Below are 72,089 nucleotides of genomic sequence, written 5' to 3'. Positions count from 1 at the left end.
ACTATACTTATTACTGGTTATTATTACTCAATCTAACATATTATTAGCCATATTATGCTTAAATGATCGATAGAACGACAATTACTATACTTATTACTCTTATTATTATCAATCTAACTCATATTATTAGCCATATTATGCTTATATGATCGATAGAACGAGAATTACTATACTCACTACTCTTAGTATTATCAATCTAACTCATATTATTAGCCATATTATGCAGATATGATCGATAGAACTACAATTACTATACTCATTACTCTTATTATTATCAATGTAACTCATATTATTAGCCATATTATGGTTATATTATCGATAGAACGACAATTACTATGCTTATTACTGTTATTATTATCAATCTAACTCATATTATTAGCCATATTATGTTTAAATGATCGATCGAACTACAATTAATATACTCATTACTCTTATTATTATCAATCTAACTCATATTATTAGCCATATTATGCTTATATGATCGATAGAACGAGAATTACTATACTCACTACTCTTAGTATTATCAATCTAACTCATATTATTAGCCATATTATGGTTATATTATCGATAGAACGACAATTACTATACTTATTACTGTTATTATTATCAATCTAACTCATATTATTAGCCACATTATGCTTATATGATCGATAGAACGAGAATTACTATACTCACTACTCTTAGTATTATCAATGTAACTCATATTATTAGCCATATTATGCTTATATGATCGATAGAACGACAATTACTATACTTATTACTCTTATTATTACCAATCTAACTCATATTATTAGCCATATTATGCTTATATGATCGATAGAACGACAATTACTATACTTATTACTCTTATTATTATGAATCTGACTCACATTATTAGCCATATTATGCTTATATGATCGATAGAACGACAATTACTATACTTATTATTCTTATTTTTATCAACCCAACTCATATTATTCGCCATATTATGCTTAAATGATCGATAGAACGACAATTACTATCCTCATTACTCTTATTATTATGAATCTAACTCATATTATTAGCCACATTATGCTTATATGATCGATAGAACTACAATTACTATACTCATTACTCTTATTATTATCAATCCAACTTATAATATTACCCATATTATGCTGATATGATCGATAGAACGACATTCGCTATAGTTATTACACTCACTATTATCAATCTAACTCATATTATTAACCATATTATGCAGATATGATCGATAGAACGACAATTACTAAACTTATTACTCTTATTATTATCATTCTAACTCATATTATTAACCATATTATGCAGATATGATCGATAGAACTACAATTACTATACTCATTACTCTCATTGTTATCAATCTAACTCATATTATTAGCCATATTATGCTTTTATGATCGATAGAAAGAGAATTACTATACTCACTACTCTTAGTATTATCAATCTAATCCATATTATTAGCCATATTATGGTTATATTATCGATAGAACCACAATTACTATACTTATTACTGATATTATTATCAATCTAACTCATATTATTAGCCATATTATGCTTATATGATCGACAGAATGAGAATTACTATACTCACTACTCTTAGTGTTATCACTCTAACTCATATTATTAGCCATATTATGCTTATATGATCGAGAGAACGACAATTACTATACTTATTACTCTTATTATTATCAATGTAACTCATATTATTAGCCATATTATGCTTATATGATCGATAGAACGACAATTACTATACTTATTACTCTTATCGTTATGAATCTAACTCATATTATTAACCATATTATGCAGATATGATCGATAGAACTACAATTACTATACTTATTACTCTTATTATTATCAATCTAACTCATATTATTAGCCATATTATGCTTATATGATCGATAGAATGAGAATTACTATACTCACTACTCTTAGTATTATCACTCTAACTCATAATATTAGCCTTATTATGCTTATATGATCGATAGAACGAGAATTACTATACTCACTACTCTTAGTATTATCAATCTAACTCATATTATTAGCCATATTATGCAGATATGATCGATAGAACTACAATTACTATACTCATTACTCTTATTATTATCAATGTAACTCATATTATTAGCCATATTATGGTTATATTATCGATAGAACGACAATTACTATACTTATTACTGTTATTATTATCAATCTAACTCATATTATTAGCCATATTATGTTTAAATGATCGATAGAACTACAATTAATATACTCATTACTCTTATTATTATCAATCTAACTCATATTATTAGCCATATTATGCTTATATGATCGATAGAACGAGAATTACTATACTCACTACTCTTAGTATTATCAATCTAACTCATATTATTAGCCATATTATGGTTATATTATCGATAGAACGACAATTACTATACTTATTACTGTTATTATTATCAATCTAACTCATATTATTAGCCACATTATGCTTATATGATCGATAGAACGAGAATTACTATACTCACTACTCTTAGTATTATCAATCTAACTCATATTATTAGCCATATTATGCTTATATGATCGATAGAACGACAATTACTATACTTATTACTCTTATTATTACCAATCTAACTCATATTATTAGCCATATTATGCTTATATGATCGATAGAACGACAATTACTATACTTATTACTCTTATTATTATGAATCTGACTCATATTATTAGCCATATTATGCTTATATGATCGATAGAACTACAATTACTATACTTATTACACTTACTATTGTCAATCTAACTCATATTATTAACCATATTATGCAGATATGATCGATAGAACGACAATTACTATACATATTACTCTTATTATTATCAATTTAACTCATATTATTAACCATATTATGCAGATATGATCGATAGCACGACATTTACTATACTTATTACACTTACTATTATCAATCTAACTCATATTATTAGTCATATTATGCTTATATGATCGATAGAACGACAATTACTATACTCACTACTCTTAGTATTATCAATCTAACTCATATTATTAGCCATATTATGCTTATATGATCGATAGAACGACAATTACTATACTTATTACTCTTATTATTACCAATCTAACTCATATTATTAGCCATATTATGCTTATATGATCGATAGAACTACAATTACTATACTCATTACTCTTATTATTATCAATCCAACTCATAATATTACCCATATTATGCTGATATGATCGATAGAACGACATTCACTATAGTTATTGCACTCACTATTATCAATCTAACTCATATTATTAACCATATTATGCAGATATGATCGATAGAACGACAATTGCTAAACTTATTACTCTTATTATTATCATTCTAACTCATATTATTAACCATATTATGCAGATATGATCGATAGAACTACAATTACTATACTCGTTACTCTCATTGTTATCAATCTAACTCATATTATTAGCCATATTATGCTTTTATGATCGATAGAAAGAGAATTACTATACTCACTACTCTTAGTATTATCAATCTAACTCATATTATTAGCCATATTATGGTTATATTATCGATAGAACCACAATTACTATACTTATTACTGATATTATTATTAATCTAACTCATATTATTAGCCATATTATGCTTATATGATCGACAGAATGAGAATTACTATACTCACTACTCTTAGTGTTATCACTCTAACTCATATTATTAGCCATATTATGCTTATATGATCGAGAGAACGACAATTACTATACTTATTACTCTTATTATTATCAATGTAACTCATATTATTAGCCATATTATGCTTATATGATCGATAGAACGACAATTACTATACTTATTACTCTTATTGTTATGAATCTAACTCATATTATTAACCATATTATGCAGATATGATCTATAGAACTACAATTACTATACTTATTACTCTTATTATTATCAATCTAACTCATATTATTAGCCATATTATGCTTATATGATCGATAGAATGAGAATTACTATACTCACTACTCTTAGTATTATCACTCTAACTCATAATATTAGCCTTATTATGCTTATATGATCGATAGAACGACAATTACTGTACTTATTACTCTTATTATTATCAATCTAACTCATATTATTAGCCATATTATGCTTATATGATCGATAGAACGAGAGTTACTATACTCACTACTCTTAGTATTATCAATCTAACACATATTATCAGCCATATTATGGTTATATTATCGATAGAACGACAATTACTATACTTATTACTGTTATTATTATCAATCTAACTCATATTATTAGCCATATTATGCTTAAATGATCGATAGAACGACAATTACTATACTTATTACTCTTATTATTATCAATCTAACTCATATTATTAACCATATTATGCAGATATGATCGATAGAACTACAATTACTATACTCGTTACTCTCATTGTTATCAATCTAACTCATATTATTAGCCATATTATGCTTTTATGATCGATAGAAAGAGAATTACTATACTCACTACTCTTAGTATTATCAATCTAACTCATATTATTAGCCATATTATGGTTATATTATCGATAGAACCACAATTACTATACTTATTACTGATATTATTATTAATCTAACTCATATTATTAGCCATATTATGCTTATATGATCGACAGAATGAGAATTACTATACTCACTACTCTTAGTGTTATCACTCTAACTCATATTATTAGCCATATTATGCTTATATGATCGAGAGAACGACAATTACTATACTTATTACTCTTATTATTATCAATGTAACTCATATTATTAGCCATATTATGCTTATATGATCGATAGAACGACAATTACTATACTTATTACTCTTATTGTTATGAATCTAACTCATATTATTAACCATATTATGCAGATATGATCTATAGAACTACAATTACTATACTTATTACTCTTATTATTATCAATCTAACTCATATTATTAGCCATATTATGCTTATATGATCGATAGAATGAGAATTACTATACTCACTACTCTTAGTATTATCACTCTAACTCATAATATTAGCCTTATTATGCTTATATGATCGATAGAACGACAATTACTGTACTTATTACTCTTATTATTATCAATCTAACTCATATTATTAGCCATATTATGCTTATATGATCGATAGAACGAGAGTTACTATACTCACTACTCTTAGTATTATCAATCTAACACATATTATCAGCCATATTATGGTTATATTATCGATAGAACGACAATTACTATACTTATTACTGTTATTATTATCAATCTAACTCATATTATTAGCCATATTATGCTTAAATGATCGATAGAACGACAATTACTATACTTATTACTCTTATTATTATCAATCTAACTCATATTATTAGCCATATTATGCTTATATGATCGATAGAACGAGAATTACTATACACACTACTCTTAGTATTATCAATCTAACTCATATTATTAGCCATATTATGCAGATATGATCGATAGAACTACAATTACTATACTCATTACTCTTATTATTATCAATGTAACTCATATTATTAGCCATATTATGGTTATATTATCGATAGAACGACAATTACTATACTTATTACTGTTATTATTATCAATCTAACTCATATTATTACCCATATTATGTTTAAATGATCGATAGAACTACAATTAATATACTCATTACTCTTATTATTATCAATCTAACTCATATTATTAGCCATATTATGCTTATATGATCGATAGAACGAGAATTACTATACTCACTACTCTTAGTATTATCAATCTAACTCATATTATTAGCCATATTATGGTTATATTATCGATAGAACGACAATTACTATACTTATTACTGTTATTATTATCAATCTAACTCATATTATTAGCCACATTATGCTTATATGATCGATAGAACGAGAATTACTATACTCACTACTCTTAGTATTATCAATGTAACTCATATTATTAGCCATATTATGCTTATATGATCGATAGAACGACAATTACTATACTTATTACTCTTATTATTACCAATCTAACTCATATTATTAGCCATATTATGCTTATATGATCGATAGAACGACAATTACTATACTTATTACTCTTATTATTATGAATCTGACTCATATTATTAGCCATATTATGCTTATATGATCGATAGAACGACAATTACTATACTTATTATTCTTATTTTTATCAAGCCAACTCATATTATTCGCCATATTATGCTTAAATGATCGATAGAACGACAATTACTATCCTCATTACTCTTATTATTATGAATCTAACTCATATTATTAGCCACATTATGCTTATATGATCGATAGAACTACAATTACTATACTCATTACTCTTATTATTATCAATCCAACATATAATATTACCCATATTATGCTGATATGATCGATAGAACGACATTCGCTATAGTTATTACACTCACTATTATCAATCTAACTCATATTATTAACCATATTATGCAGATATGATCGATAGAACGACAATTACTAAACTTATTACTCTTATTATTATCATTCTAACTCATATTATTAACCATATTATGCAGATATGATCGATAGAACTACAATTACTATACTCATTACTCTCATTGTTATCAATCTAACTCATATTATTAGCCATATTATGCTTTTATGATCGATAGAAAGAGAATTACTATACTCACTGCTCTTAGTATTATCAATCTAATCCATATTATTAGCCATATTATGGTTATATTATCGATAGAACCACAATTACTATACTTATTACTGATATTATTATCAATCTAACTCATATTATTAGCCATATTATGCTTATATGATCGACAGAATGAGAATTACTATACTCACTACTCTTAGTGTTATCACTCTAACTCATATTATTAGCCATATTATGCTTATATGATCGAGAGAACGACAATTACTATACTTATTACTCTTATTATTATCAATGTAACTCATATTATTAGCCATATTATGCTTATATGATCGATAGAACGACAATTACTATACTTATTACTCTTATTGTTATGAATCTAACTCATATTATTAACCATATTATGCAGATATGATCTATAGAACTACAATTACTATACTTATTACTCTTATTATTATCAATCTAACTCATATTATTAGCCATATTATGCTTATATGATCGATAGAATGAGAATTACTATACTCACTACTCTTAGTATTATCACTCTAACTCATAATATTAGCCTTATTATGCTTATATGATCGATAGAACGACAATTACTGTACTTGTTACTCTTATTATTATCAATCTAACTCATATTATTAGCCATATTATGCTTATATGATCGATAGAACGAGAGTTACTATACTCACTACTCTTAGTATTATCAATCTAACACATATTATCAGCCATATTATGGTTATATTATCGATAGAACGACAATTACTATACTTATTACTGTTATTATTATCAATCTAACTCATATTATTAGCCATATTATGCTTAAATGATCGATAGAACGACAATTACTATACTTATTACTCTTATTATTATCAATGTAACTCATATTATTAGCCATATTATGCTTATATGATCGATAGAACGACAATTACTATACTTATTACTCTTATTATTATGAATCTGACTCATATTATTAGCCATATTATGCTTATATGATCGATAGAACGACAATTACTAAACTTATTACTCTTATTATTATCATTCTAACTCATATTATTAACCATATTATGCAGATATGATCGATAGAACTACAATTACTATACTCATTACTCTCATTGTTATCAATCTAACTCATATTATTAGCCATATTATGCTTTTATGATCGATAGAAAGAGAATTACTATACTCACTGCTCTTAGTATTATCAATCTAATCCATATTATTAGCCATATTATGGTTATATTATCGATAGAACCACAATTACTATACTTATTACTGATATTATTATCAATCTAACTCATATTATTAGCCATATTATGCTTATATGATCGACAGAATGAGAATTACTATACTCACTACTCTTAGTGTTATCACTCTAACTCATATTATTAGCCATATTATGCTTATATGATCGAGAGAACGACAATTACTATACTTATTACTCTTATTATTATCAATGTAACTCATATTATTAGCCATATTATGCTTATATGATCGATAGAACGACAATTACTATACTTATTACTCTTATCGTTATGAATCTAACTCATATTATTAACCATATTCTGCAGATATGATCGATAGAACTACAATTACTATACTTATTACTCTTATTATTATCAATCTAACTCATATTATTAGCCATATTATGCTTATATGATCGATAGAATGAGAATTACTATACTCACTACTCTTAGTATTATCACTCTAACTCATAATATTAGCCTTATTATGCTTATATGATCGATAGAACGAGAATTACTATACTCACTACTCTTAGTATTATCAATCTAACTCATATTATTAGCCATATTATGCAGATATGATCGATAGAACTACAATTACTATACTCATTACTCTTATTATTATCAATGTAACTCATATTATTAGCCATATTATGGTTATATTATCGATAGAACGACAATTACTATACTTATTACTGTTATTATTATCAATCTAACTCATATTATTAGCCATATTATGTTTAAATGATCGATAGAACTACAATTAATATACTTATTACACTTACTATTGTCAATCTAACTCATATTATTAACCATATTATGCAGATATGATCGATAGAACGACAATTACTATACATATTACTCTTATTATTATCAATCTAACTCATATTATTAACCATATTATGCAGATATGATCGATAGCACGACATTTACTATACTTATTACACTTACTATTATCAATCTAACTCATATTATTAGTTATATTATGCTTATATGATCGATAGAACAACAATTACTATACTCACTACTCTTAGTATTATCAATCTAACTCATATTATTAGCCATATTATGCTTATATGATCGATAGAACGACAATTACTGTACTTATTACTCTTATTATTATCAATCTAACTCATATTATTAGCCATATTATGCTTATATGATCGATAGAACGAGAATTACTATACTCGCTACTCTTAGTATTATCAATCTAACTCATATTATTAACCATATTATGCAGATATGATCGATAAAACGACAATTACTAAACTTATTACTCTTATTATTATCATTCTAACTCATATTATTAACCATATTATGCAGATATGATCGATACAACTACAATTACTATACTCATTACTCTTATTATTATCAATCCAACTCATAATATTACCCATATTATGCTGATATGATCGATAGAACGACATTCACTATAGTTATTGCACTCACTGTTATCAATCTAACTCATATTATTAACCATATTATGCTTATATGATCGATAGAACGACAATTACTATACTTATTACTGTTATTATTATCAATCTAACTCATATTATTAGCCATATTATGTTTAAATGATCGATAGAACTACAATTAATATACTCATTACTCTCATTATTATCAATCCAACTCATAATATTACCCATATTATGCTGATATGATCGATAGAACGACATTCACTATAGTTATTGCACTCACTATTATCAATCTAACTCATATTATTAACCATATTATGGTTATATTATCGATAGAACCACAATTACTATACTTATTACTGATATTATTATCAATCTAACTCATATTATTAGCCATATTATGCTTATATGATCGACAGAATGAGAATTACTATACTCACTACTCTTAGTGTTATCACTCTAACTCATATTATTAGCCATATTATGCTTATATGATCGAGAGAACGACAATTACTATACTTATTACTCTTATTATTATCAATGTAACTCATATTATTAGCCATATTATGCTTATATGATCGATAGAACGACAACTACTATACTTATTACTCTTATTGTTATGAATCTAACTCATATTATTAACCATATTATGCAGATATGATCGATAGAACTACAATTACTATACTCATTACTCTTATTGTTATCAATCTAACTCATATTATTAGCCATATTATGCTTATATGATCGATAGAACGAGAATTACTATACTCACTACTCTTAGTATTATCAATCTAACTCATATTATTAGCCATATTATGGTTATATTATCGATAGAACCACAATTACTATACTTACTACTGATATTATTATCAATCTAACTCATATTATTAGCCATATTATGCTTATATGATCGACAGAATGAAAATTACTATACTCACTACTCTTAGTGTTATCACTCTAGCTCATATTATTAGCCATATTATGCTTATATGATCGAGAGAACGACAATTACTATACTTATTACTCTTATTATTATCAATGTAACTCATATTATTAGCCATATTATGCTTATATGATCGATAGAACGACAATTACTATACTTATTACTCTTATCGTTATGAATCTAACTCATATTATTAACCATATTATGCAGATATGATCGATAGAACTACAATTACTATACTTATTACTCTTATTATTATCAATCTAACTCATATTATTAGCCATATTATGCTTATATGATCGATAGAACGACAATTACTATACTTATTACTCTTATCGTTATGAATCTAACTCATATTATTAACCATATTATGCAGATATGATCGATAGAACTACAATTACTATACTTATTACTCTTATTATTATCAATCTAACTCATATTATTAGCCATATTATGCTTATATGATCGATAGAATGAGAATTACTATACTCACTACTCTTAGTATTATCAATCTAACTCATATTATTAGCCATATTATGCTTATGTGATCGATAGAACGACAATTACTATACTTATTACTCTTATTATTACCAATCTAACTCATATTATTAGCCATATTATGCTTATATGATCGATAGAACGAGAATTACTATACTCACTACTCTTAGTATTATCAATCTAACTCATATTATTAGCCATATTATGTTTAAATGATCGATAGAACTACAATTAATATACTCATTACTCTTATTATTATCAATCTAACTCATATTATTAGCCATATTATGCTTATATGATCGATAGAACGAGAATTACTGTACTCGCTACTCTTAGTATTATCAATCTAACTCATATTATTAACCATATTATGCAGATATGATCGATAGAACGACAATTACTAAACTTATTACTCTTATTATTATCATTCTAACTCATATTATTAACCATATTATGCAGATATGATCGATAGAACTACAATTACTATACTCATTACTCTCATTATTATCAATCCAACTCATAATATTACCCATATTATGCTGATATGATCGATAGAACGACATTCACTATAGTTATTGCACTCACTATTATCAATCTAACTCATATTATTAACCATATTATGCAGATATGATCGACAGAACGACAATTACTATACTTATTACTGATATTATTATCAATCTAACTCATATTATTAGCCATATTATGCTTATATGATCGACAGAATGAGAATTACTATACTCACTACTCTTAGTGTTATCACTCTAACTCATATTATTAGCCATATTATGCTTATATGATCGAGAGAACGACAATTACTATACTTATTACTCTTATTATTATCAATGTAACTCATATTATTAGCCATATTATGCTTATATGATCGATAGAACGACAATTACTATACTTATTACTCTTATTGTTATGAATCTAACTCATATTATTAACCATATTATGCAGATATGATCGATAGAACTACAATTACTATACTCATTACTCTTATTGTTATCAATCTAACTCATATTATTAGCCATATTATGCTTATATGATCGATAGAACGAGAATTACTATACTCACTACTCTTAGTATTATCAATCTAACTCATATTATTAGCCATATTATGGTTATATTATCGATAGAACCACAATTACTATACTTATTACTGATATTATTATCAATCTAACTCATATTATTAGCCATATTATGCTTATATGATCGACAGAATGAAAATTACTATACTCACTACTCTTAGTGTTATCACTCTAACTCATATTATTAGCCATATTATGCTTATATGATCGAGAGAACGACAATTACTATACTTATTACTCTTATTATTATCAATGTAACTCATATTATTAGCCATATTATGCTTATATGATCGATAGAACGACAATTACTATACTTATTACTCTTATCGTTATGAATCTAACTCATATTATTAACCATATTATGCAGATATGATCGATAGAACTACAATTACTATACTTATTACTCTTATTATTATCAATCTAACTCATATTATTAGCCATATTATGCTTATATGATCGATAGAATGAGAATTACTATACTCACTACTCTTAGTATTATCACTCTAACTCATAATATTAGCCTTATTATGCTTATATGATCGATAGAACGACAATTACTGTACTTATTACTCTTATTATTATCAATCTAACTCATATTATTAGCCATATTATGTTTAAATGATCGATAGAACTACAATTAATATACTCATTACTCTTATTATTATCAATGTAACTCATATTATTAGCCATATTATGCTTATATGATCGACAGAATGAAAATTACTATACTCACTACTCTTAGTGTTATCACTCTAACTCATATTATTAGCCATATTATGCTTATATGATCGAGAGAACGACAATTACTATACTTATTACTCTTATTATTATCAATGTAACTCATATTATTAGCCATATTATGCTTATATGATCGATAGAACGACAATTACTATACTTATTACTCTTATCGTTATGAATCTAACTCATATTATTAACCATATTATGCAGATATGATCGATAGAACTACAATTACTATACTTATTACTCTTATTATTATCAATCTAACTCATATTATTAGCCATATTATGCTTATATGATCGATAGAATGAGAATTACTATACTCACTACTCTTAGTATTATCACTCTAACTCATAATATTAGCCTTATTATGCTTATATGATCGATAGAACGACAATTACTGTACTTATTACTCTTATTATTATCAATCTAACTCATATTATTAGCCATATTATGCTTATATGATCGATAGAACGAGAATTACTATACTCACTACTCTTAGTATTATCAATCTAACACATATTATCAGCCATATTATGGTTATATTATCGATAGAACGACAATTACTATACGTATTACTGTTATTATTATCAATCTAACTCATATTATTAGCCATATTATGCTTAAATGATCGATAGAACGACAATTACTATACTTATTACTCTTATTATTATCAATCTAACTCATATTATTAGCCATATTATGCTTATATGATCGATAGAACGAGAATTACTATACTCACTACTCTTAGTATTATCAATCTAACTGATATTATTAGCCATATTATGCTTATGTGATCGATAGAACGACAATTACTATACTTATTACTCTTATTATTACCAATCTAACTCATATTATTAGCCATATTATGCTTATATGATCGATAGAACGAGAATTACTATACTCACTACTCTTAGTATTATCAATCTAACTCATATTATTAGCCATATTATGCAGATCTGATCGATAGAACTACAATCACTATACTCATTACTCTTATTATTATCAATGTAACTCATATTATTAGCCATATTATGGTTATATTATCGATAGAACGACAATTACTATACTTATTACTGTTATTATTATCAATCTAACTCATATTATTAGCCATATTATGTTTAAATGATCGATAGAACTACAATTAATATACTCATTACTCTTACTATTATCAATCTAACTCATATTATTAGCCATATTATGCTTATATGATCGATAGAACGAGAATTACTATACTCACTACTCTTAGTATTATCAATCTAACTCATATTATTAGCCATATTATGGTTATATTATCGATAGAACGACAATTACTATACTTATTACTGTTATTATTATCAATCTAACTCATATTATTAGCCACATTATGCTTATATGATCGATAGAACGAGAATTACTATACTCACTACTCTTAGTATTATCAATCTAACTCATATTATTAGCCATATTATGCTTATATGATCGATAGAACGACAATTACTATACTTATTACTCTTATTATTACCAATCTAACTCATATTATTAGCCATATTATGCTTATATGATCGATAGAACGACAATTACTATACTTATTACTCTTATTATTATGAATCTGACTCATATTATTAGCCATATTATGCTTATATGATCGACAGAATGAGAATTACTATACTCACTACTCTTAGTGTTATCACTCTAACTCATATTATTAGCCATATTATGCTTATATGATCGAGAGAACGACAATTACTATACTTATTACTCTTATTATTATCAATGTAACTCATATTATTAGCCATATTATGCTTATATGATCGATAGAACGACAATTACTATACTTATTACTCTTATTGTTATGAATCTAACTCATATTATTAACCATATTATGCAGATATGATCTATAGAACTACAATTACTATACTTATTACTCTTATTATTATCAATCTAACTCATATTATTAGCCATATTATGCTTATATGATCGATAGAATGAGAATTACTATACTCACTACTCTTAGTATTATCACTCTAACTCATAATATTAGCCTTATTATGCTTATATGATCGATAGAACGACAATTACTGTACTTATTACTCTTATTATTATCAATCTAACTCATATTATTAGCCATATTATGCTTATATGATCGATAGAACGAGAGTTACTATACTCACTACTCTTAGTATTATCAATCTAACACATATTATCAGCCATATTATGGTTATATTATCGATAGAACGACAATTACTATACTTATTACTGTTATTATTATCAATCTAACTCATATTATTAGCCATATTATGCTTAAATGATCGATAGAACGACAATTACTATACTTATTACTCTTATTATTATCAATCTAACTCATATTATTAGCCATATTATGCTTATATGATCGATAGAACGAGAATTACTATACTCACTACTCTTAGTATTATCAATCTAACTCATATTATTAGCCATATTATGCAGATATGATCGATAGAACTACAATTACTATACTCATTACTCTTATTATTATCAATGTAACTCATATTATTAGCCATATTATGGTTATATTATCGATAGAACGACAATTACTATACTTATTACTGTTATTATTATCAATCTAACTCATATTATTAGCCATATTATGTTTAAATGATCGATAGAACTACAATTAATATACTCATTACTCTTATTATTATCAATCTAACTCATATTATTAGCCATATTATGCTTATATGATCGATAGAACGCGAATTACTATACTCACTACTCTTAGTATTATCAATCTAACTCATATTATTAGCCATATTATGGTTATATTATCAATAGAACGACAATTACTATACTTATTACTGTTATTATTATCAATCTAACTCATATTATTAGCCACATTATGCTTATATGATCGATAGAACGAGAATTACTATACTCACTACTCTTAGTATTATCAATGTAACTCATATTATTAGCCATATTATGCTTATATGATCGATAGAACGACAATTACTATACTTATTACTCTTATTATTACCAATCTAACTCATATTATTAGACATATTATGCTTATATGATCGATAGAACGACAATTACTATACTTATTACTCTTATTATTATGAATCTGACTCACATTATTAGCCATATTATGCTTATATGATCGATAGAACGACAATTACTATACTTATTATTCTTATTTTTATCAACCCAACTCATATTATTCGCCATATTATGCTTAAATGATCGATAGAACGACAATTACTATCCTCATTACTCTTATTATTATGAATCTAACTCATATTATTAGCCACATTATGCTTATATGATCGATAGAACTACAATTACTATACTCATTACTCTTATTATTATCAATCCAACTTATAATATTACCCATATTATGCTGATATGATCGATAGAACGACATTCGCTATAGTTATTACACTCACTATTATCAATCTAACTCATATTATTAACCATATTATGCAGATATGATCGACAGAACGACAATTACTAAACTTATTACTCTTATTATTATCATTCTAACTCATATTATTAACCATATTATGCAGATATGATCGATAGAACTACAATTACTATACTCATTACTCTCATTGTTATCAATCTAACTCATATTATTAGCCATATTATGCTTTTATGATCGATAGAAAGAGAATTACTATACTCACTACTCTTAGTATTATCAATCTAACTCATATTATTAGCCATATTATGCTTATATGATCGATAGAACGACAATTACTATACTTATTACTGTTATTATTATCAATCTAACTCATATTATTAGCCATATTATGTTTAAATGATCGATAGAACTACAATTAATATACTCATTACTCTCATTATTATCAATCCAACTCATAATATTACCCATATTATGCTGATATGATCGATAGAACGACATTCACTATAGTTATTGCACTCACTATTATCAATCTAACTCATATTATTAACCATATTATGGTTATATTATCGATAGAACCACAATTACTATACTTATTACTGATATTATTATCAATCTAACTCATATTATTAGCCATATTATGCTTATATGATCGACAGAATGAGAATTACTATACTCACTACTCTTAGTGTTATCACTCTAACTCATATTATTAGCCATATTATGCTTATATGATCGAGAGAACGACAATTACTATACTTATTACTCTTATTATTATCAATGTAACTCATATTATTAGCCATATTATGCTTATATGATCGATAGAACGACAACTACTATACTTATTACTCTTATTGTTATGAATCTAACTCATATTATTAACCATATTATGCAGATATGATCGATAGAACTACAATTACTATACTCATTACTCTTATTGTTATCAATCTAACTCATATTATTAGCCATATTATGCTTATATGATCGATAGAACGAGAATTACTATACTCACTACTCTTAGTATTATCAATCTAACTCATATTATTAGCCATATTATGGTTATATTATCGATAGAACCACAATTACTATACTTATTACTGATATTATTATCAATCTAACTCATGTTATTAGCCATATTATGCTTATATGATCGACAGAATGAAAATTACTATACTCACTACTCTTAGTGTTATCACTCTAACTCATATTATTAGCCATATTATGCTTATATGATCGAGAGAACGACAATTACTATACTTATTACTCTTATTATTATCAATGTAACTCATATTATTAGCCATATTATGCTTATATGATCGATAGAACGACAATTACTATACTTATTACTCTTATCGTTATGAATCTAACTCATATTATTAACCATATTATGCAGATATGATCGATAGAACTACAATTACTATACTTATTACTCTTATTATTATCAATCTAACTCATATTATTAGCCATATTATGCTTATATGATCGATAGAATGAGAATTACTATACTCACTACTCTTAGTATTATCACTCTAACTCATAATATTAGCCTTATTATGCTTATATGATCGATAGAACGACAATTACTGTACTTATTACTCTTATTATTATCAATCTAACTCTTATTATTAGCCATATTATGTTTAAATGATCGATAGAACTACAATTAATATACTCATTACTCTTATTATTATCAATGTAACTCATATTATTAGCCATATTATGCTTATATGATCGACAGAATGAAAATTACTATACTCACTACTCTTAGTGTTATCACTCTAACTCATATTATTAGCCATATTATGCTTATATGATCGAGAGAACGACAATTACTATACTTATTACTCTTATTATTATCAATGTAACTCATATTATTAGCCATATTATGCTTATATGATCGATAGAACGACAATTACTATACTTATTACTCTTATCGTTATGAATCTAACTCATATTATTAACCATATTATGCAGATATGATCGATAGAACTACAATTACTATACTTATTACTCTTATTATTATCAATCTAACTCATATTATTAGCCATATTATGCTTATATGATCGATAGAATGAGAATTACTATACTCACTACTCTTAGTATTATCACTCTAACTCATAATATTAGCCTTATTATGCTTATATGATCGATAGAACGACAATTACTGTACTTATTACTCTTATTATTATCAATCTAACTCATATTATTAGCCATATTATGCTTATATGATCGATAGAACGAGAATTACTATACTCACTACTCTTAGTATTATCAATCTAACACATATTATCAGCCATATTATGGTTATATTATCGATAGAACGACAATTACTATACGTATTACTGTTATTATTATCAATCTAACTCATATTATTAGCCATATTATGCTTAAATGATCGATAGAACGACAATTACTATACTTATTACTCTTATTATTATCAATCTAACTCATATTATTAGCCATATTATGCTTATATGATCGATAGAACGAGAATTACTATACTCACTACTCTTAGTATTATCAATCTAACTGATATTATTAGCCATATTATGCTTATGTGATCGATAGAACGACAATTACTATACTTATTACTCTTATTATTACCAATCTAACTCATATTATTAGCCATATTATGCTTATATGATCGATAGAACGAGAATTACTATACTCACTACTCTTAGTATTATCAATCTAACTCATATTATTAGCCATATTATGCAGATCTGATCGATAGAACTACAATCACTATACTCATTACTCTTATTATTATCAATGTAACTCATATTATTAGCCATATTATGGTTATATTATCGATAGAACGACAATTACTATACTTATTACTGTTATTATTATCAATCTAACTCATATTATTAGCCATATTATGTTTAAATGATCGATAGAACTACAATTAATATACTCATTACTCTTACTATTATCAATCTAACTCATATTATTAGCCATATTATGCTTATATGATCGATAGAACGACAATTACTATACTTATTACTCTTATTATTACCAATCTAACTCATATTATTAGCCATATTATGCTTATATGATCGATAGAACGACAATTACTATACTTATTACTCTTATTATTATGAATCTGACTCATATTATTAGCCATATTATGCTTATATGATCGACAGAATGAGAATTACTATACTCACTACTCTTAGTGTTATCACTCTAACTCATATTATTAGCCATATTATGCTTATATGATCGAGAGAACGACAATTACTATACTTATTACTCTTATTATTATCAATGTAACTCATATTATTAGCCATATTATGCTTATATGATCGATAGAACGACAATTACTATACTTATTACTCTTATTGTTATGAATCTAACTCATATTATTAACCATATTATGCAGATATGATCGACAGAACTACAATTACTATACTTATTACTCTTATTATTATCAATCTAACTCATATTATTAGCCATATTATGCTTTTATGATCGATAGAAAGAGAATTACTATACTCACTACTCTTAGTATTATCAATCTAACTCATATTATTAGCCATATTATGGTTATATTATCGATAGAACCACAATTACTATACTTATTACTGATATTATTATCAATCTAACTCATATTATTAGCCATATTATGCTTATATGATCGACAGAACTACAATTACTATACTCATTACTCTTATTATTATCAATCCAACTTATAATATTACCCATATTATGCTGATATGATCGATAGAACGACATTCGCTATAGTTATTACACTCACTATTATCAATCTAACTCATATTATTAACCATATTATGCAGATATGATCGATAGAACGACAATTACTAAACTTATTACTCTTATTATTATCAATCCAACTTATAATATTAACCATATTATGCAGATATGATCGATAGAACTACAATTACTATACTCATTACTCTCATTGTTATCAATCTAACTCATATTATTAGCCATATTATGCTTTTATGATCGATAGAAAGAGAATTACTATACTCACTGCTCTTAGTATTATCAATCTAATCCATATTATTAGCCATATTATGGTTATATTATCGATAGAACCACAATTACTATACTTATTACTGATATTATTATCAATCTAACTCATATTATTAGCCATATTATGCTTATATGATCGACAGAATGAGAATTACTATACTCACTACTCTTAGTGTTATCACTCTAACTCATATTATTAGCCATATTATGCTTATATGATCGAGAGAACGACAATTACTATACTTATTACTCTTATTATTATCAATGTAACTCATATTATTAGCCATATTATGCTTATATGATCGATAGAACGACAATTACTATACTTATTACTCTTATCGTTATGAATCTAACTCATATTATTAACCATATTCTGCAGATATGATCGATAGAACTACAATTACTATACTTATTACTCTTATTATTATCAATCTAACTCATATTATTAGCCATATTATGCTTATATGATCGATAGAATGAGAATTACTATACTCACTACTCTTAGTATTATCACTCTAACTCATAATATTAGCCTTATTATGCTTATATGATCGATAGAACGAGAATTACTATACTCACTACTCTTAGTATTATCAATCTAACTCATATTATTAGCCATATTATGCAGATATGATCGATAGAACTACAATTACTATACTCATTACTCTTATTATTATCAATGTAACTCATATTATTAGCCATATTATGGTTATATTATCGATAGAACGACAATTACTATACTTATTACTGTTATTATTATCAATCTAACTCATATTATTAGCCATATTATGTTTAAATGATCGATAGAACTACAATTAATATACTTATTACACTTACTATTGTCAATCTAACTCATATTATTAACCATATTATGCAGATATGATCGATAGAACGACAATTACTATACATATTACTCTTATTATTATCAATCTAACTCATATTATTAACCATATTATGCAGATATGATCGATAGCACGACATTTACTATACTTATTACACTTACTATTATCAATCTAACTCATATTATTAGTTATATTATGCTTATATGATCGATAGAACAACAATTACTATACTCACTACTCTTAGTATTATCAATCTAACTCATATTATTAGCCATATTATGCTTATATGATCGATAGAACGACAATTACTGTACTTATTACTCTTATTATTATCAATCTAACTCATATTATTAGCCATATTATGCTTATATGATCGATAGAACGAGAATTACTATACTCGCTACTCTTAGTATTATCAATCTAACTCATATTATTAACCATATTATGCAGATATGATCGATAAAACGACAATTACTAAACTTATTACTCTTATTATTATCATTCTAACTCATATTATTAACCATATTATGCAGATATGATCGATAGAACTACAATTACTATACTCATTACTCTTATTATTATCAATCCAACTCATAATATTACCCATATTATGCTGATATGATCGATAGAACGACATTCACTATAGTTATTGCACTCACTGTTATCAATCTAACTCATATTATTAACCATATTATGCAGATATGATCGATAGAACGACAATTGCTAAACTTATTACTCTTATTATTATCATTCTAACTCATATTATTAACCATATTATGCAGATATGATCGATAGAACTACAATTACTATACTCATTACTCTCATTGTTATCAATCTAACTCATATTATTAGCCATATTATGCTTTTATGATCGATAGAAAGAGAATTACTATACTCACTACTCTTAGTATTATCAATCTAACTCATATTATTAGCCATATTATGGTTATATTATCGATAGAACCACAATTACTATACTTATTACTGATATTATTATTAATCTAACTCATATTATTAGCCATATTATGCTTATATGATCGACAGAATGAGAATTACTATACTCACTACTCTTAGTGTTATCACTCTAACTCATATTATTAGCCATATTATGCTTATATGATCGAGAGAACGACAATTACTATACTTATTACTCTTATTATTATCAATGTAACTCATATTATTAGCCATATTATGCTTATATGATCGACAGAATGAGAATTACTATACTCACTACTCTTAGTGTTATCACTCTAACTCATATTATTAGCCATATTATGCTTATATGATCGAGAGAACGACAATTACTATACTTATTACTCTTATTATTATCAATGTAACTCATATTATTAGCCATATTATGCTTATATGATCGATAGAACGACAATTACTATACTTATTACTCTTATTGTTATGAATCTAACTCATATTATTAACCATATTATGCAGATATGATCTATAGAACTACAATTACTATACTTATTACTCTTATTATTATCAATCTAACTCATATTATTAGCCATATTATGCTTATATGATCGATAGAATGAGAATTACTATACTCACTACTCTTAGTATTATCACTCTAACTCATAATATTAGCCTTATTATGCTTATATGACCGATAGAACGACAATTACTGTACTTATTACTCTTATTATTATCAATCTAACTCATATTATTAGCCATATTATGCTTATATGATCGATAGAACGAGAGTTACTATACTCACTACTCTTAGTATTATCAATCTAACACATATTATCAGCCATATTATGGTTATATTATCGATAGAACGACAATTACTATACTTATTACTGTTATTATTATCAATCTAACTCATATTATTAGCCATATTATGCTTAAATGATCGATAGAACGACAATTACTATACTTATTACTCTTATTATTATCAATGTAACTCATATTATTAGCCATATTATGCTTATATGATCGATAGAACGACAATTACTATACTTATTACTCTTATTATTATGAATCTGACTCATATTATTAGCCATATTATGCTTATATGATCGATAGAACGACAATTACTATACTTATTATTCTTATTTTTATCAAGCCAACTCATATTATTCGCCATATTATGCTTAAATGATCGATAGAACGACAATTACTATCCTCATTACTCTTATTATTATGAATCTAACTCATATTATTAGCCACATTATGCTTATATGATCGATAGAACTACAATTACTATACTCATTACTCTTATTATTATCAATCCAACATATAATATTACCCATATTATGCTGATATGATCGATAGAACGACATTCGCTATAGTTATTACACTCACTATTATCAATCTAACTCATATTATTAACCATATTATGCAGATATGATCGATAGAACGACAATTACTAAACTTATTACTCTTATTATTATCATTCTAACTCATATTATTAACCATATTATGCAGATATGATCGATAGAACTACAATTACTATACTCATTACTCTCATTGTTATCAATCTAACTCATATTATTAGCCATATTATGCTTTTATGATCGATAGAAAGAGAATTACTATACTCACTGCTCTTAGTATTATCAATCTAATCCATATTATTAGCCATATTATGGTTATATTATCGATAGAACCACAATTACTATACTTATTACTGATATTATTATCAATCTAACTCATATTATTAGCCATATTATGCTTATATGATCGACAGAATGAGAATTACTATACTCACTACTCTTAGTGTTATCACTCTAACTCATATTATTAGCCATATTATGCTTATATGATCGAGAGAACGACAATTACTATACTTATTACTCTTATTATTATCAATGTAACTCATATTATTAGCCATATTATGCTTATATGATCGATAGAACGACAATTACTATACTTATTACTCTTATCGTTATGAATCTAACTCATATTATTAGCCATATTATGCAGATATGATCGATAGAACTACAATTACTATACTCATTACTCTTATTATTATCAATGTAACTCATATTATTAGCCATATTATGGTTATATTATCGATAGAACGACAATTACTATACTTATTACTGTTATTATTATCAATCTAACTCATATTATTAGCCATATTATGTTTAAATGATCGATAGAACTACAATTAATATACTCATTACTCTTATTATTATCAATCTAACTCATATTATTAGCCATATTATGCTTATATGATCGATAGAACGCGAATTACTATACTCACTACTCTTAGTATTATCAATCTAACTCATATTATTAGCCATATTATGGTTATATTATCAATAGAACGACAATTACTATACTTATTACTGTTATTATTATCAATCTAACTCATATTATTAGCCACATTATGCTTATATGATCGATAGAACGAGAATTACTATACTCACTACTCTTAGTATTATCAATGTAACTCATATTATTAGCCATATTATGCTTATATGATCGATAGAACGACAATTACTATACTTATTACTCTTATTATTACCAATCTAACTCATATTATTAGACATATTATGCTTATATGATCGATAGAACGACAATTACTATACTTATTACTCTTATTATTATGAATCTGACTCACATTATTAGCCATATTATGCTTATATGATCGATAGAACGACAATTACTATACTTATTATTCTTATTTTTATCAACCCAACTCATATTATTCGCCATATTATGCTTAAATGATCGATAGAACGACAATTACTATCCTCATTACTCTTATTATTATGAATCTAACTCATATTATTAGCCACATTATGCTTATATGATCGATAGAACTACAATTACTATACTCATTACTCTTATTATTATCAATCCAACTTATAATATTACCCATATTATGCTGATATGATCGATAGAACGACATTCGCTATAGTTATTACACTCACTATTATCAATCTAACTCATATTATTAACCATATTATGCAGATATGATCGACAGAACGACAATTACTAAACTTATTACTCTTATTATTATCATTCTAACTCATATTATTAACCATATTATGCAGATATGATCGATAGAACTACAATTACTATACTCATTACTCTCATTGTTATCAATCTAACTCATATTATTAGCCATATTATGCTTTTATGATCGATAGAAAGAGAATTACTATACTCACTACTCTTAGTATTATCAATCTAACTCATATTATTAGCCATATTATGCTTATATGATCGATAGAACGACAATTACTATACTTATTACTGTTATTATTATCAATCTAACTCATATTATTAGCCATATTATGTTTAAATGATCGATAGAACTACAATTAATATACTCATTACTCTCATTATTATCAATCCAACTCATAATATTACCCATATTATGCTGATATGATCGATAGAACGACATTCACTATAGTTATTGCACTCACTATTATCAATCTAACTCATATTATTAACCATATTATGGTTATATTATCGATAGAACCACAATTACTATACTTATTACTGATATTATTATCAATCTAACTCATATTATTAGCCATATTATGCTTATATGATCGACAGAATGAGAATTACTATACTCACTACTCTTAGTGTTATCACTCTAACTCATATTATTAGCCATATTATGCTTATATGATCGAGAGAACGACAATTACTATACTTATTACTCTTATTATTATCAATGTAACTCATATTATTAGCCATATTATGCTTATATGATCGATAGAACGACAACTACTATACTTATTACTCTTATTGTTATGAATCTAACTCATATTATTAACCATATTATGCAGATATGATCGATAGAACTACAATTACTATACTCATTACTCTTATTGTTATCAATCTAACTCATATTATTAGCCATATTATGCTTATATGATCGATAGAACGAGAATTACTATACTCACTACTCTTAGTATTATCAATCTAACTCATATTATTAGCCATATTATGGTTATATTATCGATAGAACCACAATTACTATACTTATTACTGATATTATTATCAATCTAACTCATGTTATTAGCCATATTATGCTTATATGATCGACAGAATGAAAATTACTATACTCACTACTCTTAGTGTTATCACTCTAACTCATATTATTAGCCATATTATGCTTATATGATCGAGAGAACGACAATTACTATACTTATTACTCTTATTATTATCAATGTAACTCATATTATTAGCCATATTATGCTTATATGATCGATAGAACGACAATTACTATACTTATTACTCTTATCGTTATGAATCTAACTCATATTATTAACCATATTATGCAGATATGATCGATAGAACTACAATTACTATACTTATTACTCTTATTATTATCAATCTAACTCATATTATTAGCCATATTATGCTTATATGATCGATAGAATGAGAATTACTATACTCACTACTCTTAGTATTATCACTCTAACTCATAATATTAGCCTTATTATGCTTATATGATCGATAGAACGACAATTACTGTACTTATTACTCTTATTATTATCAATCTAACTCTTATTATTAGCCATATTATGTTTAAATGATCGATAGAACTACAATTAATATACTCATTACTCTTATTATTATCAATGTAACTCATATTATTAGCCATATTATGCTTATATGATCGACAGAATGAAAATTACTATACTCACTACTCTTAGTGTTATCACTCTAACTCATATTATTAGCCATATTATGCTTATATGATCGAGAGAACGACAATTACTATACTTATTACTCTTATTATTATCAATGTAACTCATATTATTAGCCATATTATGCTTATATGATCGATAGAACGACAATTACTATACTTATTACTCTTATCGTTATGAATCTAACTCATATTATTAACCATATTATGCAGATATGATCGATAGAACTACAATTACTATACTTATTACTCTTATTATTATCAATCTAACTCATATTATTAGCCATATTATGCTTATATGATCGATAGAATGAGAATTACTATACTCACTACTCTTAGTATTATCACTCTAACTCATAATATTAGCCTTATTATGCTTATATGATCGATAGAACGACAATTACTGTACTTATTACTCTTATTATTATCAATCTAACTCATATTATTAGCCATATTATGCTTATATGATCGATAGAACGAGAATTACTATACTCACTACTCTTAGTATTATCAATCTAACACATATTATCAGCCATATTATGGTTATATTATCGATAGAACGACAATTACTATACGTATTACTGTTATTATTATCAATCTAACTCATATTATTAGCCATATTATGCTTAAATGATCGATAGAACGACAATTACTATACTTATTACTCTTATTATTATCAATCTAACTCATATTATTAGCCATATTATGCTTATATGATCGATAGAACGAGAATTACTATACTCACTACTCTTAGTATTATCAATCTAACTGATATTATTAGCCATATTATGCTTATGTGATCGATAGAACGACAATTACTATACTTATTACTCTTATTATTACCAATCTAACTCATATTATTAGCCATATTATGCTTATATGATCGATAGAACGAGAATTACTATACTCACTACTCTTAGTATTATCAATCTAACTCATATTATTAGCCATATTATGCAGATCTGATCGATAGAACTACAATCACTATACTCATTACTCTTATTATTATCAATGTAACTCATATTATTAGCCATATTATGGTTATATTATCGATAGAACGACAATTACTATACTTATTACTGTTATTATTATCAATCTAACTCATATTATTAGCCATATTATGTTTAAATGATCGATAGAACTACAATTAATATACTCATTACTCTTACTATTATCAATCTAACTCATATTATTAGCCATATTATGCTTATATGATCGATAGAACGACAATTACTATACTTATTACTCTTATTATTACCAATCTAACTCATATTATTAGCCATATTATGCTTATATGATCGATAGAACGACAATTACTATACTTATTACTCTTATTATTATGAATCTGACTCATATTATTAGCCATATTATGCTTATATGATCGACAGAATGAGAATTACTATACTCACTACTCTTAGTGTTATCACTCTAACTCATATTATTAGCCATATTATGCTTATATGATCGAGAGAACGACAATTACTATACTTATTACTCTTATTATTATCAATGTAACTCATATTATTAGCCATATTATGCTTATATGATCGATAGAACGACAATTACTATACTTATTACTCTTATTGTTATGAATCTAACTCATATTATTAACCATATTATGCAGATATGATCGACAGAACTACAATTACTATACTTATTACTCTTATTATTATCAATCTAACTCATATTATTAGCCATATTATGCTTTTATGATCGATAGAAAGAGAATTACTATACTCACTACTCTTAGTATTATCAATCTAACTCATATTATTAGCCATATTATGGTTATATTATCGATAGAACCACAATTACTATACTTATTACTGATATTATTATCAATCTAACTCATATTATTAGCCATATTATGCTTATATGATCGACAGAACTACAATTACTATACTCATTACTCTTATTATTATCAATCCAACTTATAATATTACCCATATTATGCTGATATGATCGATAGAACGACATTCGCTATAGTTATTACACTCACTATTATCAATCTAACTCATATTATTAACCATATTATGCAGATATGATCGATAGAACGACAATTACTAAACTTATTACTCTTATTATTATCAATCCAACTTATAATATTAACCATATTATGCAGATATGATCGATAGAACTACAATTACTATACTCATTACTCTCATTGTTATCAATCTAACTCATATTATTAGCCATATTATGCTTTTATGATCGATAGAAAGAGAATTACTATACTCACTGCTCTTAGTATTATCAATCTAATCCATATTATTAGCCATATTATGGTTATATTATCGATAGAACCACAATTACTATACTTATTACTGATATTATTATCAATCTAACTCATATTATTAGCCATATTATGCTTATATGATCGACAGAATGAGAATTACTATACTCACTACTCTTAGTGTTATCACTCTAACTCATATTATTAGCCATATTATGCTTATATGATCGAGAGAACGAGAATTACTATACTCACTACTCTTAGTATTATCAATCTAACTCATATTATTAGCCATATTATGCAGATATGATCGATAGAACTACAATTACTATACTCATTACTCTTATTATTATCAATGTAACTCATATTATTAGCCATATTATGCTGATATGATCGATAGAACGACATTCACTATAGTTATTGCACTCACTGTTATCAATCTAACTCATATTATTAACCATATTATGCAGATATGATCGATAGAACGACAATTGCTAAACTTATTACTCTTATTATTATCATTCTAACTCATATTATTAACCATATTATGCAGATATGATCGATAGAACTACAATTACTATACTCATTACTCTCATTGTTATCAATCTAACTCATATTATTAGCCATATTATGCTTTTATGATCGATAGAAAGAGAATTACTATACTCACTACTCTTAGTATTATCAATCTAACTCATATTATTAGCCATATTATGCTTATATGATCGAGAGAACGAGAATTACTATACTCACTACTCTTAGTATTATCAATCTAACTCATATTATTAGCCATATTATGCAGATATGATCGATAGAACTACAATTACTATACTTATTACTCTTATTATTATCAATGTAACTCATATTATTAGCCATATTATGCTTATATGATCGATAGAACGACAATTACTATACTTATTACTCTTATCGTTATGAATCTAACTCATATTATTAACCATATTCTGCAGATATGATCGATAGAACTACAATTACTATACTTATTACTCTTATTATTATCAATCTAACTCATATTATTAGCCATATTATGCTTATATGATCGATAGAATGAGAATTACTATACTCACTACTCTTAGTATTATCACTCTAACTCATAATATTAGCCTTATTATGCTTATATGATCGATAGAACGAGAATTACTATACTCACTACTCTTAGTATTATCAATCTAACTCATATTATTAGCCATATTATGCAGATATGATCGATAGAACTACAATTACTATACTCATTACTCTTATTATTATCAATGTAACTCATATTATTAGCCATATTATGGTTATATTATCGATAGAACGACAATTACTATACTTATTACTGTTATTATTATCAATCTAACTCATATTATTAGCCATATTATGTTTAAATGATCGATAGAACTACAATTAATATACTTATTACACTTACTATTGTCAATCTAACTCATATTATTAACCATATTATGCAGATATGATCGATAGAACGACAATTACTATACATATTACTCTTATTATTATCAATCTAACTCATATTATTAACCATATTATGCAGATATGATCGATAGCACGACATTTACTATACTTATTACACTTACTATTATCAATCTAACTCATATTATTAGTTATATTATGCTTATATGATCGATAGAACAACAATTACTATACTCACTACTCTTAGTATTATCAATCTAACTCATATTATTAGCCATATTATGCTTATATGATCGATAGAACGACAATTACTGTACTTATTACTCTTATTATTATCAATCTAACTCATATTATTAGCCATATTATGCTTATATGATCGATAGAACGAGAATTACTATACTCGCTACTCTTAGTATTATCAATCTAACTCATATTATTAACCATATTATGCAGATATGATCGATAAAACGACAATTACTAAACTTATTACTCTTATTATTATCATTCTAACTCATATTATTAACCATATTATGCAGATATGATCGATAGAACTACAATTACTATACTCATTACTCTTATTATTATCAATCCAACTCATAATATTACCCATATTATGCTGATATGATCGATAGAACGACATTCACTATAGTTATTGCACTCACTGTTATCAATCTAACTCATATTATTAACCATATTATGCAGATATGATCGATAGAACGACAATTGCTAAACTTATTACTCTTATTATTATCATTCTAACTCATATTATTAACCATATTATGCAGATATGATCGATAGAACTACAATTACTATACTCATTACTCTCATTGTTATCAATCTAACTCATATTATTAGCCATATTATGCTTTTATGATCGATAGAAAGAGAATTACTATACTCACTACTCTTAGTATTATCAATCTAACTCATATTATTAGCCATATTATGGTTATATTATCGATAGAACCACAATTACTATACTTATTACTGATATTATTATTAATCTAACTCATATTATTAGCCATATTATGCTTATATGATCGACAGAATGAGAATTACTATACTCACTACTCTTAGTGTTATCACTCTAACTCATATTATTAGCCATATTATGCTTATATGATCGAGAGAACGACAATTACTATACTTATTACTCTTATTATTATCAATGTAACTCATATTATTAGCCATATTATGCTTATATGATCGACAGAATGAGAATTACTATACTCACTACTCTTAGTGTTATCACTCTAACTCATATTATTAGCCATATTATGCTTATATGATCGAGAGAACGACAATTACTATACTTATTACTCTTATTATTATCAATGTAACTCATATTATTAGCCATATTATGCTTATATGATCGATAGAACGACAATTACTATACTTATTACTCTTATTGTTATGAATCTAACTCATATTATTAACCATATTATGCAGATATGATCTATAGAACTACAATTACTATACTTATTACTCTTATTATTATCAATCTAACTCATATTATTAGCCATATTATGCTTATATGATCGATAGAATGAGAATTACTATACTCACTACTCTTAGTATTATCACTCTAACTCATAATATTAGCCTTATTATGCTTATATGACCGATAGAACGACAATTACTGTACTTATTACTCTTATTATTATCAATCTAACTCATATTATTAGCCATATTATGCTTATATGATCGATAGAACGAGAGTTACTATACTCACTACTCTTAGTATTATCAATCTAACACATATTATCAGCCATATTATGGTTATATTATCGATAGAACGACAATTACTATACTTATTACTGTTATTATTATCAATCTAACTCATATTATTAGCCATATTATGCTTAAATGATCGATAGAACGACAATTACTATACTTATTACTCTTATTATTATCAATGTAACTCATATTATTAGCCATATTATGCTTATATGATCGATAGAACGACAATTACTATACTTATTACTCTTATTATTATGAATCTGACTCATATTATTAGCCATATTATGCTTATATGATCGATAGAACGACAATTACTATACTTATTATTCTTATTTTTATCAAGCCAACTCATATTATTCGCCATATTATGCTTAAATGATCGATAGAACGACAATTACTATCCTCATTACTCTTATTATTATGAATCTAACTCATATTATTAGCCACATTATGCTTATATGATCGATAGAACTACAATTACTATACTCATTACTCTTATTATTATCAATCCAACATATAATATTACCCATATTATGCTGATATGATCGATAGAACGACATTCGCTATAGTTATTACACTCACTATTATCAATCTAACTCATATTATTAACCATATTATGCAGATATGATCGATAGAACGACAATTACTAAACTTATTACTCTTATTATTATCATTCTAACTCATATTATTAACCATATTATGCAGATATGATCGATAGAACTACAATTACTATACTCATTACTCTCATTGTTATCAATCTAACTCATATTATTAGCCATATTATGCTTTTATGATCGATAGAAAGAGAATTACTATACTCACTGCTCTTAGTATTATCAATCTAATCCATATTATTAGCCATATTATGGTTATATTATCGATAGAACCACAATTACTATACTTATTACTGATATTATTATCAATCTAACTCATATTATTAGCCATATTATGCTTATATGATCGACAGAATGAGAATTACTATACTCACTACTCTTAGTGTTATCACTCTAACTCATATTATTAGCCATATTATGCTTATATGATCGAGAGAACGACAATTACTATACTTATTACTCTTATTATTATCAATGTAACTCATATTATTAGCCATATTATGCTTATATGATCGATAGAACGACAATTACTATACTTATTACTCTTATCGTTATGAATCTAACTCATATTATTAGCCATATTATGCAGATATGATCGATAGAACTACAATTACTATACTCATTACTCTTATTATTATCAATGTAACTCATATTATTAGCCATATTATGGTTATATTATCGATAGAACGACAATTACTATACTTATTACTGTTATTATTATCAATCTAACTCATATTATTAGCCATATTATGTTTAAATGATCGATAGAACTACAATTAATATACTCATTACTCTTATTATTATCAATCTAACTCATATTATTAGCCATATTATGCTTATATGATCGATAGAACGCGAATTACTATACTCACTACTCTTAGTATTATCAATCTAACTCATATTATTAGCCATATTATGGTTATATTATCAATAGAACGACAATTACTATACTTATTACTGTTATTATTATCAATCTAACTCATATTATTAGCCACATTATGCTTATATGATCGATAGAACGAGAATTACTATACTCACTACTCTTAGTATTATCAATGTAACTCATATTATTAGCCATATTATGCTTATATGATCGATAGAACGACAATTACTATACTTATTACTCTTATTATTACCAATCTAACTCATATTATTAGACATATTATGCTTATATGATCGATAGAACGACAATTACTATACTTATTACTCTTATTATTATGAATCTGACTCACATTATTAGCCATATTATGCTTATATGATCGATAGAACGACAATTACTATACTTATTATTCTTATTTTTATCAACCCAACTCATATTATTCGCCATATTATGCTTAAATGATCGATAGAACGACAATTACTATCCTCATTACTCTTATTATTATGAATCTAACTCATATTATTAGCCACATTATGCTTATATGATCGATAGAACTACAATTACTATACTCATTACTCTTATTATTATCAATCCAACTTATAATATTACCCATATTATGCTGATATGATCGATAGAACGACATTCGCTATAGTTATTACACTCACTATTATCAATCTAACTCATATTATTAACCATATTATGCAGATATGATCGACAGAACGACAATTACTAAACTTATTACTCTTATTATTATCATTCTAACTCATATTATTAACCATATTATGCAGATATGATCGATAGAACTACAATTACTATACTCATTACTCTCATTGTTATCAATCTAACTCATATTATTAGCCATATTATGCTTTTATGATCGATAGAAAGAGAATTACTATACTCACTACTCTTAGTATTATCAATCTAACTCATATTATTAGCCATATTATGCTTATATGATCGATAGAACGACAATTACTATACTTATTACTGTTATTATTATCAATCTAACTCATATTATTAGCCATATTATGTTTAAATGATCGATAGAACTACAATTAATATACTCATTACTCTCATTATTATCAATCCAACTCATAATATTACCCATATTATGCTGATATGATCGATAGAACGACATTCACTATAGTTATTGCACTCACTATTATCAATCTAACTCATATTATTAACCATATTATGGTTATATTATCGATAGAACCACAATTACTATACTTATTACTGATATTATTATCAATCTAACTCATATTATTAGCCATATTATGCTTATATGATCGACAGAATGAGAATTACTATACTCACTACTCTTAGTGTTATCACTCTAACTCATATTATTAGCCATATTATGCTTATATGATCGAGAGAACGACAATTACTATACTTATTACTCTTATTATTATCAATGTAACTCATATTATTAGCCATATTATGCTTATATGATCGATAGAACGACAACTACTATACTTATTACTCTTATTGTTATGAATCTAACTCATATTATTAACCATATTATGCAGATATGATCGATAGAACTACAATTACTATACTCATTACTCTTATTGTTATCAATCTAACTCATATTATTAGCCATATTATGCTTATATGATCGATAGAACGAGAATTACTATACTCACTACTCTTAGTATTATCAATCTAACTCATATTATTAGCCATATTATGGTTATATTATCGATAGAACCACAATTACTATACTTATTACTGATATTATTATCAATCTAACTCATGTTATTAGCCATATTATGCTTATATGATCGACAGAATGAAAATTACTATACTCACTACTCTTAGTGTTATCACTCTAACTCATATTATTAGCCATATTATGCTTATATGATCGATAGAATGAGAATTACTATACTCACTACTCTTAGTATTATCACTCTAACTCATAATATTAGCCTTATTATGCTTATATGATCGATAGAACGACAATTACTGTACTTATTACTCTTATTATTATCAATCTAACTCTTATTATTAGCCATATTATGTTTAAATGATCGATAGAACTACAATTAATATACTCATTACTCTTATTATTATCAATGTAACTCATATTATTAGCCATATTATGCTTATATGATCGACAGAATGAAAATTACTATACTCACTACTCTTAGTGTTATCACTCTAACTCATATTATTAGCCATATTATGCTTATATGATCGAGAGAACGACAATTACTATACTTATTACTCTTATTATTATCAATGTAACTCATATTATTAGCCATATTATGCTTATATGATCGATAGAACGACAATTACTATACTTATTACTCTTATCGTTATGAATCTAACTCATATTATTAACCATATTATGCAGATATGATCGATAGAACTACAATTACTATACTTATTACTCTTATTATTATCAATCTAACTCATATTATTAGCCATATTATGCTTATATGATCGATAGAATGAGAATTACTATACTCACTACTCTTAGTATTATCACTCTAACTCATAATATTAGCCTTATTATGCTTATATGATCGATAGAACGACAATTACTGTACTTATTACTCTTATTATTATCAATCTAACTCATATTATTAGCCATATTATGCTTATATGACCGATAGAACGAGAATTACTATACTCACTACTCTTAGTATTATCAATCTAACACATATTATCAGCCATATTATGGTTATATTATCGATAGAACGACAATTACTATACGTATTACTGTTATTATTATCAATCTAACTCATATTATTAGCCATATTATGCTTAAATGATCGATAGAACGACAATTACTATACTTATTACTCTTATTATTATCAATCTAACTCATATTATTAGCCATATTATGCTTATATGATCGATAGAACGAGAATTACTATACTCACTACTCTTAGTATTATCAATCTAACTGATATTATTAGCCATATTATGCTTATGTGATCGATAGAACGACAATTACTATACTTATTACTCTTATTATTACCAATCTAACTCATATTATTAGCCATATTATGCTTATATGATCGATAGAACGAGAATTACTATACTCACTACTCTTAGTATTATCAATCTAACTCATATTATTAGCCATATTATGCAGATCTGATCGATAGAACTACAATCACTATACTCATTACTCTTATTATTATCAATGTAACTCATATTATTAGCCATATTATGGTTATATTATCGATAGAACGACAATTACTATACTTATTACTGTTATTATTATCAATCTAACTCATATTATTAGCCATATTATGTTTAAATGATCGATAGAACTACAATTAATATACTCATTACTCTTACTATTATCAATCTAACTCATATTATTAGCCATATTATGCTTATATGATCGATAGAACGACAATTACTATACTTATTACTCTTATTATTACCAATCTAACTCATATTATTAGCCATATTATGCTTATATGATCGATAGAACGACAATTACTATACTTATTACTCTTATTATTATGAATCTGACTCATATTATTAGCCATATTATGCTTATATGATCGACAGAATGAGAATTACTATACTCACTACTCTTAGTGTTATCACTCTAACTCATATTATTAGCCATATTATGCTTATATGATCGAGAGAACGACAATTACTATACTTATTACTCTTATTATTATCAATGTAACTCATATTATTAGCCATATTATGCTTATATGATCGATAGAACGACAATTACTATACTTATTACTCTTATTGTTATGAATCTAACTCATATTATTAACCATATTATGCAGATATGATCGACAGAACTACAATTACTATACTTATTACTCTTATTATTATCAATCTAACTCATATTATTAGCCATATTATGCTTTTATGATCGATAGAAAGAGAATTACTATACTCACTACTCTTAGTATTATCAATCTAACTCATATTATTAGCCATATTATGGTTATATTATCGATAGAACCACAATTACTATACTTATTACTGATATTATTATCAATCTAACTCATATTATTAGCCATATTATGCTTATATGATCGACAGAACTACAATTACTATACTCATTACTCTTATTATTATCAATCCAACTTATAATATTACCCATATTATGCTGATATGATCGATAGAACGACATTCGCTATAGTTATTACACTCACTATTATCAATCTAACTCATATTATTAACCATATTATGCAGATATGATCGATAGAACGACAATTACTAAACTTATTACTCTTATTATTATCAATCCAACTTATAATATTAACCATATTATGCAGATATGATCGATAGAACTACAATTACTATACTCATTACTCTCATTGTTATCAATCTAACTCATATTATTAGCCATATTATGCTTTTATGATCGATAGAAAGAGAATTACTATACTCACTGCTCTTAGTATTATCAATCTAATCCATATTATTAGCCATATTATGGTTATATTATCGATAGAACCACAATTACTATACTTATTACTGATATTATTATCAATCTAACTCATATTATTAGCCATATTATGCTTATATGATCGACAGAATGAGAATTACTATACTCACTACTCTTAGTGTTATCACTCTAACTCATATTATTAGCCATATTATGCTTATATGATCGAGAGAACGACAATTACTATACTTATTACTCTTATTATTATCAATGTAACTCATATTATTAGCCATATTATGCTTATATGATCGATAGAACGACAATTACTATACTTATTACTCTTATCGTTATGAATCTAACTCATATTATTAACCATATTCTGCAGATATGATCGATAGAACTACAATTACTATACTTATTACTCTTATTATTATCAATCTAACTCATATTATTAGCCATATTATGCTTATATGATCGATAGAATGAGAATTACTATACTCACTACTCTTAGTATTATCACTCTAACTCATAATATTAGCCTTATTATGCTTATATGATCGATAGAACGAGAATTACTATACTCACTACTCTTAGTATTATCAATCTAACTCATATTATTAGCCATATTATGCAGATATGATCGATAGAACTACAATTACTATACTCATTACTCTTATTATTATCAATGTAACTCATATTATTAGCCATATTATGGTTATATTATCGATAGAACGACAATTACTATACTTATTACTGTTATTATTATCAATCTAACTCATATTATTAGCCATATTATGTTTAAATGATCGATAGAACTACAATTAATATACTTATTACACTTACTATTGTCAATCTAACTCATATTATTAACCATATTATGCAGATATGATCGATAGAACGACAATTACTATACATATTACTCTTATTATTATCAATCTAACTCATATTATTAACCATATTATGCAGATATGATCGATAGCACGACATTTACTATACTTATTACACTTACTATTATCAATCTAACTCATATTATTAGTTATATTATGCTTATATGATCGATAGAACAACAATTACTATACTCACTACTCTTAGTATTATCAATCTAACTCATATTATTAGCCATATTATGCTTATATGATCGATAGAACGACAATTACTGTACTTATTACTCTTATTATTATCAATCTAACTCATATTATTAGCCATATTATGCTTATATGATCGATAGAACGAGAATTACTATACTCGCTACTCTTAGTATTATCAATCTAACTCATATTATTAACCATATTATGCAGATATGATCGATAAAACGACAATTACTAAACTTATTACTCTTATTATTATCATTCTAACTCATATTATTAACCATATTATGCAGATATGATCGATAGAACTACAATTACTATACTCATTACTCTTATTATTATCAATCCAACTCATAATATTACCCATATTATGCTGATATGATCGATAGAACGACATTCACTATAGTTATTGCACTCACTGTTATCAATCTAACTCATATTATTAACCATATTATGCAGATATGATCGATAGAACGACAATTGCTAAACTTATTACTCTTATTATTATCATTCTAACTCATATTATTAACCATATTATGCAGATATGATCGATAGAACTACAATTACTATACTCATTACTCTCATTGTTATCAATCTAACTCATATTATTAGCCATATTATGCTTTTATGATCGATAGAAAGAGAATTACTATACTCACTACTCTTAGTATTATCAATCTAACTCATATTATTAGCCATATTATGGTTATATTATCGATAGAACCACAATTACTATACTTATTACTGATATTATTATTAATCTAACTCATATTATTAGCCATATTATGCTTATATGATCGACAGAATGAGAATTACTATACTCACTACTCTTAGTGTTATCACTCTAACTCATATTATTAGCCATATTATGCTTATATGATCGAGAGAACGACAATTACTATACTTATTACTCTTATTATTATCAATGTAACTCATATTATTAGCCATATTATGCTTATATGATCGACAGAATGAGAATTACTATACTCACTACTCTTAGTGTTATCACTCTAACTCATATTATTAGCCATATTATGCTTATATGATCGAGAGAACGACAATTACTATACTTATTACTCTTATTATTATCAATGTAACTCATATTATTAGCCATATTATGCTTATATGATCGATAGAACGACAATTACTATACTTATTACTCTTATTGTTATGAATCTAACTCATATTATTAACCATATTATGCAGATATGATCTATAGAACTACAATTACTATACTTATTACTCTTATTATTATCAATCTAACTCATATTATTAGCCATATTATGCTTATATGATCGATAGAATGAGAATTACTATACTCACTACTCTTAGTATTATCACTCTAACTCATAATATTAGCCTTATTATGCTTATATGACCGATAGAACGACAATTACTGTACTTATTACTCTTATTATTATCAATCTAACTCATATTATTAGCCATATTATGCTTATATGATCGATAGAACGAGAGTTACTATACTCACTACTCTTAGTATTATCAATCTAACACATATTATCAGCCATATTATGGTTATATTATCGATAGAACGACAATTACTATACTTATTACTGTTATTATTATCAATCTAACTCATATTATTAGCCATATTATGCTTAAATGATCGATAGAACGACAATTACTATACTTATTACTCTTATTATTATCAATGTAACTCATATTATTAGCCATATTATGCTTATATGATCGATAGAACGACAATTACTATACTTATTACTCTTATTATTATGAATCTGACTCATATTATTAGCCATATTATGCTTATATGATCGATAGAACGACAATTACTATACTTATTATTCTTATTTTTATCAAGCCAACTCATATTATTCGCCATATTATGCTTAAATGATCGATAGAACGACAATTACTATCCTCATTACTCTTATTATTATGAATCTAACTCATATTATTAGCCACATTATGCTTATATGATCGATAGAACTACAATTACTATACTCATTACTCTTATTATTATCAATCCAACATATAATATTACCCATATTATGCTGATATGATCGATAGAACGACATTCGCTATAGTTATTACACTCACTATTATCAATCTAACTCATATTATTAACCATATTATGCAGATATGATCGATAGAACGACAATTACTAAACTTATTACTCTTATTATTATCATTCTAACTCATATTATTAACCATATTATGCAGATATGATCGATAGAACTACAATTACTATACTCATTACTCTCATTGTTATCAATCTAACTCATATTATTAGCCATATTATGCTTTTATGATCGATAGAAAGAGAATTACTATACTCACTGCTCTTAGTATTATCAATCTAATCCATATTATTAGCCATATTATGGTTATATTATCGATAGAACCACAATTACTATACTTATTACTGATATTATTATCAATCTAACTCATATTATTAGCCATATTATGCTTATATGATCGACAGAATGAGAATTACTATACTCACTACTCTTAGTGTTATCACTCTAACTCATATTATTAGCCATATTATGCTTATATGATCGAGAGAACGACAATTACTATACTTATTACTCTTATTATTATCAATGTAACTCATATTATTAGCCATATTATGCTTATATGATCGATAGAACGACAATTACTATACTTATTACTCTTATCGTTATGAATCTAACTCATATTATTAACCATATTCTGCAGATATGATCGATAGAACTACAATTACTATACTCATTACTCTTATTATTATCAATGTAACTCATATTATTAGCCATATTATGGTTATATTATCGATAGAACGACAATTACTATACTTATTACTGTTATTATTATCAATCTAACTCATATTATTAGCCATATTATGTTTAAATGATCGATAGAACTACAATTAATATACTCATTACTCTTATTATTATCAATCTAACTCATATTATTAGCCATATTATGCTTATATGATCGATAGAACGCGAATTACTATACTCACTACTCTTAGTATTATCAATCTAACTCATATTATTAGCCATATTATGGTTATATTATCAATAGAACGACAATTACTATACTTATTACTGTTATTATTATCAATCTAACTCATATTATTAGCCACATTATGCTTATATGATCGATAGAACGAGAATTACTATACTCACTACTCTTAGTATTATCAATGTAACTCATATTATTAGCCATATTATGCTTATATGATCGATAGAACGACAATTACTATACTTATTACTCTTATTATTACCAATCTAACTCATATTATTAGCCATATTATGCTTATATGATCGATAGAACGACAATTACTATACTTATTACTCTTATTATTATGAATCTGACTCACATTATTAGCCATATTATGCTTATATGATCGATAGAACGACAATTACTATACTTATTATTCTTATTTTTATCAACCCAACTCATATTATTCGCCATATTATGCTTAAATGATCGATAGAACGACAATTACTATCCTCATTACTCTTATTATTATGAATCTAACTCATATTATTAGCCACATTATGCTTATATGATCGATAGAACTACAATTACTATACTCATTACTCTTATTATTATCAATCCAACTTATAATATTACCCATATTATGCTGATATGATCGATAGAACGACATTCGCTATAGTTATTACACTCACTATTATCAATCTAACTCATATTATTAACCATATTATGCAGATATGATCGACAGAACGACAATTACTAAACTTATTACTCTTATTATTATCATTCTAACTCATATTATTAACCATATTATGCAGATATGATCGATAGAACTACAATTACTATACTCATTACTCTCATTGTTATCAATCTAACTCATATTATTAGCCATATTATGCTTTTATGATCGATAGAAAGAGAATTACTATACTCACTACTCTTAGTATTATCAATCTAACTCATATTATTAGCCATATTATGCTTATATGATCGATAGAACGACAATTACTATACTTATTACTGTTATTATTATCAATCTAACTCATATTATTAGCCATATTATGTTTAAATGATCGATAGAACTACAATTAATATACTCATTACTCTCATTATTATCAATCCAACTCATAATATTACCCATATTATGCTGATATGATCGATAGAACGACATTCACTATAGTTATTGCACTCACTATTATCAATCTAACTCATATTATTAACCATATTATGGTTATATTATCGATAGAACCACAATTACTATACTTATTACTGATATTATTATCAATCTAACTCATATTATTAGCCATATTATGCTTATATGATCGACAGAATGAGAATTACTATACTCACTACTCTTAGTGTTATCACTCTAACTCATATTATTAGCCATATTATGCTTATATGATCGAGAGAACGACAATTACTATACTTATTACTCTTATTATTATCAATGTAACTCATATTATTAGCCATATTATGCTTATATGATCGATAGAACGACAACTACTATACTTATTACTCTTATTGTTATGAATCTAACTCATATTATTAACCATATTATGCAGATATGATCGATAGAACTACAATTACTATACTCATTACTCTTATTGTTATCAATCTAACTCATATTATTAGCCATATTATGCTTATATGATCGATAGAACGAGAATTACTATACTCACTACTCTTAGTATTATCAATCTAACTCATATTATTAGCCATATTATGGTTATATTATCGATAGAACCACAATTACTATACTTACTACTGATATTATTATCAATCTAACTCATATTATTAGCCATATTATGCTTATATGATCGACAGAATGAAAATTACTATACTCACTACTCTTAGTGTTATCACTCTAGCTCATATTATTAGCCATATTATGCTTATATGATCGAGAGAACGACAATTACTATACTTATTACTCTTATTATTATCAATGTAACTCATATTATTAGCCATATTATGCTTATATGATCGATAGAACGACAATTACTATACTTATTACTCTTATCGTTATGAATCTAACTCATATTATTAACCATATTATGCAGATATGATCGATAGAACTACAATTACTATACTTATTACTCTTATTATTATCAATCTAACTCATATTATTAGCCATATTATGCTTATATGATCGATAGAATGAGAATTACTATACTCACTACTCTTAGTATTATCACTCTAACTCATAATATTAGCCTTATTATGCTTATATGATCGATAGAACGACAATTACTGTACTTATTACTCTTATTATTATCAATCTAACTCATATTATTAGCCATATTATGCTTATATGATCGATAGAACGAGAATTACTATACTCACTACTCTTAGTATTATCAATCTAACACATATTATCAGCCATATTATGGTTATATTATCGATAGAACGACAATTACTATACTTATTACTGTTATTATTATCAATCTAACTCATATTATTAGCCATATTATGCTTAAATGATCGATAGAACGACAATTACTATACTTATTACTCTTATTATTATCAATCTAACTCATATTATTAGCCATATTATGCTTATATGATCGACAGAACGAGAATTACTATACTCACTACTCTTAGTATTATCAATCTAACTCATATTATTAGCCATATTATGCTTATGTGATCGATAGAACGACAATTACTATACTTATTACTCTTATTATTACCAATCTAACTCATATTATTAGCCATATTATGCTTATATGATCGATAGAACGAGAATTACTATACTCACTACTCTTAGTATTATCAATCTAACTCATATTATTAGCCATATTATGTTTAAATGATCGATAGAACTACAATTAATATACTCATTACTCTTATTATTATCAATCTAACTCATATTATTAGCCATATTATGCTTATATGATCGATAGAACGAGAATTACTGTACTCGCTACTCTTAGTATTATCAATCTAACTCATATTATTAACCATATTATGCAGATATGATCGATAGAACGACAATTACTAAACTTATTACTCTTATTATTATCATTCTAACTCATATTATTAACCATATTATGCAGATATGATCGATAGAACTACAATTACTATACTCATTACTCTCATTATTATCAATCCAACTCATAATATTACCCATATTATGCTGATATGATCGATAGAACGACATTCACTATAGTTATTGCACTCACTATTATCAATCTAACTCATATTATTAACCATATTATGCAGATATGATCGACAGAACGACAATTACTATACTTATTACTGATATTATTATCAATCTAACTCATATTATTAGCCATATTATGCTTATATGATCGACAGAATGAGAATTACTATACTCACTACTCTTAGTGTTATCACTCTAACTCATATTATTAGCCATATTATGCTTATATGATCGAGAGAACGACAATTACTATACTTATTACTCTTATTATTATCAATGTAACTCATATTATTAGCCATATTATGCTTATATGATCGATAGAACGACAATTACTATACTTATTACTCTTATTGTTATGAATCTAACTCATATTATTAACCATATTATGCAGATATGATCGATAGAACTACAATTACTATACTCATTACTCTTATTGTTATCAATCTAACTCATATTATTAGCCATATTATGCTTATATGATCGATAGAACGAGAATTACTATACTCACTACTCTTAGTATTATCAATCTAACTCATATTATTAGCCATATTATGGTTATATTATCGATAGAACCACAATTACTATACTTATTACTGATATTATTATCAATCTAACTCATATTATTAGCCATATTATGCTTATATGATCGACAGAATGAAAATTACTATACTCACTACTCTTAGTGTTATCACTCTACCTCATATTATTAGCCATATTATGCTTATATGATCGAGAGAACGACAATTACTATACCTATTACTCTTATTATTATCAATGTAACTCATATTATTAGCCATATTATGCTTATATGATCGATAGAACGACAATTACTATACTTATTACTCTTATCGTTATGAATCTAACTCATATTATTAACCATATTATGCAGATATGATCGATAGAACTACAATTACTATACTTATTACTCTTATTATTATCAATCTAACTCATATTATTAGCCATATTATGCTTATATGATCGATAGAATGAGAATTACTATACTCACTACTCTTAGTATTATCACTCTAACTCATAATATTAGCCTTATTATGCTTATATGATCGATAGAACGACAATTACTGTACTTATTACTCTTATTATTATCAATCTAACTCATATTATTAGCCATATTATGCTTATATGATCGATAGAACGAGAATTACTATACTCACTACTCTTAGTATTATCAATCTAACACATATTATCAGCCATATTATGGTTATATTATCGATAGAACGACAATTACTATACGTATTACTGTTATTATTATCAATCTAACTCATATTATTAGCCATATTATGCTTAAATGATCGATAGAACGACAATTACTATACTTATTACTCTTATTATTATCAATCTAACTCATATTATTAGCCATATTATGCTTATATGATCGATAGAACGAGAATTACTATACTCACTACTCTTAGTATTATCAATCTAACTCATATTATTAGCCATATTATGCTTATGTGATCGATAGAACGACAATTACTATACTTATTACTCTTATTATTACCAATCTAACTCATATTATTAGCCATATTATGCTTATATGATCGATAGAACGAGAATTACTATACTCACTACTCTTAGTATTATCAATCTAACTCATATTATTAGCCATATTATGCAGATCTGATCGATAGAACTACAATCACTATACTCATTACTCTTATTATTATCAATGTAACTCATATTATTATCCATATTATGGTTATATTATCGATAGAACGACAATTACTATACTTATTACTGTTATTATTATCAATCTAACTCATATTATTAGCCATATTATGTTTAAATGATCGATAGAACTACAATTAATATACTCATTACTCTTACTATTATCAATCTAACTCATATTATTAGCCATATTATGCTTATATGATCGATAGAACGAGAATTACTATACTCACTACTCTTAGTATTATCAATCTAACTCATATTATTAGCCATATTATGGTTATATTATCGATAGAACGACAATTACTATACTTATTACTGTTATTATTATCAATCTAACTCATATTATTAGCCACATTATGCTTATATGATCGATAGAACGAGAATTACTATACTCACTACTCTTAGTATTATCAATCTAACTCATATTATTAGCCATATTATGCTTATATGATCGATAGAACGACAATTACTATACTTATTACTCTTATTATTACCAATCTAACTCATATTATTAGCCATATTATGCTTATATGATCGATAGAACGACAATTACTATACTTATTACTCTTATTATTATGAATCTGACTCATATTATTAGCCATATTATGCTTATATGATCGACAGAATGAGAATTACTATACTCACTACTCTTAGTGTTATCACTCTAACTCATATTATTAGCCATATTATGCTTATATGATCGAGAGAACGACAATTACTATACTTATTACTCTTATTATTATCAATGTAACTCATATTATTAGCCATATTATGCTTATATGATCGATAGAACGACAATTACTATACTTATTACTCTTATTGTTATGAATCTAACTCATATTATTAACCATATTATGCAGATATGATCGACAGAACTACAATTACTATACTTATTACTCTTATTATTATCAATCTAACTCATATTATTAGCCATATTATGCTTTTATGATCGATAGAAAGAGAATTACTATACTCACTACTCTTAGTATTATTAATCTAACTCATATTATTAGCCATATTATGGTTATATTATCGATAGAACCACAATTACTATACTTATTACTGATATTATTATCAATCTAACTCATATTATTAGCCATATTATGCTTATATGATCGATAGAACTACAATTACTATACTCATTACTCTTATTATTATCAATCCAACTTATAATATTACCCATATTATGCTGATATGATCGATAGAACGACATTCGCTATAGTTATTACACTCACTATTATCAATCTAACTCATATTATTAACCATATTATGCAGATATGATCGATAGAACGACAATTACTAAACTTATTACTCTTATTATTATCATTCTAACTCATATTTTTAACCATATTATGCAGATATGATCGATAGAACTACAATTACTATACTCATTACTCTCATTGTTATCAATCTAACTCATATTATTAGCCATATTATGCTTTTATGATCGATAGAAAGAGAATTACTATACTCACTACTCTTAGTATTATCAATCTAACTCATATTATTAGCCATATTATGGTTATATTATCGATAGAACCACAATTACTATACATATTACTGATATTATTATCAATCTAACTCATATTATTAGCCATATTATGCTTATATGATCGACAGAATGAGAATTACTATACTCACTACTCTTAGTGTTATCACTCTAACTCATATTATTAGCCATATTATGCTTATATGATCGAGAGAACGACAATTACTATACTTATTACTCTTATTATTATCAATGTAACTCATATTATTAGCCATATTATGCTTATATGATCGATAGAACGACAATTACTATACTTATTACTCTTATTGTTATGAATCTAACTCATATTATTAACCATATTATGCAGATATGATCGATAGAACTACAATTACTATACTTATTACTCTTATTATTATCAATCTAACCCATATTATTAGCCATATTATGCTTTTATGATCGATAGAAAGAGAATTACTATACTCACTACTCTTAGTATTATCACTGTAACTCATAATATTAGCCTTATTATGCTTATATGATCGATAGAACGACAATTACTGTACTTATTACTCTTATTATTATCAATCTAACTCATATTATTAGCCATATTATGCTTATATGATCGATTGAACGAGAATTACTATACTTATTACTGTTATTATTATCAATCTAACTCATATTATTAGCCACATTATGCTTATATGATCGATAGAACTACAATTAGTATACTCATTACTCTTATTATTATCAATCCAACTCATAATATTACCCATATTATGCTGATATGATCGATAGAACGACATTCACTATAGTTATTACACTCACTATTATCAATCTAACTCATATTATTAACCATATTATGCAGATATGATCGATAGAACGACAATTACTAAACTTATTACTCTTATTATTATCATTCTAACTCATATTATTAACCATATTATGCAGATATGATCGATAGAACTACAATTACTATACTCATTACTCTTATTGTTATCAATCTAACTCATATTATTAGCCATATTATGCTTATATGATCGATAGAACGAGAATTACTATACTCACTGCTCTTAGTATTATCAATCTAACTCATATTATTAGCCATATTATGGTTATATTATCGATAGAACCACAATTACTATACTTATTACTGATATTATTATCAATCTAACTCATATTATTAGCCATATTATGCTTATATGATCGACAGAATGAGAATTACTATACTCACTACTCTTAGTATTATCACTCTAACTCATATTATTAGCCATATTATGCTTATATGATCGAGAGAACGACAATTACTATACTTATTACTCTTATTATTATCAATGTAACTCATATTATTAGCCATATTATGCTTATATGATCGATAGAACGACAACTACTATACTTATTACTCTTATTGTTATGAATCTAACTCATATTATTAACCATATTATGCAGATATGATCGATAGAACTACAATTACTATACTTATTACTCTTATTATTATCAATCTAACTCATATTATTAGCCATACTATGCTTATATGATCGATAGAATGAGAATTACTATACTCACTACTCTTAGTATTATCACTGTAACTCATAATATTAGCCTTATTATGCTTATATGATCGATAGAACGACAATTACTGTACTTATTACTCTTATTATTATCAATCTAACTCATATTATTAGCCATATTATGCTTATATGATCGATTGAACGAGAATTACTATACTCACTACTCTTAGTATTATCAATCTAACACATATTATTAGCCATATTATGGTTATATTATCGATAGAACGACAATTACTATACTTATTACTGTTATTATTATCTATCTAACTCATATTATTAGCCATATTATGCTTAAATGATCGATAGAACGACAATTACTATACTTATTACTCTTATTATTATCAATCTAACTCATATTATTAGCCATATTATGCTTATATGATCGATAGAACGAGAATTACTATACTCACTACTCTTAGTATTATCAATCTAACTCATATTATTAGCCATATTATGCTTATATGATCGATAGAACGACAATTACTATACTTATTACTCTTATTATTACCAATCTAACTCATATTATTAGCCATATTATGCTTATATGATCGATAGAACGACAATTACTATACTTATTATTCTTATTTTTATCAACCCAACTCATATTATTCGCCATATTATGCTTAAATGATCGATAGAACGACAATTACTATACTTATTACTCTTATTATTATGAATCTGACTCATATTATTAGCCATATTATGCTTATATGATCGATAGAACTACAATTACTATACTTATTACACTCACTATTATCAATCTAACTCATATTATTAACCATATTATGCAGATATGATTGATAGAACGACAATTACTATACTTATTACTCTTACTATTATCAATCTAACTCATATTATTAACCATATTATGCAGATATGATCGATAGCACGTCATTTACTATACTTATTACACTTACTATTTTCAATCCAACTCATATTATTAGTCATATTATGCTTACATGATCGATAGAACGACAATTACTATACTCACTACTCTTAGTATTATCAATCTAACTCATATTATTAGCCATATTATGCTTATATTATCGATAGAACGACAATAACTATACTTATTACTGTTATTATTATCAATCTAACTCATATTATTAGCCATATTATGCTTATATGTTCGATAGAATGAGAATTACTATACTCACTACTCTTAGTATTATCACTCTAACTCATATTATTAGCCATATTATGCTTATATGATCGATAGAACGACAATTACTGTACTTATTACTCTTATTATTATCAATCTAACTCATATTATTAGCCATATTATGCTTATATGATCGATAGAACGAGAATTACTATACTCGCTACTCTTAGTATTATCAATCTAACACATATTATTAGCCATATTATGGTTATATTATCGATAGAACGACAATTACTATACTTATTACTGTTATTATTATCAATCTAACTCATATTATTAGCCATATTATGCTTAAATGATCGATAGAACGACAATTACTATACTTATTACTCTTATTATTATCAATGTAACTCATATTATTAGCCATATTATGCTTATATGATCGATAGAACGACAACTACTATACTTATTACTCTTATTGTTATGAATCTAACTCATATTATTAACCATATTATGCAGATATGATCGATAGAACTACAATTACTATACTTATTACTCTTATTATTATCAATCTAACTCATATTATTAGCCATACTATGCTTATATGATCGATAGAATGAGAATTACTATACTCACTACTCTTAGTATTATCACTGTAACTCATAATATTAGCCTTATTATGCTTATATGATCGATAGAACGACAATTACTGTACTTATTACTCTTATTATTATCAATCTAACTCATATTATTAGCCATATTATGCTTATATGATCGATTGAACGAGAATTACTATACTCACTACTCTTAGTATTATCAATCTAACACATATTATTAGCCATATTATGGTTATATTATCGATAGAACGACAATTACTATACTTATTACTGTTATTATTATCTATCTAACTCATATTATTAGCCATATTATGCTTAAATGATCGATAGAACGACAATTACTATACTTATTACTCTTATTATTATCAATCTAACTCATATTATTAGCCATATTATGCTTATATGATCGATAGAACGAGAATTACTATACTCACTACTCTTAGTATTATCAATCTAACTCATATTATTAGCCATATTATGCTTATATGATCGATAGAACGACAATTACTATACTTATTACTCTTATTATTACCAATCTAACTCATATTATTAGCCATATTATGCTTATATGATCGATAGAACGACAATTACTATACTTATTATTCTTATTTTTATCAACCCAACTCATATTATTCGCCATATTATGCTTAAATGATCGATAGAACGACAATTACTATACTTATTACTCTTATTATTATGAATCTGACTCATATTATTAGCCATATTATGCTTATATGATCGATAGAACTACAATTACTATACTTATTACACTCACTATTATCAATCTAACTCATATTATTAACCATATTATGCAGATATGATTGATAGAACGACAATTACTATACTTATTACTCTTACTATTATCAATCTAACTCATATTATTAACCATATTATGCAGATATGATCGATAGCACGTCATTTACTATACTTATTACACTTACTATTTTCAATCCAACTCATATTATTAGTCATATTATGCTTACATGATCGATAGAACGACAATTACTATACTCACTACTCTTAGTATTATCAATCTAACTCATATTATTAGCCATATTATGCTTATATTATCGATAGAACGACAATAACTATACTTATTACTGTTATTATTATCAATCTAACTCATATTATTAGCCATATTATGCTTATATGTTCGATAGAATGAGAATTACTATACTCACTACTCTTAGTATTATCACTCTAACTCATATTATTAGCCATATTATGCTTATATGATCGATAGAACGACAATTACTGTACTTATTACTCTTATTATTATCAATCTAACTCATATTATTAGCCATATTATGCTTATATGATCGATAGAACGAGAATTACTATACTCGCTACTCTTAGTATTATCAATCTAACACATATTATTAGCCATATTATGGTTATATTATCGATAGAACGACAATTACTATACTTATTACTGTTATTATTATCAATCTAACTCATATTATTAGCCATATTATGCTTAAATGATCGATAGAACGACAATTACTATACTTATTACTCTTATTATTATCAATCTAACTCATATTATTAGCCATATTATGCTTATATGATCGATAGAACGAGAATTACTATACTTATTACTCTTATTATTACCAATCTAACTCATATTATTAGCCATATTATGCTTATATGATCGATAGAACGACAATTACTATACTTATTATTCTTATTTTTATCAACCCAACTCATATTATTCGCCATATTATGCTTAAATGATCGATAGAACGACAATTACTATACTTATTACTCTTATTATTATGAATCTGACTCATATTATTAGTCATATTATGCTTATATGATCGTTAGAACGACAATTACTATACTCACTACTCTTAGTATTATCAATCTAACTCATATTATTAGCCATATTATGCTTATATGATCGATAAAACGAGAATTACTATACTCGCTACTCTTAGTATTACCAATCTAACTCATATTATTAGCCATATTATGCTTATATGATCGATAGAACGACAATTACTATACTTATTATTCTTATTTTTATCAACCCAACTCATATTATTCGCCATATTATGCTTAAATGATCGATAGAACGACAATTAGTATCCTCATTACTCTTATTATTATGAATCTAACTCATATTATTAGCCACATTATGCTTATATGATCGATAGAACTACAATTACTATACTCATTACTCTTATTATTATCAATCCAACTCATAATATTACCCATCTTATGCTGATATGATCGATAGAACGACATTCACTATAGTTATTACACTCACTATTATCAATCTAACTCATATTATTAACCATATTATGCAGATATGATCGATAGAACGACAATTACTATACTTATTACTCTTATTATTATCAATCTAACTCATATTATTAACCATATTATGCAGATATGATCGATAGCACGTCATTTACTATACTTATTACACTTACTATTTTCAATCCAACTCATATTATTAGTCATATTATGCTTACATGATCGATAGAACGACAATTACTATACTCACTACTCTTAGTATTATCAATCTAACTCATATTATTAGCCATATTATGCTTATATTATCGATAGAACGACAATAACTATACTTATTACTGTTATTATTATCAATCTAACTCATATTATTAGCCATATTATGCTTATATGTTCGATAGAATGAGAATTACTATACTCACTACTCTTAGTATTATCACTCTAACTCATATTATTAGCCATATTATGCTTATATGATCGATAGAACGACAATTACTGTACTTATTACTCTTATTATTATCAATCTAACTCATATTATTAGCCATATTATACTTATATGATCGATAGAACGAGAATTACTATACTCGCTACTCTTAGTATTATCAATCTAACACATATTATTAGCCATATTATGGTTATATTATCGATAGAACGACAATTACTATACTTATTACTGTTATTATTATCAATCTAACTCATATTATTAGCCATATTATGCTTAAATGATCGATAGAACGACAATTACTACACCTATTACTCTTATTATTATCAATCTAACTCATATTATTAGCCATATTATGCTTATATGATCGATAGAACGAGAATTACTATACTCACTACTCTTAGTGTTATCAATCTAACTCATATTATTAGCCATATTATGCTTATATGATCGATAGAACGACAATTACTATACTTATTACTCTTAGTATTATCAATCTAACTCATATTATTAGCCATATTATGGTTATATTATCGATAGAACGACAATTACTATACTTATTACTGTTATTATTATCAATCTAACTCATATTATTAGCCACATTATGCTTATATGATCGATAGAACGAGTATTACTATACTCCGTACTCTTAGTATTATCAATCTAACTCATATTATTAGCCATATTATGCTTATATAATCGATAGAACGACAATTACTATACTTATTACTCTTATTATTACCAATCTAACTCATATTATTAGCCATATTATGCTTATATGATCGATAGAACGACAATTACTATACTTATTATTCTTATTTTTATCAACCCAACTCATATTATTCGCCATATTATGCTTAAATGATCGATAGAACGACAATTACTATACTTATTACTCTTATTATTATGAATCTGACTCATATTATTAGTCATATTATGCTTATATGATCGATAGAACGAGAATTACTATACTCACTACTCTTAGTATTATCAATCTAACTCATATTATTAACCATATTACGCTTATATGATCGATAGAACGACAATTACTATACTTATTACTCTTATTATTAACAATCTAACTCATATTATTAGCCATATTATGCTTATATGATCGATAGAACGAGAATTATTATACTCACTACTCTTAGTATTATCAATCTAGCTCATATTATTAGCCATATTATGCAGATATGATCGATAGAACTACAATTACTATACTCATTACTCTTATTATTATCAATGTAACTCATATTATTAGCCATATTATGCTTATATGATCGATAGAACGAGAATTACTATACTCACTACTCTTAGTATTATCAATCTAACTCATATTATTAGCCATATTATGGTTATATTATCGATAGAACGACAATTACTATACTTATTACTGTTATTATTATCAATCTAACTCATATTATTAGCCATATTATGCTTAAATGATCGATAGAACGACAATTACTATACTTATTACTCTTATTATTATCAATCTAACTCATATTATTAGCCATATTATGCTTATATGATCGATAGAACGAGAATTACTATACTCACTACTCTTAGTATTATCAATCTAACTCATATTATTAACCATATTATGCTTATATGATCGATAGAACGACAATTACTATACTTATTACTCTTATTATTAACAATCTAACTCATATTATTAGCCATATTATGCTTATATGATCGATAGAACGAGAATTATTATACTCACTACTCTTAGTATTATCAATCTAGCTCATATTATTAGCCATATTATGCAGATATGATCGATAGAACTACAATTACTATACTCATTACTCTTATTATTATCAATGTAACTCATATTATTAGCCATATTATGCTTATATGATCGATAGAACGAGAATTACTATACTCACTACTCTTAGTATTATCAATCTAACTCATATTATTAGCCATATTATGGTTATATTATCGATAGAACGACAATTACTATACTTATTACTGTTATTATTATCAATCTAACTCATATTATTAGCCACATTATGCTTATATGATCGATAGAACGAGTATTACTATACTCCGTACTCTTAGTATTATCAATCTAACTCATATTATTAGCCATATTATGCTTATATAATCGATAGAACGACAATTACTATACTTATTACTCTTATTATTACCAATCTAACTCATATTATTAGCCATATTATGCTTATATGATCGATAGAACGACAATTACTATACTTATTATTCTTATTTTTATCAACCCAACTCATATTATTCGCCATATTATGCTTAAATGATCGATAGAACGACAATTACTATACTTATTACTCTTATTATTATGAATCTGACTCATATTATTAGTCATATTATGCTTATATGATCGATAGAACGACAATTACTATACTCACTACTCTTAGTATTATCAATCTAACTCATATTATTAGCCATATTATGCTTATATGATCGATAAAACGAGAATTACTATACTCGCTACTCTTAGTATTACCAATCTAACTCATATTATTAGCCATATTATGCTTATATGATCGATAGAACGACAATTACTATACTTATTATTCTTATTTTTATCAACCCAACTCATATTATTCGCCATATTATGCTTAAATGATCGATAGAACGACAATTAGTATCCTCATTACTCTTATTATTATGAATCTAACTCATATTATTAGCCACATTATGCTTATATGATCGATAGAACTACAATTACTATACTCATTACTCTTATTATTATCAATCCAACTCATAATATTACCCATCTTATGCTGATATGATCGATAGAACGACATTCACTATAGTTATTACACTCACTATTATCAATCTAACTCATATTATTAGCCATATTATGCTTATATGATCGATAGAACGAGAATTACTATACTCGCTACTCTTAGTATTATCAATCTAACACATATTATTAGCCATATTATGGTTATATTATCGATAGAACGACAATTACTATACTTATTACTGTTATTATTATCAATCTAACTCATATTATTAGCCATATTATGCTTATATGATCGATAGAACGAGAATTACTATACTCACTACTCTTAGTGTTATCAATCTAACTCATATTATTAGCCATATTATGCTTATATGATCGATAGAACGACAATTACTATACTTATTACTCTTATTATTAACAATCTAACTCATATTATTAGCCATATTATGCTTATATGATCGATAGAACGAGAATTACTATACTCACTACTCTTAGTATTATCAATCTAACTGATATTATTAGCCATATTATGCAGATATGATCGATAGAACTACAATTACTATACTCATTACTCTTAGTATTATCAATCTAACTCATATTATTAGCCATATTATGGTTATATTATCGATAGAACGACAATTACTATACTTATTACTGTTATTATTATCAATCTAACTCATATTATTAGCCACATTATGCTTATATGATCGATAGAACGAGTATTACTATACTCCGTACTCTTAGTATTATCAATCTAACTCATATTATTAGCCATATTATGCTTATATAATCGATAGAACGACAATTACTATACTTATTACTCTTATTATTACCAATCTAACTCATATTATTAGCCATATTATGCTTATATGATCGATAGAACGACAATTACTATACTTATTATTCTTATTTTTATCAACCCAACTCATATCATTCGCCATATTATGCTTAAATGATCGATAGAACGACAATTACTATCCTCATTACTCTTATTGTTATGAATCTAACTCATATTATTAGCCACATTATGCTTATATGATCGATAGAACTACAATTACTATACTCATTACTCTTATTATTATCAATCCAACTCATAATATTGCCCATATTATGCTGATATGATCGATAGAACGACATTCACTATAGTTATTACACTCACTATTATCAATCTAACTCATATTATTAACCATATTATGCAGATATGATCGATAGAACGACAATTACTAAACTTATTACTCTTATTATTATCATTCTAACTCATATTATTAACCATATTATGCAGATATGATCGATAGAACTACAATTACTATACTTATTACTCTTATTGTTATGAATCTAACTCATATTATTAACCATATTATGCAGATATGATCGATAGAACTACAATTACTATACTTATTACTCTTATTATTATCAATCTAACTCATATTATTAGCCATATTATGCTTATATGATCGATAGAACGACAATTACTATACTTATTACTGTTATTATTATCTATCTAACTCATATTATTAGCCATATTATGCTTATATGATCGATAGAACGACAATTACTGTACTTATTACTCTTATTATTATGAATCTAACTCATATTATTAGCCACATTATGCTTATATGATCGATAGAACTACAATTACTATACTCATTACTCTTATTATTATCAATCCAACTCATAATATTACCCATATTATGCTGATATGATCGATAGAACGACAATTACTATACTTATTACTCTTATTATTATCAATCTAACTCATATTATAAGCCACATTATGCTTATATGATCGATGGAACGAGAATTACTATACTCACTACTCTTAGTATTATCAATCTAACTCATATTATTAGCCATATTATGCTTATATGATCGATAGAACAACAATTACTATACTCGCTACTCTTAGTATTATCAATCTAGCTCATATTATTAGCCATATTATGGTTATATTATCGATAGAACGACAATTACTGTACTTATTACTGTTATTATTATCAATCTAACTCATATCATTAGCCACATTATGCTTATATGATCGATAGAACGAGAATTACTATACTCACTACTCTTAGTATTATCAATCTAACTCATATTATTAGCCATATTATGCTTATATGATCGATAGAACGACAATTACTATACTTATTACTCTGACTATTACCAATCTAACTCATATTATTAGCCATATTATGCTTATATGATCGATAGAACGACAATTACTATACTTATTATTCTTATTTTTATCAACCCAACTCATATTATTCGCCATATTATGCTTAAATGATCGATAGAACGACAATTACTATACTTATTACTCTTATTATTATGGATCTGACTCATATTATTAGCCATATTATGCTTATATGATCGATAGAACTACAATTACTATACTTATTACACTTACTATTATCAATCTAACTCATATTATTAACCATATTATGCAGATATGATCGATAGAACGACAATTACTATACTTATTACTCTTATTATTATCAATCTAACTCATATTATTAACCATATTATGCAGATATGATCGATAGCACGACATTTACTATACTTATTACACTTACTATTATCAATCTAACTCATATTGTTAGTCATATTATGCTTATATGATCGATAGAACGACAATTACTATACTCACTACTCTTAGTCTTATCAATCTAACTCATATTATTAGCCATATTATGCTTATATTATCGATAGAACTACAATAACTGTACTTATTACTGTTATTATTATCAATCTAACTCATATTATTAGCCATACTATGCTTATATGATCGATAGAATGAGAATTACCATACTCACTACTCTTAGTATTATCACTCTAACTCATATTATTAGCCATATTATGCTTATATGATCGATAGAACGACAATTACTGTACTTATTACTCTTATTATTATCAATCTAACTCATATTATTAGCCATATTATGCTTATATGATCGATAGAACGAGAATTACTATACTCGCTACTCTTAGTATTATCAATCTAACTCCTATTATTAGCCATATTATGCTTATATGATCGATAGAACGACAATTACTATACTTCTTATTCTTATTTTTATCAACCCAACTCATATTATTCGCCATATTATGCTTAAATGATCGATAGAACGACAATTACTATCCTCATTACTCTTATTATTATGAATCTAACTCATATTATTAGCCACATTATGCTTATATGATCGATAGAACTACAATTACTATACTCATTACTCTTATTATTATCAATCCAACTCATAATATTACCCATATTATGCTGATATGATCGATAGAACGACATTCACTATAGTTATTACACTCACTATTATCAATCTGACTCATATTATTAACCATATTATGCAGATATGATCGATAGAACGACAATTACTAATCTTATTACTCTTATTATTATCATTCTAACTCATATTATTAACCATATTATGCAGATATGATCGATAGAACTACAATTACTATACTTATTACTCTTATTGTTATGAATCTAACTCATATTATTAACCATATTATGCAGATATGATCGATAGAACTACAATTACTATACTTATTACTCTTATTATTATCAATCTAACTCATATTATTAGCCATATTATGCTTATATGATCGATAGAACGACAATTACTATACTTATTATTCTTATTTTTATCAACCCAACTCATATTATTCGCCATATTATGCTTAAATGATCGATAGAACTACAATTACTATACTCATTACTCTTATTATTATCAATCCAACTCATATTATTAGCCATATTATGCTTATATGATCGATTGAACGAGAATTACTATACTCACTACTCTTAGTATTATCAATCTAACACATATTATTAGCCATATTATGGTTATATTATCGATAGAACGACAATTACTATACTTATTACTGTTATTATTATCTATCTAACTCATATTATTAGCCATATTATGCTTATATGATCGATAGAACGACAATTACTGTACTTATTACTCTTATTATTATCAATCTAACTCATATTATTAGCCATATTATGCTTATATGATCGATAGAACGAGAATTACTATACTCGCTACTCTTAGTATTATCAATCTAACACATATTATTAGCCATATTATGGTTATATTATCGATAGAACGACAATTACTATACTTATTACTCTTATTATTATGAATCTAACTCATATTATTAGCCACATTATGCTTATATGATCGATAGAACTACAATTACTATACTCATTACTCTTATTATTATCAATCCAACTCATAATATTACCCATATTATGCTGATATGATCGATAGAACGACATTCACTATAGTTATTACACTCACTATTATCAATCTGACTCATATTATTAACCATATTATGCAGATATGATCGATAGAACGACAATTACTAATCTTATTACTCTTATTATTATCATTCTAACTCATATTATTAACCATATTATGCAGATATGATCGATAGAACTACAATTACTATACTTATTACTCTTATTGTTATGAATCTAACTCATATTATTAACCATATTATGCAGATATGATCGATAGAACTACAATTACTATACTTATTACTCTTATTATTATCAATCTAACTCATATTATTAGCCATATTATGCTTATATGATCGATAGAACGACAATTACTATACTTATTATTCTTATTTTTATCAACCCAACTCATATTATTCGCCATATTATGCTTAAATGATCGATAGAACTACAATTACTATACTCATTACTCTTATTATTATCAATCCAACTCATATTATTAGCCATATTATGCTTATATGATCGATTGAACGAGAATTACTATACTCACTACTCTTAGTATTATCAATCTAACACATATTATTAGCCATATTATGGTTATATTATCGATAGAACGACAATTACTATACTTATTACTGTTATTATTATCTATCTAACTCATATTATTAGCCATATTATGCTTATATGATCGATAGAACGACAATTACTGTACTTATTACTCTTATTATTATCAATCTAACTCATATTATTAGCCATATTATGCTTATATGATCGATAGAACGAGAATTACTATACTCGCTACTCTTAGTATTATCAATCTAACACATATTATTAGCCATATTATGGTTATATTATCGATAGAACGACAATTACTATACTTATTACTCTTATTATTATGAATCTAACTCATATTATTAGCCACATTATGCTTATATGATCGATAGAACTACAATTACTATACTCATTACTCTTATTATTATCAATCCAACTCATATTATTAGCCATATTATGCTTATATGATCGATTGAACCAGAATTACTATACTCACTACTCTTAGTATTATCAATCTAACACATATTATTAGCCATATTATGGTTATATTATCGATAGAACGACAATTACTATACTTATTACTGTTATTATTATCTATCTAACTCATATTATTAGCCATATTATGCTTATATGATCGATAGAACGACAATTACTGTACTTATTACTCTTATTATTATCAATCTAACTCATATTATTAGCCATATTATGCTTATATGATCGATAGAACGAGAATTACTATACTCGCTACTCTTAGTATTATCAATCTAACACATATTATTAGCCATATTATGGTTATATTATCGATAGAACGACAATTACTATACTTATTACTGTTATTATTATCAATCTAACTCATATTATTAGCCATATTATGCTTAAATGATCGATAGAACGACAATTACTATACTTATTATTTTTATTATTATCAATCTAACTCATATTATTAGCCATATTATGCTTATGTGATCGATAGAACGAGAATTACTATACTCACTACTCTTAGTATTATCAATCTAACTCATATTATTAGCCATATTATGGTTATATTATCGATAGAACGACAATTACTATACTTATTACTGTTATTATTATCAATCTAACTCATATTATTAGCCACATTATGCTTATATGATCGATAGAACTACAATTAGTATACTCATTACTCTTATTATTATCAATCCAACTCATAATATTACCCATATTATGCTGATATGATCGATAGAACGACATTCACTATAGTTATTACACTCACTATTATCAATCTAACTCATATTATTAACCATATTATGCAGATATGATCGATAGAACGACAATTACTAAACTTATTACTCTTATTATTATCATTCTAACTCATATTATTAACCATATTATGCAGATATGATCGATAGAACTACAATTACTATACTCATTACTCTTATTGTTATCAATCTAACTCATATTATTAGCCATATTATGCTTATATGATCGATAGAACGAGAATTACTATACTCACTACTCTTAGTATTATCAATCTAACTCATATTATTAGCCATATTATGGTTATATTATCGATAGAACCACAATTACTATACTTATTACTGATATTATTATCAATCTAACTCATATTATTAGCCATATTATGCTTATATGATCGACAGAATGAGAATTACTATACTCACTACTCTTAGTATTATCACTCTAACTCATATTATTAGCCATATTATGCTTATATGATCGAGAGAACGACAATTACTATACTTATTACTCTTATTATTATCAATGTAACTCATATTATTAGCCATATTATGCTTATATGATCGATAGAACGACAACTACTATACTTATTACTCTTATTGTTATGAATCTAACTCATATTATTAACCATATTATGCAGATATGATCGATAGAACTACAATTACTATACTTATTACTCTTATTATTATCAATCTAACTCATATTATTAGCCATACTATGCTTATATGATCGATAGAATGAGAATTACTATACTCACTACTCTTAGTATTATCACTGTAACTCATAATATTAGCCTTATTATGCTTATATGATCGATAGAACGACAATTACTGTACTTATTACTCTTATTATTATCAATCTAACTCATATTATTAGCCATATTATGCTTATATGATCGATTGAACGAGAATTACTATACTCACTACTCTTAGTATTATCAATCTAACACATATTATTAGCCATATTATGGTTATATTATCGATAGAACGACAATTACTATACTTATTACTGTTATTATTATCTATCTAACTCATATTATTAGCCATATTATGCTTAAATGATCGATAGAACGACAATTACTATACTTATTACTCTTATTATTATCAATCTAACTCATATTATTAGCCATATTATGCTTATATGATCGATAGAACGAGAATTACTATACTCACTACTCTTAGTATTATCAATCTAACTCATATTATTAGCCATATTATGCTTATATTATCGATAGAACGACAATTACTATACTTATTACTCTTATTATTATCAATCTAACTCATATTATTAGCCATATTATGCTTATATGATCGATAGAACGAGAATTACTATACTCACTACTCTTAGTATTATCAATCTAACTCATATTATTAGCCATATTATGGTTATATTATCGATAGAACCACAATTACTATACTTATTACTGATATTATTATCAATCTAACTCATATTATTAGCCATATTATGCTTATATGATCGACAGAATGAGAATTACTATACTCACTACTCTTAGTATTATCACTCTAACTCATATTATTAGCCATATTATGCTTATATGATCGAGAGAACGACAATTACTATACTTATTACTCTTATTATTATCAATGTAACTCATATTATTAGCCATATTATGCTTATATGATCGATAGAACGACAACTACTATACTTATTACTCTTATTGTTATGAATCTAACTCATATTATTAACCATATTATGCAGATATGATCGATAGAACTACAATTACTATACTTATTACTCTTATTATTATCAATCTAACTCATATTATTAGCCATACTATGCTTATATGATCGATAGAATGAGAATTACTATACTCACTACTCTTAGTATTATCACTGTAACTCATAATATTAGCCTTATTATGCTTATATGATCGATAGAACGACAATTACTGTACTTATTACTCTTATTATTATCAATCTAACTCATATTATTAGCCATATTATGCTTATATGATCGATTGAACGAGAATTACTATACTCACTACTCTTAGTATTATCAATCTAACACATATTATTAGCCATATTATGGTTATATTATCGATAGAACGACAATTACTATACTTATTACTGTTATTATTATCTATCTAACTCATATTATTAGCCATATTATGCTTAAATGATCGATAGAACGACAATTACTATACTTATTACTCTTATTATTATCAATCTAACTCATATTATTAGCCATATTATGCTTATATGATCGATAGAACGAGAATTACTATACTCACTACTCTTAGTATTATCAATCTAACTCATATTATTAGCCATATTATGCTTATATGATCGATAGAACGACAATTACTATACTTATTACTCTTATTATTACCAATCTAACTCATATTATTAGCCATATTATGCTTATATGATCGATAGAACGACAATTACTATACTTATTATTCTTATTTTTATCAACCCAACTCATATTATTCGCCATATTATGCTTAAATGATCGATAGAACGACAATTACTATACTTATTACTCTTATTATTATGAATCTGACTCATATTATTAGCCATATTATGCTTATATGATCGATAGAACTACAATTACTATACTTATTACACTCACTATTATCAATCTAACTCATATTATTAACCATATTATGCAGATATGATTGATAGAACGACAATTACTATACTTATTACTCTTACTATTATCAATCTAACTCATATTATTAACCATATTATGCAGATATGATCGATAGCACGTCATTTACTATACTTATTACACTTACTATTTTCAATCCAACTCATATTATTAGTCATATTATGCTTACATGATCGATAGAACGACAATTACTATACTCACTACTCTTAGTATTATCAATCTAACTCATATTATTAGCCATATTATGCTTATATTATCGATAGAACGACAATAACTATACTTATTACTGTTATTATTATCAATCTAACTCATATTATTAGCCATATTATGCTTATATGTTCGATAGAATGAGAATTACTATACTCACTACTCTTAGTATTATCACTCTAACTCATATTATTAGCCATATTATGCTTATATGATCGATAGAACGACAATTACTGTACTTATTACTCTTATTATTATCAATCTAACTCATATTATTAGCCATATTATGCTTATATGATCGATAGAACGAGAATTACTATACTCGCTACTCTTAGTATTATCAATCTAACACATATTATTAGCCATATTATGGTTATATTATCGATAGAACGACAATTACTATACTTATTACTGTTATTATTATCAATCTAACTCATATTATTAGCCATATTATGCTTAAATGATCGATAGAACGACAATTACTATACTTATTACTCTTATTATTATCAATCTAACTCATATTATTAGCCATATTATGCTTATATGATCGATAGAACGAGAATTACTATACTCACTACTCTTAGTATTATCAATCTAACTCATATTATTAACCATATTATGCTTATATGATCGATAGAACGACAATTACTATACTTATTACTCTTATTATTAACAATCTAACTCATATTATTAGCCATATTATGCTTATATGATCGATAGAACGAGAATTATTATACTCACTACTCTTAGTATTATCAATCTAGCTCATATTATTAGCCATATTATGCAGATATGATCGATAGAACTACAATTACTATACTCATTACTCTTATTATTATCAATGTAACTCATATTATTAGCCATATTATGCTTATATGATCGATAGAACGAGAATTACTATACTCACTACTCTTAGTATTATCAATCTAACTCATATTATTAGCCATATTATGGTTATATTATCGATAGAACGACAATTACTATACTTATTACTGTTATTATTATCAATCTAACTCATATTATTAGCCACATTATGCTTATATGATCGATAGAACGAGTATTACTATACTCCGTACTCTTAGTATTATCAATCTAACTCATATTATTAGCCATATTATGCTTATATGATCGATAAAACGAGAATTACTATACTCGCTACTCTTAGTATTACCAATCTAACTCATATTATTAGCCATATTATGCTTATATGATCGATAGAACGACAATTACTATACTTATTATTCTTATTTTTATCAACCCAACTCATATTATTCGCCATATTATGCTTAAATGATCGATAGAACGACAATTAGTATCCTCATTACTCTTATTATTATGAATCTAACTCATATTATTAGCCACATTATGCTTATATGATCGATAGAACTACAATTACTATACTCATTACTCTTATTATTATCAATCCAACTCATAATATTACCCATCTTATGCTGATATGATCGATAGAACGACATTCACTATAGTTATTACACTCACTATTATCAATCTAACTCATATTATTAACCATATTATGCAGATATGATCGATAGAACGACAATTACTATACTTATTACTCTTATTATTATCAATCTAACTCATATTATTAACCATATTATGCAGATATGATCGATAGCACGTCATTTACTATACTTATTACACTTACTATTTTCAATCCAACTCATATTATTAGTCATATTATGCTTACATGATCGATAGAACGACAATTACTATACTCACTACTCTTAGTATTATCAATCTAACTCATATTATTAGCCATATTATGCTTATATTATCGATAGAACGACAATAACTATACTTATTACTGTTATTATTATCAATCTAACTCATATTATTAGCCATATTATGCTTATATGTTCGATAGAATGAGAATTACTATACTCACTACTCTTAGTATTATCACTCTAACTCATATTATTAGCCATATTATGCTTATATGATCGATAGAACGACAATTACTGTACTTATTACTCTTATTATTATCAATCTAACTCATATTATTAGCCATATTATGCTTATATGATCGATAGAACGAGAATTACTATACTCGCTACTCTTAGTATTATCAATCTAACACATATTATTAGCCATATTATGGTTATATTATCGATAGAACGACAATTACTATACTTATTACTGTTATTATTATCAATCTAACTCATATTATTAGCCATATTATGCTTAAATGATCGATAGAACGACAATTACTACACTTATTACTCTTATTATTATCAATCTAACTCATATTATTAGCCATATTATGCTTATATGATCGATAGAACGAGAATTACTATACTCACTACTCTTAGTGTTATCAATCTAACTCATATTATTAGCCATATTATGCTTATATGATCGATAGAACGACAATTACTATACTTATTACTCTTATTATTAACAATCTAACTCATATTATTAGCCATATTATGCTTATATGATCGATAGAACGAGAATTACTATACTCACTACTCTTAGTATTATCAATCTAACTGATATTATTAGCCATATTATGCAGATATGATCGATAGAACTACAATTACTATACTCATTACTCTTAGTATTATCAATCTAACTCATATTATTAGCCATATTATGGTTATATTATCGATAGAACGACAATTACTATACTTATTACTGTTATTATTATCAATCTAACTCATATTATTAGCCACATTATGCTTATATGATCGATAGAACGAGTATTACTATACTCCGTACTCTTAGTATTATCAATCTAACTCATATTATTAGCCATATTATGCTTATATAATCGATAGAACGACAATTACTATACTTATTACTCTTATTATTACCAATCTAACTCATATTATTAGCCATATTATGCTTATATGATCGATAGAACGACAATTACTATACTTATTATTCTTATTTTTATCAACCCAACTCATATTATTCGCCATATTATGCTTAAATGATCGATAGAACGACAATTACTATACTTATTACTCTTATTATTATGAATCTGACTCATATTATTAGTCATATTATGCTTATATGATCGATAGAACGACAATTACTATACTCACTACTCTTAGTATTATCAATCTAACTCATATTATTAGCCATATTATGCTTATATGATCGATAGAACGAGAATTACTATACTCGCTACTCTTAGTATTATCAATCTAACTCATATTATTAGCCATATTATGCTTATATGATCGATAGAACGACAATTACTATACTTATTATTCTTATTTTTATCAACCCAACTCATATTATTCGCCATATTATGCTTAAATGATCGATAGAACGACAATTAGTATCCTCATTACTCTTATTATTATGAATCTAACTCATATTATTAGCCACATTATGCTTATATGATCGATAGAACTACAATTACTATACTCATTACTCTTATTATTATCAATCCAACTCATAATATTACCCATCTTATGCTGATATGATCGATAGAACGACATTCACTATAGTTATTACACTCACTATTATCAATCTAACTCATATTATTAACCATATTATGCAGATATGATCGATAGAACGACAATTACTAAACTTATTACTCTTATTATTATCATTCTAACTCATATTATTAACCATATTATGCAGATATGATCGATAGAACTACAATTACTATACTTATTGCTCTTATTGTTATGAATCTAACTCATATTATTAACCATATTATGCAGATATGATCGATAGAACTACAATTACTATACTTATTACTCTTATTATTATCAATCTAACTCATATTATTAGCCATATTATGCTTAAATGATCGATAGAACGACAATTACTATCCTCATTACTCTTATTATTATGAATCTGACTCTTATAATTAGCCATATTATGCTTATATGATCGATAGAACTACAATTACTATACTTATTACACTTACTATTGTCAATCTAACTCATATTATTAACCAAATTATGCAGATATGATCGATAGAACGACAATTACTATACTTATTACTCTTATTATTATCAATCTAACTCATATTATTAACCATATTATGCAGATATGATCGATAGCACGACATTTACTATACTTATTACACTTACTATTATCAATCTAACTCATATTATTAACCATATTATGCAGATATGATCGATAGAACTACAATAACTGTACTTATTACTGTTATTATTATCAATCTAACTCATATTATTAGCCATATTATGCTTATATGATCGATAGAATGAGAATTACTATACTCACTACTCTTAGTATTATCACTCTAACTCATATTATTAGCCATGTTATGCTTATATGATCGATAGAACGACAATTACTGTACTTATTACTCTTATTATTATCAATCTAACTCATATTATTAGCCATATTATGCTTATATGATCGATAGAACGACAATTACTATACTTATTACTCTTATTGTTATGAATCTAACTCATATTATTAACCATATTATGCAGATATGATCGATAGAACTACAATTACTATACTCATTACTCTTATTATTATCAATCCAACTCATATTATTAGCCATATTATGCTTATATGATCGATAGAACGACAATTACTATACTTATTACTGATATTATTATCAATCTAACTCATATTATTGGCCATATTATGCTTATATGATCGACAGAATGAGAATTACTATACTCACTACTCTTAGTATTATCACTCTAACTCATATTATTAGCCATATTATGCTTATATGATCGAGAGAACGACAATTACTATACTTATTACTCTTATTATTATCAATGTAACTCATATTATTAGCCATATTATGCTTATATGATCGATAGAACGACAATTACTATACTTATTACTCTTATTGTTATGAATCTAACTCATATTATTAACCATATTATGCAGATATGATCGATAGAACTACAATTACTATACTCATTACTCTTATTATTATCAATCCAACTCATAATATTACCCATATTATGCTGATATGATCGATAGAACGACATTCACTATAGTTATTACACTCACTATTATCAATCTAACTCATATTATTAACCATATTATGCAGATATGATCGATAGAACGACAATTACTAAACTTATTACTCTTATTATTATCATTCTAACTCATATTATTAACCATATTATGCAGATATGATCGATAGAATGAGAATTACTATACTCACTACTCTTATTATTATCAATCTAACTCATATTATTAGCCATATTATGCTTATATGATCGATAGAACGACAATTACTATACTTATTACTCTTATTGTTATGAATCTAACTCATATTATTAACCATATTATGCAGATATGATCGATAGAACTACAATTACTATACTCATTACTCTTATTATTATCAATCCAACTCATATTATTAGCCATATTATGCTTATATGATCGATAGAACGACAATTACTATACTTATTACTGATATTATTATCAATCTAACTCATATTATTGGCCATATTATGCTTATATGATCGACAGAATGAGAATTACTATACTCACTACTCTTAGTATTATCACTCTAACTCATATTATTAGCCATATTATGCTTATATGATCGAGAGAACGACAATTACTATACTTATTACTCTTATTATTATCAATGTAACTCATATTATTAGCCATATTATGCTTATATGATCGATAGAACGACAATTACTATACTTATTACTCTTATTGTTATGAATCTAACTCATATTATTAACCATATTATGCAGATATGATCGATAGAACTACAATTACTATACTCATTACTCTTATTATTATCAATCCAACTCATAATATTACCCATATTATGCTGATATGATCGATAGAACCACATTCACTATAGTTATTACACTCACTATTATCAATCTAACTCATATTATTAACCATATTATGCAGATATGATCGATAGAACGACAATTACTAAACTTATTACTCTTATTATTATCATTCTAACTCATATTATTAACCATATTATGCAGATATGATCGATAGAACTACAATTACTATACTCATTACTCTTATTGTTATCAATCTAACTCATATTATTAGCCATATTATGGTTATATGATCGATAGAACGAGAATTACTATACTCACTACTCTTAGTATTATCAATCTAACTCATATTATTAGCCATATTATGGTTATATTATCGATAGAACCACAATTACTATACTTATTACTGATATTATTATCAATCTAACTCATATTATTAGCCATATTATGCTTATATGATCGACAGAATGAGAATTACTATACTCACTACTCTTAGTATTATCACTCTAACTCATATTATTAGCCATATTATGCTTATATGATCGAGAGAACGACAATAACTATACTTATTACTGTTATTATTATCAATCTAACTCATATTATTAGCCATATTATGCTTATATGTTCGATAGAATGAGAATTACTATACTCACTACTCTTAGTATTATCACTCTAACTCATATTATT

Source organism: Megachile rotundata, unplaced genomic scaffold, assembly GCF_050947335.1.
Source record: "Megachile rotundata isolate GNS110a unplaced genomic scaffold, iyMegRotu1 scaffold0192, whole genome shotgun sequence".
NCBI lineage: Eukaryota > Metazoa > Arthropoda > Insecta > Hymenoptera > Megachilidae > Megachile > Megachile rotundata.
The sequence above is the reverse complement of the archived record's forward strand: the minus strand, read 5'-3'. Positions refer to the sequence as shown.